Source organism: Nothoprocta perdicaria, unplaced genomic scaffold, assembly GCF_003342845.1.
Source record: "Nothoprocta perdicaria isolate Ctin4 unplaced genomic scaffold, notPer1 scaffold_4, whole genome shotgun sequence".
NCBI lineage: Eukaryota > Metazoa > Chordata > Aves > Tinamiformes > Tinamidae > Nothoprocta > Nothoprocta perdicaria.
Window position 1 is genome coordinate 5,779,601 of NW_020455643.1, and position 72,089 is coordinate 5,851,689.

Sequence of the window (72,089 nt, forward strand, 5' to 3'; positions counted from 1 at the left end):
AATCAGCGATTTTGTGTGCGGGGCCAAATCTGTGACACCTACCAGAATCTGTTGATGAAGGAGGAGGATTTCACTGAGTGTGATACTCCTTGGAAATACGCCTGCAATATTTGGTCAGGGAGAATGAAAAGATCTATTTCAACTACCTTTTTTAGGAATAAAGTGAGTCTGTCCTGATTGTAGAAGACTAAGCAAAAACAACTCTTTCTTAACAGATCAGATATTTCTTATAAAACCTGGAGGGTCCCATGCTACCACGCTGATGCAGTAAGAGCACAGGAAGGCAGTTGTGCATGAAATGAGAATTGATGTACCACTGTTAGTATTGTAATCTGAATACCACACTTGGACTATTGTATGTGTGATTTCAGTGCTGTAGCTTTTCATCTGAGCAGATATTCTCTGAAACTAAATACTTTCTAAAAGTAAAGATATTCTCTCTTGTTTTCTTTTATGCTAGAACATTTTATATTTTAAAAGAAGGATGATCCAATTTCCAGCCTGTGGTAGAAAAAGTATTTTTAAAGCTTATATTAGGATTTACCTTGGGGAGGGGGAAGTGTAGTTAGTCTTTTTTTTTTTTTTTTTTTAAATCATCAACTAAAATGTACTCACATACAAGAAATAATATCTTCAGTTATTGTAATCTCAGAGGGTTTCCAGCAGGAAGGCAGATGGAGTTGGACCAGAAGAAAATATCAAAGAGTAGAAACAAAGAAAGAGGAAAAAATGTGTAAAACCCTAAGCTTTGCAGGGAGATGGGCAGTTAACAAAACAAAGGTGCTCGATATTCCAGCTGTGCTAAATGAAGGCAGTAGCCACAATGCAGCCCACTTTTAATGGAGTGGCCAAGATCATGGGAACTATGTCACTATTATATTTAGAACAGCCAAAGACCTGGCTCGAATTATCCAYGGGTTGCCTGCTGCAAAACATTCTCAAACATTATTTAAAAACTCGAAGTGGTTATAAAATATTTTAAATAATTTATATGTATGTGTTTACCTAGCTATGGACTTGCCCTGCTCTAAGGCCAAGAGGGTAGAGGTCCTGGGTTTGCTTTACGGGTCCCTGACATGAAGTTTGGCATGCAGCTGAGATAACCTGAATCTGTCAGCTCTATTGCAGCAAACGTGTGAGTGCATGATCAGCTCATTCCCTAGAGCGGGRCAGGGGGAAGTACTGGCTCTGCAACAGCTTGTCAAGAATTCAGAGACATGTGTGAGTCTCAGAGAACAAGAGGGAAACTTTGGGTAAAGCATTTTGAGTTTAATAAATGGTATTTCTTCATAAAACTCTGATTTGCTGCAAATATTTTCCAATCTAGTTCTGCTTCTCATGAAACTAATCCTTTTTGTGCCAACTTGCTGAATAATAAATTCATGTAAATTGTAATTTAAATCAGAGCAGATTGTGACAACACAATTTCTTTTCATCCGAGGGAGTAGTTATAGGCAGAGCAAGTCTGGCTCCGTGGCTACTGTGCTACCACAGCCTCACTGAAATCCAAGAGCCTAGCTCTGAAACAAGGCAACATTTAACATTTTCCCAAGCACAGCATTTCCTGTCTTTGGTTTTATAAGGTTTAATTGCCCTGGATTTTTGAGTTCTTTTATACAATACCTATCAATAGAGATGCTTTTGATTATTGCAGTCACGTAATATGCTTTTTATGCTGCTTAAATAAGGATTAATTTGGCTAAAGTTTCCTTTTGTTTTATCAAAATAAATAGAAAGGAGAATCAAAACCCATAATTTTTTTTTTTTTTTCTGTCTTGGCTTTCAGTAAAGTTCTAGGTGCTTTAAAAAAAAAAAAAGAAAAAGAAAAGCTATGATCCAAAAATCTGACATAAAAAACAACAGCAAAATGTAGGATATGTTAGGGTATTTTTTGGCTTAATGTATATATTATATGAAATTAATATGGGTCTCTAGGAAGATATTAAAGGAAAAAGCTACACCCAGGGAGCGTGTAGATGGTGCCGAGCAATCGGTATTGTAATATGCTATTAGCTGTGGCCCATTTTCACAGGTAAAGAATTTCTGTCACCAAAAATATATGAAAGCTCTGAAATCTCAAGAGCCCCTGTAGTGCTTTGTTTTTGTTTTTGCTGCTGTTTTTTCTCTTCTGTTGTTTAGTGCTACTTTTGGTTCCTTGYCACCAGTGCAGACATAAATCCCTCTGATTTTTCTGAAGATGGTTTCCATTTGATGAGGTTAATTTCTTTGAATTTTAACAGGATCTTACTGAAGAAGCTGTTGCCTATTCTGTTTTTGAATTCCCTGCAAGTTTAATCTCTTCGGGGGGGTTAGAGTGGGGAACCCCACGTCTTTGGTTAGTACTTTAAATTACGCCTAAAATTTCCAGTAAAACATTTCTGGAATTAAGGTCAAGGATGATCAGCTGATCAGAAATTGTTACTTTTGTATGCTGTGCTTCTGAGTGGTTTTAGGGGATGCCTCCGAAAACACTTGTATCTATAAATGAGTTCTCCTTTCTTCTCCCCGTTGTTTCTCTTTCCCTTTACCCAGATAAAATTCAGCAGCTGTCAGCAAATAGCCTTGTTCCTGGCTGCACCAATGCACGTCAGCGTTCCCTCTAAAATCCTAACTGGGCTTTCCTGTGAGGCACTTCCTAAGACTCAAGTCCTACATGTGCCCGCAAACACTATTTTAACTATTTGGTCTTTTTTTAAAAGAGAATTTTGCAGGGACTGGGAAGCTGCATCCGGCTGCTGGCATTGCAGCCAAGACGGGAGCCACCGCTGTGCTGAGGCCGGCTCAAACCCTGCAGCTTCACCAGGTCCTGGGAACCGTGCAGGTGCCTCTGGGCCCAGCAGACAGGCAGGAGCTCAGTAACATCTGCTTTTACCATGCCTATGTCTTCTAGCTGGTCCTACACTGATAACTAGCTGCCATTAATTCACACATGGGCTGTAGGCCTCTAGGGATTACAAGATTCAGATAAACAAGGCATGTGTTTTATTTGCCCTTCGCCTCTAGCTTAAAAATAATTTATGGCTTTTGTTTAGTTGCTCTTGAGGGTTTGCACTACCAGTCCTAACAGCCGTTGTCTTGCAATGGGAGCAATTTAGTAGCTGAATGCTTCTGTTTAGCTCCTTCTTTACCTAAAGGCATAGATTATGGTATATGCCCGTGTCAAGCGGTATGTTAAACCATCTTCTCATGTACAGTGCATTACATAAATAATGCAGGATTCACAGTCTCCCAAATCCTTTATCAGCTGTTAGCACAACTCTTGGAAAATCCTTTCCTAGCTTAAGGTAACATGTTACTTTTTCCAATGAATCTATCCAGGGCTTTGCCAGCAGCTTTGAGGTGAAAGGCAAGCTATGAATACAATATACAAGTGGAGATTGTGGTGGGGAGGCATGGATTAGAGAGGTCTACCATAAAATTCATTGTAGAAGAGGCTCAGTGGAAGACCAGGAGGTATAGAGGTTCTATGTTGGGCAGCCTATGTGACAACACTTCTTGCAGGGATAATATATAACTATATATAGGGACATCAGTAGAGATCTGTGCAGTCTAGAGAGTGCTTGAGACATTCAGCTGTGCAAGTGTACGTCACCTGCAGATTTTTGCCTCGGTTAAAAGGAAACTTAAAAAGACACATTTGTCTACTCTTATAATCTGTAGCATGTGCCTTACAAAATCTCAGATTTGTTATTAACAAGTTACTAATTGGGAAGCTTCATTATCAGTTAGAAAGCAAGATGCTCTTCCCGACAAGAGTTCAAAATGTTAGTTGGAAGCCATTCTTTCAAAACCTTGGGTGTTTTTTTTTGTGTGTGTTTTGATCAAGACTTGGCTCAACTCCACCTGGCTGGGTGTGATACTTGTATTCCTGTGGTGCTGTGGCTGGCACAGCACAAACCCTACACAACACATAGAAAACCAAAAGATATAGTAAGGAATCCAAGAAGAGTGAAATTTGCCTACTTCTTTTAACCAGTAGAGCTTGTCACCTTTCTGAATAATGCTACTAAAAGGCAGCAACTCTGGCCTGTGCTGTACCTGTCAGTGCTGTAATGAGCCCCGGGCATCCCCTACAGACATTAGTATGTGCTCTGCTTTGAGGGACCCAGCGCATCTCTCGGTGGATTAGCAGCTCTGCTCCTCTCACAGGATTAGGATTGGACAGTAGCCTATAGAAATAGAAGAAAGCCATGTGTTGCTGTATTGATATTGCAGGTGAGCACCAAAACCCTTCTGTCTTTTTATTGCCCTGCTCTCGAGGGGCATAGCCATGCAGATGGACCTTGGTGCTTTAGCAAAAACTTGTACCACCGAATATCTTGACCAGAAAATACGTGAAATTTAGAATCATATGCAAGTCCTCAACTGTTTCCATGGGGACATCTACTCAGATTTCTTTTTTACTCACTCCTCTCTCCCCTATTTTACCCTTGACGAGTCTCGCCGAGCCACAAATTGAGGGGGGATTAGCATTCCCCAGTGATCTGAGGGGGGATTAGCATTCCCCCGTGAGGACAGTTGCCCACTCTTCCTAGTTTTTGTACAGTAGTGTGCTTTATGCATGACTAAGTGGAACTTAGTCATGTTTGCCTGGGTGGCAAACAGCTCTTGGTAACAAGGAGCTGCTGATAAGATCTTCATTAGCTGACTCTGAGCTAGGCGCTTTCTCCTGCCACGGTGGGAAAACATATAGATTCTTGGTATACACTGAAAGCTACATGTAAAATTACCATAGATATTATTCCTCCCACAGCTTAGAGCAGCATAGAAATGAAAACAGTGTTATGCACTTCGCTATTAGCTCTTGCTCTTTCCTAAATAACAGTGGCAATCAACTGCTGAAGAAGGGACTTTTTGCAAATATTTTCCTGGGGTATATCAATAAGTAAGAAAACCAAGATTCTGGGGGCATAATTTTTACGAGCATTTTTATCAGAAAGTCAGTATTTTTTTTATAAGTGTGCATTTCACTTTAAGTATTCTATATACAGTCTTGACTGACTTGACTGATTTCTGCTTGGTGTTTGAAGGTATAAGGATGTTTGAAGGGTATAAAGTGGGAGGAATGTTTAATATTTCTGAGGTATGTCCCAAAAGGACTACAATATCTTATTAATATTATTTTAAATTTGGTCACCATCACTGAAATAGCTGATGAATAAAAGCAGGGCTTTTCAGCAGAAATAGTCATTATTAGTATCAATAGTGCTATGCATCTAAGTGCCCACCAGATAGGCAGTTCCTCTTACTATTTACCCATGAAATTATTCTCTCAGATAAGCAGAGCTAATCAAATGGCTTGATAGATCATACATTGAATCCAAGGCAGAGCTTCGGAAACAWGTTTAAGGGCAGGAAGCTACAAATGCTTATGAGTTTGAGTAACTTTGCTCTTGGGAGTATTTCAGTCGACTCCAGGAGGGATTGCATAGGGTAATAAGCTCTGAACTTCATGAAAAGTGTTTGCAGGACTGGTCCCCACGCATATTCAATTGCAGTCTTCACATAAAATCACATAAATCTGTAGTCAGGAGCTTTTAATAAACATATTCTAAGTCATAAATTACTTTCTGAGGAGGATTTTTARAGGCATAATTTTATAGCATTGACCTCCAATAGACTCATAACATTCTATCATGTTAAATATATATTTAATAGCTTCAAACCTTTTATTTTAGTGGCCCAGTGGGCCTGAAAGACTTAGGACTGCAACAACCTATTGTGTCAAAGCATATTTAGAGAGGTTTAAAAAATGCGGATTATTGACTTTATTATTGATGCAAAGGAGCCATTATAGCCTATCACGAAATTAAATGCCCTTTCATAAAGAGCCTACTGCAGGCACCCTGGATTTATGGAAATGATGAAACTTAATGGCTCTGCCGGAATCATTACATCAGGTCTGAAACACTCTGGGGGATATTATTATTTACTTTCACATTCATAAACATTCACATTCAGCAATGAGAAATTCAAGATTTTTTTAAATGAATTACAAATATAAACATGTAGATACAGAGGTTGCTATATTAATTTAAGCAAAACATAATGGGAAATGTACTTGCATCATTTCTTCCTTTCTCTAAAGGAATAAAGTAAAACTAGCCCAGTGAAAACAGATGGACAAGCTTTGAGAGCTTTTGTAAATCCAGAATGTGCCAGTTTAAAATTTACATTTTTTATTTTCACTTCTACGTCTGATTTATGAACATTTAGCCGCACTTCATACCTTTCTGCTATAGCCRTAATTTTGCACAGGTTACTCTGACATTTATCTTATTACTAATGGATGATTTGGATGTATCCAGACACTGTGTGGCATTGAGCCTGGAAATTGCACTGCTGCCTTCTCTGGAAACCCTTCGTAATTCAGTCCTAAGTTTAGCCTCCCAGCATAGTCTCATTTTATCTTGGAGAGAGATGGGGAGTTGTTGTTTTCTGATCTTTTCTATTCTAAGCATATGCCCCTGGTAAGTGTATGTTATCAAATCATGTATATATTCAGGTCTGTATAAGGAAGAGCAGTAGTGACTRTGGGTCCAAGATATCTCTTTTTCTGTTCTACAGAACTCACAATGAAAAAATCCTGGTATATTTTGAGGGAATTATCTGCCTTTTTTTTTTAATTTTTTTTTTTTTTTTAATTTCCTCTCCCCTCCAGACTTTCACCAGAAATTTCACTCTAGTTCCACCCAATCTTTGTTCTCTTCTTCTTTGGAAAAAGATGAAGCTCAAGAAAGCCTGCACAATCAGCTCCTGCTGCATGGTCTGAGGGTGGATAAAAGGTACATTTTGACTACCTGGAAATAAAATGAAAAGAAAAACATTTACATAATTCCATGTATTTATTGTCCCAAACACTGCCTTTTTCTTCTTGTTTTCAAATGTGCTTTTGGGCACACCTATAACAAAACACGGGAACATCTTTGTGCTGCCATTAGCACCATTTGTCCCCTAAATTCAGTAATGTTTTCTTTATTTTCCTCACACAGGTGAGTCCAGTGGTACCCTGATTTTTAAACTTTATTATGTTCCCCGTTCCATAGTGTGTACACCTTGATAAAAGAAAACCACTGAACAAAGACAGTGCTTCACAAAAATGTAAGAAAGTGCTTAAGATGACAGTGAACTTTATGAATCTATTTAGCTTCCATTCAAATCAAAGAAAGTTATTCTTAGCCTTAAGAATCTTTTATACTTAAATGCTGTTCTGAAGAGGGCCTTTTGCAAAATAATAATGAAAACAAAAAATGTAAAAAGACTTTTCCATTTTCTGCTTGCCTACTTCAGACTTGGGGGTAAATTAGTTATAATTACTGTAATTTAATATAGGTATGTTCCATTTTTTTCCTTGTTATTACTGTGAAGAAGTTTTATGTGTCAGTACAAAAAGATTTAGAGCTCCTGAAATATTTGTTTCCTACTCTTTGATTTTACTGTGTGTGGCTTATTTTTTGTTTGTTTTTGTTTTTTTAATCAAAGGTGTCCCATAACTAATAAAAGAAATTATTTTGTAGCTCAGAACTGTAGAGAAATCTGTGAAGTGCTTCACCCTGAGGAGCTTTGTTAGTCAAGGTAGAGGGCTTTATAAACCATGAGCATTGTAATTGCCTGATCAGTGGCAAAACTCTCATAGGTTGCAGTGGCAGCAGGACTGGAAGGAGCTGCTACACTTTAATTTATTGTTCCATTTTCTGATTAACACCTTAAATTTCTTTTGAATCATGTAGCTGCTGCTCACAAGGGATGCCCAACAGTCTTTGGCTGGTCTTTTGAGAGAACAGCAGCTCGTTGTGATGCTCAGCCGAGGCATCTGTCACTGAACTGTCCCTTCTGGTTACCGTGTTGGRAACACGACACCTTCCTGGCTCAGGAGGTCTCTTTTGCAACTAGTGACCTCTTAGGCCTCTCTTGGCACCCAGCAATGAATATTTTCTGCACAGAATGAGGCTTTAGCTTTTCGTGCCAAGCAGATTTAACATGCAATACTCAATATAAGGTTATCATTGTTCAAAAAGTTATTGTGCACTATCACCACCATGCTAAAAAATGTCTGTTAGAAGAATTCTTAGCCTGCAGAAAAGAGTTGTGTGATTTAACTATCTACAGGTCAATGTGAGGAAATAAAAATGTGTCCTATTACTTTGTGTTTGCTGCAGTGAGTAGTGACAGGTAATTACTGCAGTTTTAGCTAATATATCTGAGTTGCCTACCAATCTGAGCCATTTTGGCCATTCTTTCTCTTCTAATTCCTATTTTTCTAAACAGATGTTTTCTTCCCACCATGCCAGATTATCTTCCACTATTTTTGATCTCTATCATGTAGGTTTCATTATCTTTCATTGCTCACATTGCATGCAGACAAGTGTGATGCACATAGTGTAGGATTGCTATTGAACAGGAGTAGAAGTGGGAAGACAGCTGTGGATCCGGAGCAAAGCTTCTTTGGAAAAGAGTGGTAGATAGGTGCAGGGGTCCACTCCTCCTTTATAATGTGTAGGTATTAAATATATAGGTGCTCCCTCAGTTTAACTTTTCTCTTTCATTCCTGCCTCCTAGATGTCTCATATGACATCTGTCTGAAGCACAAAGGCAGTGTCGCATGCTGGTAGAAATATGAAATTGGTCCTGTCTGATATGCATGAAGTAGAGCCTTCCTTCTTTATTACAGGCTAGTAAAAGTCACCAGCAAAAAGACTGTAGATTTTTAATGTAAAGAAAGCACTAGTGAATAAGGATTAATTGAAAATTAGGGCATGAGAGACGGAGTAGAGCTAAGACAAATCAATTGCTATACCAATAAGCCTGCGTTGACAATAAATCAACTGCAATAACAACAAGATACTTTGGACCAAATTAATCACGGATGCAAGCAGTGGAAAGTTAGGGGTGAAAAAATTAATCAAAAAAGCATTTACACATGCTGAGCAATTCTGCAAGTGACCATGAACAGAGTGCCTATGCAAAAGGAATGGAACAACTATCCRGAAAAAATTTACCCTATGCACCCATGCTCTGGCAGGAGATACACGGATTGTGCGAGCATAAAGAAACAAAGCCTGTGTCTTTCTTCCTTGAGGATGGTAGGGTTTCTTCCCCTAAAGACACACTCACAGGCATGAAGAGTGATGCAGGGGGCAAGGTGAGTCACCCTGGCTGCTGTTTGATTTCATAGGCGATGTGAGTGGTAAGAATTTATTAGATAACTACACGCTTCAACCCTCCTTTTTACGATGCTCAATAAATTTGGGAGTATGGGAATTCTTGTACATTCATTTCCTCAGCAGTAGCTCTGAAGGTTTTGGTTTGTTTGTTTTGGTTGGGTGTGGGGGGGGTTTTTTTGCTTGTTTGTTTTGTTTGTTTTGTTTTTTTTTTTCTATTCCCAAGGTTGGAGACAGGTGTATGACTGAGAAGATGAGAATCCCAGCATGAGAGAGGACATGTAGTAGATTGCAGTGTAACATTTTTTTTTCTTTTTCTTTCTTTTTCTCTCTTTTTTCTTTCTTCTTTTTTTTTTTTTTTTAGTGTTACCTTGTTAATGAATAATTTGCATTGTTCTTGTTTTGTTCTTGTTCTGCATGTCCGTTGTGTCACTCTGTCACGTTATGCCCCTGTGTAYATGTAACAGGGCAGCTTGGAGAGTAGGATGTTATGCTCTTGTGACTGTTGCAAAGAAGACAGCACGGAGACTGCACTAACATTTGTCTTCTCATTGGTGCTGCTGACATCAGCAAAAACATCAGCTCCGATCACAGGACTGAGCTGGTCCTTATTAGCTATCTGTGAAGAGCAAAGTCTTGATAAAGCAGAATGTGCTGCAAGTCAGCAGCAGAGGTGACACTTTCTGTGTAGCGCTCCTACCAGTTATCCCCCTTCTCTGGTGGTGATGAATGTGCACCAAGAAGAGATTAAATTACTTGCTTCACTTGCAAAATAAAATGTTCTGTGCCCTTTCTTTTTAGTCAGCTTGCTGATTCTAAGCAAGTTGTACTTGCTTACAATTGGCATTGAGCTAATATGGTACTGGCAATATTTGAAGCTTGAACTTGCCTGTTGAAGTATCTTGGATTTATTGTCTTTGATGATGAAATGTTGTATCTGAGTTTAAATTACAGAATCAAAATTCATTCTAAATTTTCTAAGGTACAGAAGTTCTTCCTTTATAGTGACTATTACTGGTTCACACTGGGAGGTTCATTAAGGAGAAAGTTCTGTGGCGTTTGGTCAAAAAAAAAAAAAAAAAAAAAGGAAAATCCTACCATACTTCAGTTTAATCTTCTAAACTACAGGTTTAATAATGTCATAATTACTTACCATATTATCCACCCACATGAAACAAACTCATCTTGTTTTCTGTATTCTTTTCTTTCTTTCCTTTTTTGAAGTCTTAAAAGCTTAGCTTCCAGTGGAAATTGTTCCTAAATCATCTTTCTTATACAGAACTCTTTTCTTTAGTGTTTTTTTTTTTTTTTTGTATTGGCTACTAAAATGTCATGTAGTCCAAAAGTATAGGGTTACATTGCACAGAAGAACTTAATTTAAAAATTAAACAACCCCGTTATTTAATCTTTACTATTGGAAGTGCCTTGATGACTCACTAAAGATTATTAATTGCATTCAAGAAATAATACGAGGCGTTGCAGTTTTCTTAAAGGTAATCCATTCATTTCTGCCTGATACATGCCATGTTCTGCTGATTCTTTGCTATGCTGCAAATACCTGAAAACTGTGCCTGAGTTAAGCGCAGGTGACCCTCAAGTGATTAGAAGCCATCAAGGACCTGGCCCAGGTCTGCAGTCATGGGTGTAGTGCCAAGCAAGACAACAAGCCACAACCTCACTGCATTTCAAGTAACAGTGGCAAATCTAGCACCTCTAGTTCCATGGCAAGGTAATGATGCTATGCAATGGTATGCAAGATAAAAATGTCATGTGATTTTCCATTAAATAAAAACAAAATATCCAATCTGGCAGGAAGACTGTAGGAGTCTGTTGCCTCTCTAAGCAAGGATGGAAGAAGGAAAAGATTTAGGTTTAGGGATGAGAAACTTCTTTCAAAACTTCTTATTACAGTGCTGCAGTTTGAGAAATACACAACAACGGAGGCATGTTTACTTTGTGCAGAATTCATGGCATGATGAGGATAATAAGACCCTCCAAGGCAATAATTGCTTCACTGTAGGGTGCTTCTGCATCTCAAATTGCTCAGCATCTGGGTTTTAAATCATTTGTGYTCCTGGTGGGTAAAGCTGCCAGCAAAACAGGCAGGCAAGCAAGCAGCATTTTTAAACTTACACAGCATGACCATGGCATGTGTGCATTTAGGACTCAGCTTATTACCGTCAGGAATTGTTATCTAAACCATGGAGACAGACACCAAAATAGATCCTGTATGATACTTTTTTAGTAAATTGTTTTTAATTCACAAGAAAACCAGTTGGCCTATGGTTTTAGGACTGGTATTGGCTTGGACAGAAATGAAAGCTGTGCTTGGGAAGTTGAGAAAACCTGTAATAAAWTCCATAGTTCATTTGTGCTTTGGTGAGCAGGTAATTCTCATCGACTGTTGTACTGAAGATAACGAACGCTGAGAGCAGGAGGAGGCTTTATCATATTGTGCCATCAGCTTATAAAGTAGCACTCAACTTGGTAAGAGTGGAGACCATTCTGTAAAAAGAAAAATGAATTATTGAGGTAGAGACTGTCTTTAATTTTTAGTTAGGGAGAGTTAACTTCTCTTGAGGAATGTTCTACCTTTTTTGGTGCATCTCTACTGTACTTTTGGAATACTTACTAGGTATTTCCTGATGCAGTTTCTTCCATCCTCTAAGCTAAAACACACTGAATTTTTCATGGCGTTTGTGGGGATCAGTGTTTTGGTTTTTATTTTTGATGGTGCTGCTGTTGGGAAGTACTCTCAAAAGTTGTCTGCTGAGTACGCAAGCACTTTCCAAAAAATGGTGGAAAAAAAATCCTCTCTCTGTAGCCCTCTAAGCTGTGTGAGCAGCTAATTGAAAATTAGCACTTGTCTATGTGCAGCACCTGTTACAAAGGCAACGAGAATAATGACTTTCCTGCTTAGTCAGAAGTTCTGGCCAGGTGCACACTGGCTTGGTCACCCGTGCAGAGGGACAGTACGTGCAGGTTGAGGAGCTTCCTCCTCTGCCCTCGGAGAAGAAAGATGAGCCAAGGAAGCTTGTGCTGCTGCTTGCTCCTCTTGTGGTTTTACTGGCAGAAGGTTATTTGTGTCAAAGTATTACTTGATCATCTTGAAGGGACTAATTATGGCTGCACCTGGTGGTTTGGCTCTGGGACCAAAAATTTTTTTTCATTTTTACCGGAGGAGGGCTTCTGTTCTTTAGAAGGCTATTCTGTCACCTAATAATTCTCTGTCAGTAGTTTTTCTTGATCTAATCTGTTGTTTAGTTGAGATCATCCCATGTTAGCCCATTGTTTCATCCCAGAAAAAAAAAWTTTTTTTTTTCATTTTTTAGCTTTTTAGAGAAGTTATGAATGTGGAAGCTAAGAAGTCAAAATAGTCACTTGCCTATGATRTTTCCTAGGTTTTAAGAAGAGGTTCAAAGTTTGGGCTTGCATCATCTTGAAGCAGTAGCATCTTGAATCATCTCTTATGCCACTGAAAAGTGAAYACAAGACATGATTCTGCCTTTTATTTCTCTCTCTGGGCAATGATATAATGAAGTGGAAGACATATAAGAGACCAACCTGATCATTACAAAACACTTGTAAAAMACATAGATTTGCTGAAAACTCCTGTGCTCCTGCTGTTTTCTATAGAAAGGCTCCTGCTTTGGTAGCACATGAATTCGGGGTAAAATGAAGGTTGCTTGGTAGCGGTGAAAACCAGTGACTCGTATGGTTTATAGCTCAATTTGTGGACCAGAAACWGGGCTGCATTTGAGTTGTGCTTGGAGCTTTGGGCACGAATGCAGAGCTTGAAAAGTGGTAAGACTGAGCAAAGCAGTGGAACCAGTTCAGTTATTCTTTGTCACCCAGATGATAACTTTCAGCCCAGGGAATTTTCATTTAGCCAGATCCACTGGATCCTCCTTCCTGAGGGCGGGGAAGACTGAGCTCTTTAAGGTGTGTATTACATGGAAAAAGGAAGAAGTGATACAGCTTCCACCAGGTGAAGAAGGTGTCTAGGACTGTCTTTAGAAGTAACTTTTTTTTTTTTCTGCCTCTATCTGTAAAGGTCTAAGACAATTAATCAATAAGCAAGGACATAAGGTGAAAACATATGGTCTTTGATATTTAATAAATGGATTAACAGAGTCCACCGCTTAATATTCAGCCTCTGCCTTAGGAGTATAAATTAATAAGCATTAGGTCTTTTTTAATGAGGAATTTTTCCCTTTTAAAACCTGAATGAATTATCAAAAAGAGCTCTGGCAGAATTTCAAAGACATTTTCTGACCTTCTAGTATTTTGGCCTGCATGAATTTTTAACAGGATGCTATATATCTGGAAGGTCTATTAGAATTCGTCTGCATGAAGCCTCTCTGCCCTCTAGCACCCCCCCTCTTTTTTTTTTTAATGATCAGACAACTGAAGCAGAAAAAGGAAAAGTATCTATAATAGCAAGGGAATATTTAATTTATGTAAATGAAGTTTTAAAAAAGATTCCTTTTTCAAGTTAATAAAACCCCACACGCTGCCTTTAAATATTAATAGTAACTGGCAAAAAAAATTCTTTATTTATTGTGACATTTTCATTTATATTCATTTTTGAATAGTATCAACAATGTAAAGTGTTCCAAGATATGTTTGAAAATGCATATTTTAAAGTGTATAGYATGTATAAGTTAAACGCTTACCGTTATACTTTTAGTCCTATAAAGCACCTTTTTTGCTGGTTTCTATTTCATAAAACTCTTAAGATTTTTTTTTTGATTTTTGAATCAATTTGGAAAATAAATAGATTAGAGTGAAGCAGATGTTTTAAGTATTTGTAGACTAATTTTCAGCATAATGAAGAAAGCTTGTTGTCATTATTACTTGCTTTATTTTTATAGTGGCTTGGTTTTGACATTTTGAAAGTGCAGAACATCTTTTTTTCATTAAAAAAAAAAAAAAAAAAGCTGTAGTTATCCATGCAATTTTTTTAACTGATGATACTTCCTATTCTAAATGCCATTTGAAAAAAAAATCATGAATATTACTGGAAACCAAATTGTTCTGCTTCTCAAAGTTATCTTATCCATTCCTGTTAGCAGGTTAGTGCTCTGAGTCACTGTAGCAGGTTTCCATGCCCCAGTAGCTCACTTGTAGTTTCCATTCAATACCATGAATTCAACATGTCCTCGTGGAACTGCCTGCGTGTGTGGAACATTTGGAAATGTTATGGGACTACTTTAGAGCAGCTCAGTAGTTCAGAAGGCAGTCCTGAGCCTGAGCTCACATACTCTAATCCCATGTTCTGAATCTTCTTTGTGGGAATGAGGAAGATCCACGTCTGTGAGGATGTTTTGATGTAATTGCTGAGACTAAAGACTGCAATAGCTTCTGTTAGAACTTGTTGACTTATGTCAGATACTTTCAAGGGCACAAAGCAAAGCTAGGTGCATCAATATCATCACAGGTCACCAGGAGACCCCGTCCTTTTTGTAGCTTTCAGGTTTTCCTTGTTGTGTCTGTCTTTCATCTTGTTCTGCCAATGCAGCTGGCAGTGTTTCTGAGAATTTTGTGCCTCCAGGAGATAATCTGACAGTTTCCTCTTCACTTGCAGGTGGAGACAGGGCAAGAGGAGGGGTGTGACATCCCCAACAAGTGATTTTGGCTAGAGCAAGAAGTGATACCTGCTGTGAGAGATTCCCATGGGACATATAAAGAATTCATTTATGGCGGTTTTTATGTAGAACATGTGGGTGCAAAAGGAAGAGACAGCTGGATTGAGAGGTGAGAGGCAACATACTGACAGTAGCCCTGAAACTTAAGGCAGGGAAGCCAGGGAGGACCAGAAACACATCTTGGAGCAGGCAGATAAGCAGCAGAAGCCTTAAGGGAAATGTACTAGTGCAAATGGGAGACCTTTGTGATAGACTCTGCTGAACTAAACCTATGCTTTCTGATTCCAAAATATAGGACTTCATCTTCCCTTGCTAATGCCAGAAGTAAAATAAACCTGAAACAGCCATCTCTGACATCACTAATGTCCCATATATATATATGCATATATATATAAAAATATGAAAGCTCCTTAGCACAGGCTCCTCGCATAGCACCGAATGAGCTCATCACCATAATTCATACTTGTATCCCAGGGCACTGTGTGTGGCAGTGGGTGTTGCACAGCCTGCCCGGGCAGCGTGGTGAGCAAACTCCTGCCAGAACGTGGATGTGCAGTGATATGTGGGGGGCACACACTTGATTGCAAAGAAATAAAGTAGAGTTGGTTGGAAAATGAGAGATCAGGTTGTAGAGGCTCCAACTTTTTGCTCAAAGCAGTACTACCTGGAATGATGTAATATAATAGTCATGAGCAATCAGTCGATCGGGGTTTTTATTATTATTATTATTATTATTATTATTATTATTATTTGTCCTTTTGCTCAAGTGCAACATGCTTGAAAAAGTCACGGTTACGCTTTAGTGCAAACCAACATCTACAACTAATCAGATAAATGATATGTGACAAATTCTTCAGAATTATTAATTGTATGCATTGTAGTGCTTGTGAACTGTACACAGGTCTCCCTGTTACAAGACGAGTGACACAGACGTCTGTCCCTGCAAAATCTGAGCATGTACTGGAAGTAGAGCAGCCATGTTACTGTGACACTGTCTAAGGTAATACATTCCGCTTCTCATTATGGTTAATTAACCTGCAATAAAAGTAGCATCAGCATATCCTCAAGGCAACAAATTCAGCATAGCCTTGGTATTTGTGCATGGCATTGTGCTTTGGGCATTCACAGCACTGTGCTTTTACATGGGTTAAAATACAGCTGTGCTGGCTCAAACTTTGGTATAATCTAAATGCATAGGGAGAAGGTGCTATGTGCTTCCAGATGTTTTCAGTCCAAATGCAGAAAAACATGCAAGTTTGACTAGAAAAAAACAAAACTTGCTTGAGAAAAGGAGTAGTAAAACTGAATGGCTGGACCAAATTTCCTAATTTCATCSTAGTGCTGCTTATTCGACTAAATGTCTAGCACCCAAGTACCATCATCAGTATTTGGGAAATAGTTCTATTTGCCATGATATAAACAGAGATCATCAATATCTACTCAATTAAGGGAGATCTCAATGACAGAACTATTGACTATAATGGAAGGAAATGTGCTACACAGTTGATGAATGGCAGAATAATTAAGTAATTGCTGGCGCTTTTGTTTATTTATGTTATATTCTCATTAGAAAGACAATAACTGTGGGGCCTTTTATGCAGAAAGTTGGGGTTGATATTTTTATTTTTATTATTATTTATTATTATTTATTTTTTTAAGCATGATAGTGGGCCAGGGACTAGAAAAAAAGGATAATTCTGTGAACCATCATGTTCATCCTAAGAACATTGCAATGCTATGCCTAACGTTTGCAGGCTGCATAGGGCTATACGCTTGGACAGTATTAATCATGAATAGGCCACTGCACTTGCAAGGACTAATTAGTATTAAGCAAGCTAGATGAGTAGTTACATCCTTGTATGCAGAGAATGTAAAACCAAGAGAACTGGGTGGTTGAGGGCATTTACATTCATATACTAAGTCAATGACTTTCTCAGAGATGGCCAAATCTATGAGCATAAATAAAATTAAAATGCTGTTTTCAGGTGACTAGCAATTTAATACAGGCAGGGAAATGTGCATTTCCTCTTCTTTTTCAGATGGGTGAGTTAAATAATGGCCATTTGAGCAAATACTGCTATTGGAAACTCTAAAGCCATTGGATTTCTAGTGCTCAGTTGTGCTGTTATATTAGTGCATTTATCAATTGGTTAAGATTTCTGGAGTAGAAAAATGGAATATTTCTAGAAGGCACATCAATAGGAATACATTAAAAGAATGAGCAATGACTAAAGGAAATATAGTGGCTATTAAACGCGGGAGTTGAAACCAAAGATTTCAGCAACCTATCCTGTTTTCCATTTTCTTCTCCAGTGCTGTATTATTTCTTCCAAAGGAGGAGAGACACTCAACTCTGCTAGGCGGTAAAAGCAGAGGGTAAGTGGTGAGTGCAAATGAAACCGTGTGAGAATGCTGTCAGTTCAGCAGTACCCATGGTTTCCCAGTGAGGACTTGGGACCTGTTGACGCAATTTCAAATAAATATAGTAATTCAAATTAACAAAATAAGTCTGCATGTTATTTTTGCCCTTTTTTGKTASAGGAGACGGATACTTTCAACRCTTCTATGAGGAAACAATGGATGGYTTAATTTAATAGACTTTACTTCAGAAGTGCCTATGTACTTGTCATTCAWTTCTGTGGCATGGTTTGGGCTATAGCTTGATATTTCTGCTCTTGCATCTGCTGTTTCTCAAATGGGTTTCAGGTGATGAGTCTGTACTACACATTCCTAAGCATTTGTAATGGAGTTGCTTAGGTGATCAAGAGCAAGTGAATGTTTAAGTACATCCAGACATGCAATGTGGCTTTTTTTTTTTTTTCCTTCTAATACGCTTTTGCAAATGAGCTGGCTTTTGTTACAGTCATAGGATATTTGCAATGCATTTAAAATTAATGATATGGAATAGGACTGCTGCTGAAAAATGAGGTATATTTGAAGGGAATAGATTGCCCCATGTAAATAAGGTTGCATTGACTACACATGGAAAACCAAAACCAATTTAGAAATAACGGAGTAGCTGTGTCCTGTGTGCAGGCAGTGGGAAGAAACAGTAATTTTATGATGTAAGCCAAGAGACTGGGAATAACAAACTTCTGACTTCAGTATGTGTCAACTCTGAAGCCACTGCATGTCCTTGAGATGATACTGCATGGCTTCATCTTCCCCTTTTTCTACTCTCCATTTATATGGTAGTTGAACACTGTGATCTTTTTATTTCTCCAAATATTGGCTTGACTTTCAAAGAGTTTTGCTTTGAAAACTGCTTCACCTTTGCTTCTTCTTTCTGCCTATGCTCTTTGATTTTTACTGGCAGGGAAGTTCACACGCAAGACTTAATAATTAGAGACTATTAATAGAGGATGAATTTCAAACTAGTATATACAGCTTTTCAGATGATCTATTCTGTCATATGCTCTTCCAGTCATGAGCTAAAAATTTACTGTGATATATGTAAGCCAAATGAGCTGCTACCTAGATTTTAAATATTAGCTCTAAACGGTGACTATAATTATCCAAAACAATATGTCTAGAAAATAATTAAAATTGATTTGTAATCTAAATGCTGATCTTTACTGCCAAAGATTTTGCATGTGGAAAAAGAAATACCTTTCTCAAATTGGTGCAAGACAAATACATACCTTACATAATAACTGGAAAACTGAAGTTTAAATTTGATGTTGAGCATCAAGCCAGTGTTGGTCCTGTTCTTGTCTACCTATCTGTTCAAGTAGTTGTGTTCAGAAAAACTACTCACTTAGCTAAGAATTACCTTTGTACTGTGACTCAATGGAGCAAGTTTTTATCAACATCATTAGTGTCAAGCATATGATGGAAATGAGAAACTAAACTGGATCCCCATCTTCTGACAAAAGCTTTTTGTCAATAAACARAGGTTAAGTATAAGACTACATTTGCAGGTCCTTTGCTTTGACTTCAGACTGCTCGTGCATTGTTTCCATTTTCTGTAAAATGAAGGMAAAAAGTAGCTGTCAAATCATTATTGTTTTTAGATGCTTTGCAAGGTGCTAAAACTGATTAAATTTAGCCATTATTTTGTAAGGCAATAGATGCTCCTGCTCAGCCTRCTGTATTGGTTTAGGTCCTCTCTACTGCAAGGAGACTTCAGTGTGAAAGGAGCTCAGAGCTCACCTAATTGCATTTAACAGGGTYTGGGGCTGTTGTCAAGTACAGATCRAAGCTTCCTTTTGTAGTGGCCATTAAAACCTTGCAGTTTAAGAAAAAATAATCTTCAGTTCTTTAAGAATAAGTCAGAGGATGTTGTTCTCTTCTAAGTCTGGTTTAGCGCTGGTAGAATGCACTTTGCAAGTTATAGCAGGCAAGCTTGTAGCTCAATATTGTTTGTCTTTATTTGGTTGCAGACATGGGATTTAGTCCATTTGCAGGTCCATTTTTGAAGGAGAAAACTCCTAGGGACATAAGGAACAAATATCTCAAATATTTGTAAATTTTTAGTCATTCTGTTTCTTACTGAAAGTAGCTCTTGTTTCTGAATTACAGAAAATCTACTGTGGATATGGAATTAAAGTAAGTAAGCAGACATCTATTTCCAGTTACTTTCCTGGCTTACAAAAGAATAGTACATAGTAGCACCAAAAGGAAAATGAAATTAAATGCATATTTGTTCTTGAGATAAAGTTAACACTATTCAGTTCTGTGTTTTTATCTCCAATCTGTATGGCTTTAAAGATTTGGATATAATAAAGCTGCAGAACAGCAAAACCAAGACATGATAAAGAAAACATTGTTATAATATATTTGAAAAAATTACCTCAAAGACAAAGTGCAGATTGTTTTTCTTCTCCAATGTAAGGGAAAAGACCTCATATCTTTATCACATCACAATTCCTTAGCATTACAAAGTTTATTCATATTTAAAATTGCCTTTGTATCATTTGTTTTTGTCTCAAAAATTAGTTCATTTTTATTTCTGTGAGACCAGATTTTTAAAAAAGAGCTACTGAAGCTACTGAACCTGAAGCTGGACTTTTTAGAGTCCTCATGAACTTCAGAGGGTCCATATTAGATCTATCCTTGGTCACCATTTTGAGGTTTGTGTGTATGAATAAATAAGCTTTTCAAGTTGAAACCTTTAAAAAGGCTTTTCAAAATGATTCCATTAAATTATGTACTTTGTAAAAGGACATGCATCTGGAATAATTGCAGTKTATCCACTATGCAAGATGATAGTACTGCATCAAAAAGGAAACACATTGAAATGCTTTRAATGTTCTCAATGCAATTTGCACACAGAGGATTGAAAGAAGAGCCAGGAAAATGTCAGTTCCCCACATAGCCTCGTGCAGTGACACAGGTTTACAGCATAGGGGGGCCTGAAGCAGATTTGGCGTATCAAATCCTTCAGGGAGATAGTAAAGCCGTTCTGTAACCCAAATAGAGATATCGGCACATTTCAGAATGTCTCTATTGAAATAACTGGCAATTCAAAAACTCAAGATCACAAGATCAGATTGAGTCATAGTGACTCTTGAAAGGGTTGTTTGAGTCCTTTCTCTCTCTCTCTCTTTTTTTTTTTTTTTTTTTTTTTTTTTTTTTTTTTTTTTTTTTTTTTNTTTGTTAATTAAAATGAATTCACTTTAACAGTTTGTCATAGTCCTTGCAGATTTGGTCATAATTTTGAATTTTGTGTCATATTTGTGTGTTGGCAGTTAATTTGTTGTACAAACAGGAAGACTTCTCAGCCTTCATCACATCCAGTCAATATGAATCTTTCAATGAGGCTGCCATCTACCATCCAAACTATCTGGGCATCAAGGGCAGGGCATCAAGTGAGTGTAGGATATACAATCAAGCGATTTGACTTGACTTCAGAGTCTTGTTCCTAGGGTTTACAAAATCTCTCCTAAACAACGAGATTTGAAGCAAATTCAAAGAGCTGTTTATCCWTTGTTCTACCCCATAGCCCATAGGATGACTTCTTAGTTTGGCTAAGTTCCTGGAAGCAAAAAGTCRCTTACACAGACAATTTCTGTCAAGGACATGCTTAATCAGCTGCACTCAGGTAGGAGGTAACAGCAGCTTTCTCTTGGGCTTTGTAGTGAATCTTTGCATAGACAAGCAACATGTTCCACTGGCAGCTTGAAAGGGCCTCTTCTGTTTGAAGCAAACTCCATGGACTCTGAGCTATATTCTGAGTTACTTTGATAAATGCATAGCTTAAATATTCTCAGCCAGAGAGAAGTTTTTAAAAATTGGTGGACACCTTCCCCAAGGTAGTGAAAGCTTCAGTCRTTGCCCTTATATTTCCTTTTTTCCCCCGCACATTCAAATCTAAAGGAATAAAGCCCATTATATTTCAAGAACTGTGTTTTTATTCCTTTTATGTTGTATATTTAAAATATGGATGTTATATGACAGTATGATTGTAAATGTGGAGTGATTCTCATTCCTTTAAAASTGAGATCTATTTTTCATTTTAATGTCTCTGCTAGCTTTGCATTGCCTGCTCTGCAAGAATTCTGTGAAGGTAGAGAGGTAGAGTGCATCTGCCTTTGTGACCTCTGTCCTCTTCTCCAGTGTAGAGTTGACTTTACCTTTSATATCAGAATGGGTTAGRGTTTTTTGGGTGTTTTTTTTTAAACACATCACAAAATCCCTGTGTCAAAAGAAGTTTAATGTCATTAAATGTTTAATGTGATTACATCCTTTTTGACTCTAAAATTTTCCTTCGGACATAGATAGTTCTATTTGACTAACTGAACAGTGCTTGTACTTAAGATGCTAGTGTGTCTTTATAAACTTATCTGGTACTTTAGGCARTACCAGAATAAGATGTTATTCTTTCCACTTTGTTCTTTTTTGACTGGGCAATCACAGATCGTTATTTGATAACTTTGTATATATATTAGCCTCTTGATAGCATCTCTTGTGCACTTTATCAGTTAATAATCTTATATGCATTGAAAATATTCATTTCTGATTTTAACTATTTTGCTTTCATTGCTTCTCTTTGCATTTCTTTAATGCTGGCAATTTTTGAGTGCCTCAATTGATGTCTCACTCCAGTAAATGTAGGAGTGAATAATTCTCTTGTTACTGTCTCAGGGCAGTCCCTCTTTTTCATCTGGATAAGTTTGTATTCCAGAAAAAAAAATATCTGTTTGGAAATAAAAACACTTGTGTGGCCAAGTGTCTTCTAAAAAATACTGTTCAGTATCTTGGGGGAGGGCAACAGTTTGAAGATGYCTTTTAGAAAACAATTCAAGCCACTGTATTGACTTGAGCTGAACTTCTTTGTGGCGGTAGAAATATTAAATTGTATCCGGTATCACTTGGGAAATTACTGCAGCAGCAATCAGTGTGACCAGYTATTCATATGAGGCCTACAATTTTTTTGATCCTTAGCTCAAATAAAATAGCATGTACTTTGTTTAGCCTGCAGGGCTTTTCCTTTTGGTGGAAGAATAGGTTGACTTTTTTTTTTTCCCCATCCGTCTTTTAACTCCATGTCATAGCTGAGCCTGAATACTTGTTTGATACTCTCACCTGCTTTGATGAGAAGATTTGCATGTTAATATAAGAAATTGGCAACAGACAGTCATTAGGGATCAGTGCTATTGATTTATCCTCTTAAACAGTTTTGACTATATCAGGCTGGCTCTGCAAAGCTACCACAACGTGCCCAAATCCATATTCTTGTAGAAGCAACTGAGGTAATAATGAAGAACATGATTGATTACATCTTTTTGCTGCTGCAGGGATTAGTGTCCTGGCTTTCTGGCTGGTATAGAAAATTTCTGTGTTTCTAAAGACTCAGGAGTTTAACTTTTTTTCTACYAACCTTTTCAGATTTAAGCAACCAAGAGAGCTTGCTAACTTCAACCCACGTATTTGAATATAGATATCCATTCTGGGATTTGCAGTCATTGGAAACCCTTGTTGATTTGCTCAAATCTGTTTGAACTCTTGTTTTCTAATCAAGTTYGGTTTGAATTCTGTACGTGAGTCCCTGTTGCGTATTGCAGGGTGTAAATGCAAATGCGCTGCTGTTGCCTTGCCATTTGAGGTATCATTTATTGATAGCTTCATAGTACCCATTAGCATTTGGTCCAAGCAGTGGAAGTGTATCAGAAATGAGACAACAGCCGGTAACCATCTGAGGGGTCTTAGGAAGGACAGCAACAGGATATCAGCTGCACTACATATTTCAGCAGTATGGTTTAACTGCTCAGTAGAGTCTGGAATTGTTATTTTTTTTGGTCTACTTTTATTTTAATATAGCAATTTTCAAATACTGTTTCCTAGATTTCTACGAGATATTAATTTCTGCTGTTTGGTTGTGCTAAAAGTTGTTTGAGAGCACGTGCACAAAAGGGTCACATCCCTCCCTGTGCTGAGTATTTCTCAGTGCATTACCCCATTATTCCTGCAAGAAAAAAAGGGTTCAAGTAATTTCAATGCTTGCTATAGCTGAACTGAGTTTAGGTTTCTGAGAAATGCAGTAGATGCGAATTGTCAGATGTTGAAAGAAGAGTCAAAATATCTATGAATTCCTTCCTCTATCACCATTTAATGAGTTATATATTGCACTTTATGTAGGGATTTCAAGCTTGATTTCATTTATGACAAGCTATTATGATATACATGTTGAACACAAATTTATGCTATCAGAAAATGATGAAAATTAAATAAGTTTGTAAGACTTTGAACCATTTAAATGCTGATTGAAAATCCTATAAAAAGAATTTGAGAATAGTAATTATTTCATAGTAAATATTTTTAATATATAGTAATTATATATATTTATTATATATAAATATATATATTTACTATATATAAATATATATTATATATATAAATATATAGTAAATATAGTAAATGTTTTAGTGTGATTAAGAGACTACAGCTGACTTACCAGCTGGGATGATTCTAGCCCAAGACGTTCAATGGACTTATGAACCTTTTTTTCCTACAGGGAAGCTTGATCTATCAATGGAGCAGAGGAACTGGAGATGACTTAACAAATTGTCTAGAAGGGAGGTGGCTGTATTGAGTAGCTTTTTGTGGGACCAGATCCTAAACAAGTTGCATGAGGAAGCTAAATCTCCTTGGATTTCATTAGAAGATGCCAGACTCAAGGTAAGAAGTATATGAATACTGGTAATTTAAAAACCTTCTTGCTGTTGTTGAGAAAAGACSAGTCATTGCTCAGGTGCTTAAAATACTCTCTGATTACCAAATGGAAGGTTTGCTGTGTTCAAGTACTGCAAATTMGACCCAGGCCCTGAACATCTCCAGACACCCTGAGCAGTGTCTCAGAAATTCCATGAAGTTAGTTGTTTGTTTCGCATCTTTCTCTGTTCCTATAAACACATGAACAGAGATTCACTCAGCATTTCTCAAGTTGCCATTTTGTGTCAGGACAAGTGGGTGTGCAAAAATAATAAGGCTTCAGGATTATTTTAGGTATATTAACTGTAGACATATCTCAAGGAAAAAATTCATCTGATTGGTATRAAGAATGTTTTCCAGTAATAATTGTGCCTCTGAAACACACCAACTAAAATTAAGACAAAATTTTGCTGCACAGGAAGCCTTTAATAAGGATCAGTGTAGGTTATCTGTGTATGGGAAACATAATTTAAAAAATGAGGCTGTAAAGAGCTTATATATGTGTATATATATTTATGCCTATATGTAAAATATGTCCAGATTTTGGACTCTTTTATAGTGATAATTGAGTTTATACACATGCATGTACACAAAATAAATATATGTGTGTGTGTATATATATATATCTTTTTTCTATGCTATGGGGATACAGGAGTCAATAGTAACAAATGTTAGAGAGTAAGTTTCACATGCAAATAATGGCATTTCAGTGATAAGTGGTTTGGTTGCCAGTATGAAAATAGACACTTGCTGATACCTTTGTACCATRTCATTTATTATTCGACATTAGCATCTGTGAAGTGTTATTTAATGCTCTTCAGCATTGCATATATGGCTAAGTGGCACAATGAGCCAGAACAGACTGACAGACCTTTCTGTCCTTTCAGCTGAAAAGCCAGTCCTTGATGCAGTAGCCCTGAAAGAAGCAATCAACAGATTTACACAACACCACAACACACTAACTTCTACTGCCTGTCCCCAAATCATAATACTAAATTATGTGTTAAAAGGATATTAGGAGCACAGTCTTCGGAAAATCCAACTCGCATYCACTTTGAATTAGCATATAGATGAGCTGAAGTCTCAGATGAAGCACAGCCTCGATGAGTTTTCTAGCATTACGCTGCCTTGTAAGTTARCACTGTCAAAATACAGCTTCGTGAATAAAACCTTCTGCACGTGTGTTTTTTGAAGTGCTGCAAGCATTTGAGAAAAACGTAGTTGCAGACAAAAGGGATGGCAGTGACCTGTCCCTGTGGTTCCTCCTCTCCTGTGCCTTATCAAAACAGGCTTGATATATGTGTACACAGCTGAGCATCATGCATAATGCCTTCCAAGTAAGGCAGACCTATAACCTCAGCTTGCTTTTGTTGCCACATGGAACAGCATTTAACCGTTCGTAGCCCATAAACTATTAGGTAAAAAGAGTTTGTGAAATGCAAGTGACCTTAGCTACATTTTTATGTATGTTAAACATTATTCTGTGCATCCCAGCCTAAATATTGCAAAAATCTTGCAAAATAAGCATAAAACAGATATAAACAGTTATTTATGTAATAGTACTGTAAGCAATTAGATGGACTCAAATTGTTGGCTGAGCACAGGAAGGGGGTTGTCAGCCAAAATATGGTAGGTTGCTCATTGGACAATATAAACCCAAACTGTGCCTGGTAAAGCACTCAAGCAACGTATGGCATCCAATTTCTTTGTTGCTATAGAATGTTTTTATTGTCTGTCTTGATTGAACTGTTTGAGGATAAATACGCGTATCTGTATGAATGATTGACATAGTGCCAAAACTTGTGAGGTTAGGAGGGAGTCCTCTCCAGTAAAGCTGGTATCAATGGGAAGGTAAGAATTGGTGAGAGTTTATTTGAGAATAAAGCACTTTTCTCTGGTGTGTTCTGCATCTGCGAAGAATGGGAGGACTTCTTGTTCATCTTCATATTCCAGAGTTCAGATTCCAGCCTTGTTCGTGTATAGGGAAAAGTGACACTCAGAAGGACCTTCAGCTTAGTTGTGTTCTCTTTCAGTCAGCTATAATCAAGAAGATAAGGATTTTGGCCCACACTATATGTTAAAGAAAATACCTGCATTCTATGAAGAAAAGAGATACAAGATAGGAATCATTATTTTTCTGAATACTTTAGGCAAGGATCAAGTTCCTATTAGTAGCTTCACATCATCACATTAAGAGCTAGTAAAGAATTATTTGGATGGCAGTATAATAAATTGTTAATACCAAGGAAATTATAAAAGTGAATGTGTTTAAATATCTCTTCTTTGAGAAACCAGAAGATATCTTTGCTGAATTGAGACTAATCGATGCCTAAGGGATCTGTTACAGTCTTAGTGCAAACCATTAGGGGTGTTTGCAAGAGTCTTAGTGAAGTCAGCACGCAGTATTAGTCTGTCTGTTGGTAGAGGGAGAACCTATTTGCTTGTATTTGTTTTACTTTAAGTTAAAACAAGGGCATGTGACTTTGAACCTATCATTGCTTCTCATCCCATATCCTCAAGTATGTATTACCAGATCAAGCCAGAACAGTGCTGTTTGCTTTTCCTTTCTGCTGAAAGGCAACAAACAAAAAGCAAGGCACCTAAAACTCAGTGTTTTCCTAGATGTGTTTATTCATTTATTTATCACACATCCAGGTTTTCAAACAGGCTGGCAATGGATTTGCATTCATAAAGCGATATTCTGATTTCATGTATTTTATTTTTTTCCACGAACAGTCCAAATGATTTAAAAAGATGACTTTGACTCATAAACTTTATTTCAAACCTAATTAAAAACTTGTGTCTTTCTCTGTATTTTGTCAGCCTTGTAAATAACAAACACTTTACTTCAGTGTGTATGTGTGTGTGTGTCACACAATGGGAGAAGATCCCAAACAAGTCTTTATCTGAGCTTACTTACATGCTGTTTTGTTTTTAAAAGTACAAGAAGTGTGCTCAGTCCTTGAAGGTATTTAAGTAGCTATATTTTTTTGCCATATATTCCACTCATTTGGAGAGTAAACCTACTCTGACAAGCTGTGGTGCAAGTTTAAGTTGAGCTGGAAGGTGAGAAGGCRGCAGGTGTTATCCATGCAAATGCTGACAGGGCGCAAATCTGTTGTGTATGTCCTTTGGAGAATGGAAAATCTTTGAAGAATTTCTGAATTCTTAAGAAATTATTATTCATTTTTTTCCTTYTTGTTTATGTAGAAAATTCATCCCTGATCATTAGATTTATTGAGATTGGGGCAAGAAAAATAAGGAAAATGTGCAGAAATTTATGTTAATTGTGTTTAGGGCAGAGGATGAGATGCTGATCTGCTCAATGCCCTAGACATCCTGTACTGACATGTTTATCTGCTGAATTTTAGCAGGGAGCTTTTGTACAGTTTTCCATATATAGCTTGCCCTGTAGATATAAGAAGGTGTTTGTTCCACAAGAAACAATAGCAACCAGAAGTGGAAATTACTGTCAGCTCATCAGATGCAATTGAATAATAATGAAAGCTAATGCAAGATAACACTCAAGGTTATTTTTAAATCTTTGTAAAGGTCAATATATTCAATGGTATTCAATTCCAACTGCAGAAAGAGTTGCTCTGCTTAAATACGATGCCCCTGTTGTTTAGTAAAAAAGAGATCCATATGAGGAAGGGTAAACAGGACGATGACTTRTCTGTGTCTTCACGTAATTTTGGAAAATATCACTTGAAGTATCAACTGCTGTTTTTTTACCTTCTGTCTCAGATTTTTGTCCTCCCTTCATCTCCCGTTGTGATGTTCATTGCCAGAGAAAGAGCAAGCTGCCCTCCTCATGGACCTTGTCTAACCTGAGTAGCCACAGAAAGGAGAAAAGTCTCAGGCCAGACTGATCTGATCTCTGGAAGCTCTGGGGGAGTCATTTAACCACTGCAAGAATGTTATTGTGCAAATGTTGTCTCTTAGTCAGGCCTTCTGTCCTGGTGCATTTCATTATTGTGCTGGTAGCAGGAAAAGAACAACTCAGAATTGGAGACTGAAGAGAAATGGGAAAGGGAAAACGTACCCAGACAAACCCTACTGCTACTTATAGAGCATTTCATGTATTTATTTGCAATTCCATGTATTAAAGACTGTGAAAAATGATTATAAATGTAACTTAACAGTATTAAACGTAGAGCAGATGATTCTCAAATAATATAATATTAACTGAGCTGCCTTTGAATGGGAAAAAATGTTTTTACATGAAGGCTTAGCATGTCTTTGTAATGTACACAGGCAAAGTAGTTTAATAGAATAATGTCTAGAGACAGTTTTGCATAAATATTTAGGTACAAGACTTGCCTTTTTTTTTTTTTTTTTTTTTTTTTCCAGTGGGAAATAGGCATTTAAGTGCCTTTGAAGATATTGGCTTTAAGATCATCTAAGAAGGCCCAGGGATTGTGCAGACTTGCAATAAGAGACAGTTTCTACTTTCTACTGTTTGAATAAACCAGCTGGATAAAGGTTATGGGCAAGAAAGAGAAAGTTCAAGGCGAGCAAACAGCTGGATAGCAATCATCATATTAGGATTGTGATTATTTTTTTTTCTAGCCCTTTTAGTAGAATTATGTTAAAATATCAGTTAGAAGGAAAAGAGGAACTAAAGAAAGTGGGCTCAGAAGCAACTGGCAGAAACAACCAGGCAACACAGAGACCTGTGTTAAATAGCCTTACATAGTTGAATAGCCGTATATAGTTAAATAGGTGTGATATATAATACTGCTGTCCAGTATTCCATACTCCTGTGAAAAAGCTGCCTCTCTGGAGCGTTTGTCAGATTTTTGCTGGACAGTCTAGATCAATGTGCGTCACAGCAAAAATTTCATGTAGTTTATGAAAGTTTGGGGCTTGGTTAAAGTTAATTTACTGGGAAGAATATATAATTAAAAACAAAGATGGACGGATTCTTTTAAATATCCATGTTATCAAATATGTCACTTTTGCTTAGAAAAATGAAAAGAAAAAAAATATTGGAATCCAGTGTGGTATGTGTTCTGCCAGGAGGCACTGCTTTGTTGCAAGGCTCCAACTCCAAATAGGAGCAGTGCTCTTAAGAGAGTCTCAAGCAAAAGTTTTGTTCTTTTCTGTGCAGAGCAAATAGACTCCTTCCTGCATAATATTGCAGAGTGAAAACTGTAACATATGAGAAAATGAGCAAGCACCAAGTGATTTTTTTTTGTTGTTGTTGTTGTTGTAGGACTGGTACCTCATAGAGATAAAGTCAAGATCATACAAATACATGAAGATGGTTGGAGTTGAAGTTAGAGGCAGTGCAAGCTGCACAACAAACGCCAAGGTTAGCAGCAGTCACGCACTTAGTTGTGCAAATGCCAGTGGAGTAAGCTAGAAAATCACATGCAAGAGAGGGACAACACAGGGCTTTGACACTAGGAACAAATGTAGAGATTAGGGCAAATTCCAAATCCCATTTGTCTAGACTTAGACACAGTAAACTTATTTTGCAGTGGGAGTCCATATTGCTTTTCATTTGTTTGCAGTTAAAACCAGCTTTTCTGGCAGATCCACTGCCCTTTGGAAAAGGGATCAAGACTGATAGAAAGTGAAGATTTTCCAGAGTAATGAAGAGAGTGTGTCCTCTGGCTCATTGCTGCTGGAAAGTCTCTGGGAGGTCTTAAATCAATGTAATCACACTGCCTTGAAAGTATGCAAATAATTGAATAATATTCTCTGCAAGTCCTTTTAAGGACTATTGAACAGAGCTAATTTACACATGGGATCAAAATATGCTTATTTGCTTTCAGAATGCTTGAAATTGATGCTTTTGGGTATTCGCTTTTGCAGTTTTGCTTACTTCTGGCTCTCTAAAGTGCATGTACCTGGAGACCACTAAACTAATCAAGGAAATCGCTGAATAGCTTTTCTTTATCCATCTGTGGTTGAGTCTCTGCTGCTTTGTTTTCCATTTTGTGTTTGTTCAAGCTTCTACATTTTACATTAGATTAAATGGATTTATRAGAACAGTCCTTTGCAATTAGGTTGGTATTTGGAAGGATTCCTTTATTTTAAGAGGAGCCTCMAGAAAGTGTTGTCCGAGGAGCCAATCAGTCTGGGAGATCAGAAAGAAAACTCTCAGGGGCAGAATCTGATTATCCCCCTAGTTAATTCAACAATTTCTGGATTAATATTCAAATAAGAAGTTGAGATGATGTGTTTAGGAAAAATGTCCTCCTCAAGCCAATTCTTGGCATCTCTTGCAAGGTACTACAGATAAAACAAAAAGGGCATGGATATAGCTGTGCCAACAAAGGTGAGYTTTTTAGCAATACATTAAAATCCTGCCCCCAAACCATGGAAAATATAATGAAATAAAATGTCTTTGATGGTTAGATTTGTATCCTGTAGGGGGGCTGCACAGCTCTGTACTTGGCATCATCAGTGCCTCAAATATTTCGTGGTAGATGTTGAGGTTTTTCTAACTGCATTTTTATCATTACTGTCAGATATTAGAACTTCAAATTAATAAGCGTGTAGAGATAAGCTGTTTCAGCAACAGTGCAAAGATATCAGAGCTGCCTTTGCCTGRGGGAATTTGGAGCTATGCGGACAGTCAGCCATGGTATCTAGCAAGTGGGAATGGTGGGAACGCCACCTTCAGCCTCATAGTGCTCCATGCAGAAATGGAGAAAATAGCACTATGAGTTGTTTTAAAGCTGGTATGACTCTCAGGTTGCAGCAAAATGGTTATCACCAATTAACTCTGGTCTAAGGAGAATTTGGCATAGCATTTTTTACAAATTTCTCTGCAGCTTTTGGTGCATTCTTCCTGTTATCAGGTAGAGCAGTGTGAAAGAACAGTGTCTTATCCCTAGAACTTAGTAGTAAAGAGAATGTGTTTACAGCATGTCTCTGAACAGCACTGCATGGATGATGGAGCACTTTTAAAAGAGTATCTGTGAAGGAAATAAACCCATTAATTGAACAGAATTACTGTGCACCAAAGCTACATATTTGAGAGGTCTCCACAGTATTCAAATAATTATTGAACCATTTGGCACATCCCTAATAAAAACCTTTATCCATTAGCCCCATTGGTGCGCGCTTAGGCAAATTAACTCTTTTATGTGTAGAGCTAAAGAAAATGGTGTGTTATAATTAAATGATTCTTTTGGGGGCAGTAAACCTCTCTTCAAACAGCTTGAATATTAGTGCAGTCGTTTTTCTTTCAGCCCTACTAATCACAGCAAATTGAGCTTGCACAGCTAGAGTCAGGGTGCATGTTACAGGACACTCTGGCAATGGTAATGAACCAATCCCGTAAGTACTGGGGTTGTTTTATAAAARGGTTTTATCTGAAGCTAATGTAAATTTATCTGGACTCTTGCTGTTCATGAAATCAGGTTGTTGAAGATATTTGGTACTTAAGGAAATGTTTAGGTCAAAACCTAACCAATAGAAGTCTGTCATGTTAGTGACTTTGGGTTCGACTGGGAAACATATGGAGATTATGTTCACTACACGTAAAAAAATGCAAGTCATTTCAAATAAATTGCAATTAATTAAACTTGTTCAAATTCTGAACATTTCTTATGCTAGATGGATAAAGATTTCAAATCCTGCATCCTAATGGAACAAATGCATGAAGTCCCAAAGAATGTTTTGGTCAAGATTTCTTGTGTGATTACGGACACTTGGGAGCTGATACTTTGAAATGTGCATGGTTTACTGAAAGTGATGAATACCTGTTTTCTGAAAACTGATCTCTATAGACATGACCCTTTCTGACTTCTGGTTGTAAAGCTAAACGTACCACATTTAAATTTTATACCCTCTTGAGACATCACAAAGCTGCTTACGAACAAACAAACATAATGCTGCGACCTTAGATTTTTGTCTAGTGCATAGAAGGTAATCTTTATTTTGCTATCAATTTTAACCTTGGATATGCATAGATATTTATTGTAATTAGCAGGGTTTTAAATTATATATACTGCCTCTTTGCTGCATGGTGTATTCAACTGTTAATCATGTGGGTTTGTTCCTATACAGCGGGGTAGATAACTGCTCTCCAGCACTTCCCATGTGCTTAGCTGGGGCTAGCAGTCTGCAGCTGGAACTGCATTGTGTTACTGAGAGTGTTGTTATTTTGCTTTGTGGGGGAGAGGAGGGGAGCAAACTTAAAGGTATTAAATGCTTTGGGTTGCAGGAGACCCTCCAGTACCTGCCCTGTGCTGTTACATTCTTCAAGGCAACAAAGAGTTGCCCCATGAGCCAGTGCCATCACCCAAAGCAGCTTTTTTTTTTCATAACTGAAAAGTGTCCTGGCATTTTCACTTATACAATGAACTCAATGTTAGACATCTAAGGTCAGGAAGGTTGCCTATCCCTAAGGTAGAATTGTGTGAGTAGGTTTTGTGATAGTCTGAAGCATGAGTAAGAACAGGAGGAGAGTGTGATTAAGTACCCTCTGAGGATGGACATCACAGTTGTGACAAAATGAGCCAAAATGCAAAACGATGCAAAATGAGCTGTTGCTATAAATCACAAGCTGCTGTAAGCTGCACATGTGGCTTGCATCGGTGGGACTCCCAGCCCATCTTGAGGATACAGTGTAATCCAAACCTAACAAACCTTTTCAGGAAAGAGTGTTTCCAAATGAGCCATCCACGCTTTGGCSCTGCTTTAAGAAGGAAATGAGCACATTTCACACAAGGAATCACAGAAYGGTTAAGGTTGGACATTTAAAAGAACTAAACAGCCTGGTGTAAGCACATTGGCATCTTGGGCCACTGGCACAGATTCTAGAATATGATGTGGGCAGTGTGTGTTATTGATGTTTCTAGTGTAAGTAATCAAAAGATCATTTGTACTGATGATGCTATTTGTAAAATATATGAAAAAAATATCTTTTATTATGTCTTTTTCTTTAAGGTATCTTCATACAGTCACCTTCAAGGTCAGTAGAGCTTCACTGAGAAGAGAAAAGATAACATGCAATGACAGTCTCACGGTTAAAGTAATTTAAGAGTAAGTCTAGCAAGCTGTGCTTAGAGTCTAAAGAGAGGCCAATGTGGGCCTCAAGCTCTACTGAAGAMACATCATTTGCCTCATGTAGGACTGACTTCTTGCTCACTCCTTCATATATAGGTCTCACTAATGTTTTTGATGTGTGTTTACATTTCTTTCACCTTAGACTTGCTGGATGTTTATTTCCACCCAGAAGTATTCTTGGTTGCACTTCAGCACTGGTTAATGCTGTGGAGTGGTTTTTAATTGGTCTGTCCAGGCCGTTCAAAGGTAGGAGGAGGGGTAATTTCCAAGCAAACATAGAAGTTTGCTTTTTTTTTCTTCTTCTTCTTCTTCTTCTTCTCTTCCTCCTTCATTTCATTAGGTGAAAAATTACCCATTTTTTCATCTGATGAAGGCAAGGGTGTGCTTTTGCAATTCAGAAGTGCTTTCTGCAAAATAATATTATCATGCAGTATTTGAGTGTTCTGTAAGTTTGTGATGGTCATCAGTTCACTTATGGTGAAGTGAAGCTTATCTCTGGCCGTAATTCATAAACACTGCTTTCCTCCTCAGYATCAGCAGCTTGCTTAACCTTGAGACTACCTGCCCTATCAGTGATGATGTGCAAATGTGTTATTTTGTAATGCAGCGATTTAACCCCAATGTCCTACCTTAGAGATTACCGTAAGTTTTCTGGAAGGTGAAGAATTATTATCCATGTCTCTCCTGGGATGTATAGAAAGCATATTGAATTCTTCAAAGAGGTGCTATTTAGTTGGCTTACCAATCTTTTGTTATTATCAGGTACCAAGGAAAATGCGGAGTGTAACATAGGAAAAAGGAAATGATGTCTCAGCACTCTGTTAAAATAACTGCTCAACTTATTTTGAGATGCCCTGTGAATGCTAAAATAATCCTTTGGCATCTTATGTGAAGGCTCCTTCTTTCTCCATCCAGAAATGCTTTCTGATAATGGGCAGACCAAAAGCACTTGTATGCCACAGTGTGAGATTAGGGGTCTGACTTGAGAATGAACAACTTCAGACCCAAAGTGGGCTTTTTCCCAAAGTGGGAACATTTGTGATATTCAGGAAAAAGAAAATTATTGCCTTCTCACTCTTTCTCCAATGGAAATATTCCATGAACCAAGTTCTTGCTGAGGGTCACAGCTGAAACCAYGACCAAGTTTGAGCACTTCACAGTTCGCCTTGCAGCAGCTAATGATGAAGACCTACACTAGTTTTAACTGTTCGCTCACTAGAACTGACTTTAACTAAAAAGCAAGAAGCAGCTGCTGTTACAACTGGCTGGAAATTCTCTAAAGGACTGTGCCTCTCTCAGAAATACAGGTTTGTTGAAACTGAAGCCTGTRGAAATCGGTTGAGTCTTTGACAAAGAGTTCAGCATGATGTGCGGATAGGCTTTAGGATCTTCGAAGCTTCTGCTTTCCCTACCATCGAGCTCCGAGTTCTCCATTTTCCTGGCCCCATTGAAGCCTACTAGGTGAATAATTGCTGCTGGTGGGGAAAGATGTACTGAGCTCTTAAAAACAGCTTTTCAGCAGTTATTCTCTTCAAAATGTAGTTCATAGTCCTCCCTCACCTTTAAATCTTCCATGTGGGGTGTACTTTTGGCAAAAAAAAAAAAAAACATTTTTTAACTTTTTGCACTAATTAACAAAGTGATTTCATTAGCTTCCCATAAACATTTTACTTAAAAGCATTTCTTAGGGTAATTGAACTGTTTAGGTAATTCAGCTGATACTGTATGTAGGTTTATTTACAGTATAATTAGGTCTACTGCAAGACGAGTGTAAGCAATTAGAGACTTAATCCTGGTGAAGTGTCTTTTGAGTTTTAGTTTGGSGCTTTTTGTGTTTTGAGTCCCTCTCTATTTATCACTGAAAGACTGAATATAAAGGAATATATAACGCCTTTAAGATTACTTCAAGGAGAGCACACCGTTTGGGGAGCAGGATTGATTTATATTTGCATAGATTGCAAACGGAGTCATTTTTTTCCCTCTGCTCTGAACGGTGTCACCTTGTCTTTCAACAGGTACTTGGGATTCCTGGTTTCCTCTTCTCACTTAGACATTGATTCACTGTCTGGCCTTAGGTGATCCATTAACACACTTCCAAATTTATGGGCCTGTAGCACTCATCAGATACTTAAATAAGTGATGGGAGCACTGCTGACACACAAGGCACTTATGTAATTGTGTAACTGTGATGTCCAGCCCTAGTTCTACAGCAGTTCAGGTGGYCTATTTTTACACTGATTAGTGCTATTCACTTAAGCATATATATATAGCTTTTAGTAGGAAGGGGATCTGAGTGCCTAATCTGAAATTAAAAAAGTGGTCATTCTCGAATCAAGTTAGTTTATTTATGTACATGATATTTCTGCCTTATCTCTAAGATTGAAAGGACTGTCTTCCTGTGAGTTTTGGCCAGAGTTGCTAGCAATTGCAATGCCCGCTTGTATGTGTGTGATTGGGAAAATTTGATTAGCTAGTAAAGTTACATAATGACAGTTATTGGTAAGAAAAAGTGAACAACTGATTGCAAAAATTTTTTTACTGCATAAAGAAAAATGTATAAAATTTTAGAGAAAAAATATTTTGCTTTAATAAATAAGAACCATCTTTGTATAAATACCTTCTTTCCATCCATTACTGGATGGAAATCAAATCAATACATTGTGAAGTATATGCAGCTTTGCTTGTAGATTACATATATGTCCTTCTGGAGCATACCTCTGCTCTGYACCATTGGTTCATTTCCAAGAACGGCTGAGATTTTTTAAAGATGAAGTAAAAATTAACTTGTATTAACTTATATGTTGAAGTGTTCATGGCTCTTCTTAAAATATATGACTTCTTTTAACACTCTGTTTTCTGAGGTGAGTTAGATGCAGTTTCTTGTGTTTAAAATGATGACTCTTTCTTTCAAATTGTTTATAATGATTAATCAGCAAATCAAGACACACTTCAACTCTAATTAAAGTTCAGTAGAAACGTAGAAGGGTAATGGACGTAGGATAGGCAATCATCCGAAAATTGAAAAACTAGTACATTACAGAAAATGTTTACGGCACATTTRCATTTTCAGGGGGCAGATACACTTACTTCTGCAGCACTACTCATCATGAGTTTTAATAATTAGTTCCAGTGTAATTAACCATTAAATCAAGGAAGTTGTAGTCGTGKTTCTTTGATAAAAGGTTTCAATATTTCTGTACTTGCAGTACAAAACAGGTATATCTTTATTTTAAATTGTGCTAGGAGGGCTTATTTGCATTTACAAGCACAAGTAAATTCTACAACTCTCAATTCTCTGTGCTTACTGCCTCATATGATTTTCATTCCAGTTTCCATTAATGAAATCCTCATATRTTGAGTTCTTAGTCAGGTACCTATGGGTCCAGGCCATAGAGGTTATATGATTTCATGCCAGCTGTGCTGCTCTTTGGGAGCAGAGTATCAAACTGGCCCTGTCTTTTAATAGGTCTTATTAAGCACGAATCAAGGCCATTCCTAAACAGTTCTGAATCCTGTTGCTCCTGCCCTCCAGTTACTGGCTGTGTTTTTTTTCTCATTGTTTTCTTGACTGCGTGATTATAGTAGCAAACATGCTCAAGTACACAGGGCTGGATTTGTTGCTGGTATAGCTTTGATAATTTATGTTCTTTGTGAGTTTGGCACATGGTGTAGAAAGATTAAGTAGCAATTTAAGGGGAGGAAAAAAGGAAGGAAATTTCTTCTGCCACAAATGCATGCTTACATTTAATAAGGGCCTTATGGCACAGACTTGGTCTGTTAGACAAGGCTTTTTTAAAAATAAATTATAGCAGGAATGTCGATGATCTCCATATATGTATACTGTACATGAGACACAATATTGTAAACTTTCTAAATAGTTCCTCATTTTCATAATCTTTATTTTTTTCTGATATATATAATGTATTGTTTTTGCTCAGAAGCTAATACTTCCTCTTCTTTTCTCACATTTTCCACAGGGAAAAAATTTTACAAAATCTGYTTGACTTGTGCAGAAAAAAAAGAAAACATAAAAATCTCTTGCTCTCCGTATTTTACATGCACAAAGGAAGCAAAAGACTTATACTGGGTTCTGAGGCAACAGGACTCCGCTGTTGGACTGCTCCACAGGTTACTTTTGTTTTCTGTTTTCTAATTGCCATATATGTTGAATAATAAAATTCAGGATTGGTTCAAAAAACTTCCAAAAATTCTACTTAGGCAAGTTTTGATTCTTGCCCATACCATGGTSATCTATGAGTTTACATAAATAACTTGTTTTTATTTAAAAAGAAAGAAAGAGCAAGAAAGAAAGAGAAAGAAAAACAAAGGAAGAGTTATAGAGTTATAAGCATTTTTGGACAAACAGCATTGCTTCCCCACAGTGTATTGTAGCTCAGAGTTACAGAAGCCTGATAGTAGGGCATAGCAAGTGAGAAAAAAGAAAGAGAGCCTGTCACCCAGAGGAGAAGTCACATGCTGAGTCTTCTAATGTGTTAGATATGGAATACAAGAAAGCTACAACTAAGACTTCTGAAGCCTTTCCATTTTGAAGGATGTCACCCGATCTGGAGTTTCTCCAGTGAAAAAAGGCACACTTTCTGCTTGCTGCTAGAGCCTCCATGAGGCAAGGATTTAAGTTTTGTGGTGGTTGCTTTTCCATAAAACAGATTTGCTGTTTTGAAGTTCACTGTCTATAGTAGGCATGTATTAGTGAATGGCATGACTGTTTTTGCAAGTGGTATCTGTGGCTAGACGTAAGCACAGACTAGTGTGACATTTCCTGTTCACAAGTGCTGTTCCATAAGACGTTTGTATCTTACTAACAAAGGAGGGCAAATGAAAAAAATTATTTTCAATAAGTAATAAAGATGCAGGAATTCTGGAGAAATTATATTTCTGTGTTTTATTCAGCTCTAAAAACTAAATAGTAGTGCAAGGATTTATCATTTCAACAATGAATTCCACTTTTTTCATTAATATTTTTAATTAAAGTGAAATTCATTGTTGAAATGATTTGATGAGGCTTACTCAGCTTTAATCCCTGCTTTTCTCATCCGACCATGCAAAAGCACAGAGGATCTGACAGTTCTTAATAATGTGAAACTTAGGTTAAAATCAACGGGAAGAATTAATGTGCGATTCATAATTTGTGATTCTAAGTCATTTTCTTTTGTTGAAGTTAGTTCACTAGGAATTCTTCTGGAATTCAGGATTGATCCTTTTAATTCATCTCGTGCTACAGCTGAGTCCCATTTAGCAGATGGAAGGGCCCTGATGAATGCAGCACTTGCTTTTTCAGCTATCCAATAAAATTGCAATGACATTATGTGAATCTARGAGCTCTTGTAATCTGTGAGAAGTCAGGAGAAATTGTATTACAGTAATTGACTTCAGTAGGATTGAGACTTCCTTTAACAATTCCGTGGRGCTTTGAGTATTTTTGGAGTCTATTTTAAGGCATGTGCACACTGATGGAAGTAGTGCTTCTAATCAAAATGGGCTATATTTTATTCAGACCTTGGGGACCAAGTAGGTAGAGCTAATTGGCTTATAACTGACCTGCTTAAAGGATGTCAAAATTGGCTGTTGGCTGTTCCTTTAAAATGTTAGTTTGATGGACTAAGCATCTGGTAGCCAGATATAAAATATTATGAACCCAATTCATTAAAATTGTTCCCATTTTAGATCATTATGTATATTTTTCAGTACAAATGGAGCATATAAAAGAACTATAGATATGTAAATCATTAACCCATCAGCCACTTCCTTCTTCCTRCTCCCTGAATTAAAAAAAAATCAAAATTATAGTATGCAAATATGGGAGGAGCAACTGATAATATGATGATCTTTTACTAGTGATGAAGTGTAGTTCAAAGCATATATCTTGGTAACACTGTTTTGCAAGGCAGGCAGTGTTCCCTGCAGGGTGTTTTACATGCCCCATGGGCAGCAGAGCTCCAACAGGATGGAAAACTCTGGCAGAAGCAATAGTTTGTGTTGTACAGGGCACTGTCTTCCAGGGATGCAGCGATGCTCTCCAACTACCAAAGGCTGAAGCCACAGGCAGAAACGCCACTAACATGGGCATAAAATGTGTTTTGGGCACCTATAGCGACGATGCACACAGCATGCATGATCCACACGTGCAGTTGTGCATCTCACCCAAGTCCATGGAGTTGCTCCTTAGTACGTTTTCCTGTTCTTCCTTCTTGGCAAACTCCAGAATGTTTGAGAAGGGCTGAACCTCACAAAACCCGCTTTAGCTCTTGTACCAAGTGGTGCATGTGACATCTTTAAGCTGAAAAATGTAGGCCCTTCTTTGCACGTTAAATAACTGTTTCGGATGTTGCATTTGAGAGCAGAAGGCTCAACATAATGAATATTCGCCTTCCAAAACAGGCAAGGTGGTGGGGAGGATTTACCTTTTGTCTTGTGTTTTTTCTTTTTGTTGTTTTCAACTTATGCTATGTTGCAGTTCCAAAAGTAGCAGGTTTCGGCGATGTTGCTAGATGCTTGTATCATCTGTGTGTGCCTTCACAAACAGATTGACAGTTGGTAAAGTGAGAATATCGCTCCTCAGTTGTTGTGTGCTTCCTTCACATCAGTCACCCTCCAAGGAAAGTGAAAGTCACAGCCACAGATGCATTTGCATTTTTCTGCATTTAAAATGCCTCTCGGGATGTAGGTGGCTCAGGTGATGAGGACCTGTGAGGTAAATAAGTCTAGCACTAGTCACAGGAGCCTGGTAAGCATCGTAGCGRACACAGTAATATAATTGAAGGTCTGTCCTGCTGGCCTGAATTCAGCCTGGGATAATGATGGAAGCCTTGTTCCCTGCTCGTTGTTGTTGATACTGCTCTTATCTGCAGTGGTCAGATATCAAATTCTGCAAGAAAGCCACAGCAGCCAGCATTAATTGGGGACTTTCTCAGAGAATGAACATTCTCTTGCCCCTCTCAGCAAAATTCATAGCCAAGGTGAGACTTTCCTTTTATCTAGCTTGTCTTGAAGGTCATCTTTCTGCTTAGTTCTATATCTGGCATTATGGCCTGACACCTGGCTGCAAGGGTCAGGGGAGGATTTGGGGCTCTGGGAAATGCTAGTTAGGAGGCATTTCAAAGTGATAATTCTAGTGGCTGAATCAGCKGCAATTAAAATGACAGACTTCAGAAGAGCAATGCATGAGTCGGACCATGTGTGTCACTTCTGGACTGCCACAGGTAGGAGTGGTAGCCACAGGTAGGCTAAGGGTAGAAATACCTATCACGAGGGATGTGTCTCCTTCAGATATGGGGGTTTGTTACAAGAGTGTGACTATGTATGCATATAAAAGATATATGTGTAAAGGAAAGAGAAGAAAAGCTTATCCAAGTTTTGGAAACAATTTCAGTTATTTTGCAGGAGCAAGGGGTTACAGGAGAGACAACAGGTCTCTCCTATAGAGAAAGATGAACTGTTTTATCTCCCTACATTTCAGCCAACCTCTCTGGTGTTTTTCACTAGTGAAATTTTATGTTCTTTCATCTCTGTGAACTTTCTCCCATCATTAATAGCGTAACATCACTGGACAGTGTAGAAAGCCAAAAAGCTGTGTGATCTGCCTCTTTATTTTGTTCATCTGAAGCGCTACTGAGAAATCTGCTTCTTTCTTTATCAAATTCATGTTCTTCACCACAATTTTACTTATTTTGTGGTTCTGACCAGTTTAATTTGCACATTATCCCCCTTGGAAACTTTCCTACTGATTTGAGACCTTGACGTTGTTATCTCCTAGTATTTCTATAGACTACTCCTTGCCTATCTACCTTTATTCTTTTTTTTTCCTAAAAATTAGTTTTGCTGTTTTAATCATTTCCTCTTCAATATTCCTCTCATCCTTCCTTAACTGGACCACTTTTCCATCTGTTTTATGTATTTATAGATTGCAATCTGTCCTTTGCTGTGCATTAAATCCTTTGGTGTTCCCCAGCCAGCCTTCACAGTATTAGTTTAACAGGGATTGTGCAGTGGTTGGTGTCATAAGTTACCTTGTGCTGCTTTTTGTTTTGAGCTGTCTGCTATTGGGCTAGTTTATCACTCTCCAGCTCAGATGCACCTCAGAATGCCCCAAAGACTCCTTCTAAGAGCAATGAACTCATTCTCTGAAGCCTGTGGCTCATTTGGATGTAGGGCTACATTGGTGTTTCTCTTAGGTTCCTCATTTATGTTACCCAGTGGGACTTCTATAGGGAAAAAAAACTACTATGGAAGATTTGTCTCTTCTGGTTGCTGAGAGTTGAGGCAAAAGCATCCACAGCTACCAGAAGTGTGTCTTGGAGCTTCAAGTAGCCTGCTCTGTTGGGAAATGTGAATGGRGATAACCTGTATTATCCTGACAGCCTCTGGGCTACCACTGCCTGCGAGGAGTGCCATGCATTGCTTATCTGCTCCGAGTGACTGCTGCTTCTAGGGAAGAGCTGAAGTTCTTCTACAGTCATGGAAATTCTTCCTGACACAAAATACAAGAGAAGATGAAAAGTGAAATTTGAAATTTTGTTAATCATCAGGTAATCAAACCTAAATTGGAAAGTTCCAAAAGTGTAGTCAGGCATAGCAAGAATCTAATTACATATCTTCTTGTAGCACAGAATAAAATCCCTGCGGGACGATCACACTTTTTTATAACCATTGCATGTTCGTAATTTCATCTAAGTGACAACACATCAAGGCGAGTTCTTTCTGGTACTTCAACTTGAGTCCTTGACTGTCCCTTGTAAAACACTCCACGCTGCCATGGCACAGATCATTAGCAACGTGCKTTATGACACTTTGTACACATCTTGGAGGTAAGTCAGAAACCTTACACTGGATAATGAGCTGCAGTATCTCAGGTTCAGCCGACTTATTCTTATAAAAACCGCATCTGTTTTTATTAACCGATAGTAACATTATGATGTAAGGCCCCGTATGTATTTCTTCTATAACTTGGTTCTAAGAATATTCATCAGAAGCACTGTGTACAGCTCCTAGATTTATAGCTAATCTGATCAAGTAATCAAGTAACATCAAGTACATTTCTGTCAGGTATATAAGGCGGTAATAGGTTACAATGATAAAATATACAACGTTGTTGGATCAGAATCTAACAAAAACGACAGTGCAGTTTGGCTGGTTTGAAGGCGGTTGCTGAGCCACCATGGAAATTAGTTGTTCTGCACGTTTTTCCGGGGAACATTTTCATACAGCAGGATATGGACTGCATAGACCGCTTGTGTTCGGCGGGGGGCTCCAGGCTGTCATCAGCATTCTCGTTTTTGGTTAAAAGTGTGCATAACATCCCTGGAAAATGTTGTGGTACCATTGACYTGCCCTGAGCCCTACACCCTGTACCCTTTGCCTCTCTGTGTCCACTTTGCCTTCCACTGAATAAAGATAACAGTGCACACCTTCCTAATGAAGTGCTGTCTGTCCTTGTGTGTTACAGTCCCTCAAACAGTCACTAAAGATCCTAGAGCTTGGAAAATTAGTAAGGACTATTCCTTGAATCTCACATTCATTTTTTATCTAATCCAAAGGCTTTGTCCCCAAGCTGTGCAGTGTGCTGCAGTTCCCATTCCCGGCACTGCTGACGTTTCCTTTCTCCTGCTTGCATCATAGGCATGATGTTTGGAAAGCAGTTTTATCTGATGCCTGGTGTCTTGCCTAATGACCTGAGCAATCAGCAGAGGAAATGATTAGGCGCTGATAGTGATTATTGGAATTTGCAAAAGATAGAAATATGATTCAGAGGCTGTTCGCATGATTTCTGGGCTTGAGCGACAAGTATTCGGGTCCTTTTGTCCTTGTTCTCCCTTTCTTCTCAGTCTTTTTCATGCTTGCAGGGAAAACAAAGTGCTTTGAAAAAAAAAAAAAAGTCATGATGTTTAGTGTATGCTGTCTTCTACTTTTATTCAATAACTGCGTAACGCTAGTTATTCTCTCTCAGTGTAGGAGGCTTTTTGATTAAACTTGTGCACATGCATCTAGGTGAGATTTGGACCTGTTGGTTTTGCAAAATCTGTGATTTCAAAAAATAGAAAAAAAAACCTCACACCTCTGCTAGCATTTAAGTGCAGGATGGTGTTGTGGCTTTAGTGAGTTTGCCAATAACCTTGAATTTTCAACTGTGAAGTTAACTGTTGCTGCTAAAAGATGTTAAGGTACGAATAGTTTCATCTTGGCAGGCTGAAAGGCTGTCTCACTAGAAACGAAACGCAAAGCAACTTGACCTGAAATTTCTACGAGCTGAAATAGGTGCTTTTCAAAGTAAATATGTAGAGCTATTAAAAAATCAAAAAAACAAATCAAATTAAAAGGGGGAAAAAAAAAAACACTAGTTTGCCCCAGTATTTGCAAATGTCCACAGGAAGGTTGGCTTGTTTGTTTGTYTTAAAGACTCCATTCTCTTTTAACTCTCTACTAAGGTTATCTGGAAAGTCACAAGGTAATTGCATTCATTTTGAGAGAGTAGGGGGGACCTTTGCTGCTTTTCCTGCCGGTGTGGTTACTTGTCTGATTTTGTGTCACTGAGCCAAGCTCTGCTCTTGACAAAATGAAAGCCCAAGGTCAACCCAATGTGGATCTACAGTGCTGAGCATCAGAAGCAGCTTTGCAGTGGGCACTGTCTGGAATCCATGATGAGAGCTCCTTGCTTTTTGTTGTGGGCACAGAGGTTTTTGTAGACGCTGATCGCAGATGCCCTTCAGAAGGGGCCTGGCCTGACATCCTGCTTARCATAACCAGGAGCTTTTGATAAATGGTTCTTGTATCAAGCCTGTAGCTTTTAACTAGGCAAGAAGAAAGSATTTTTGAGGCATCAAACGGTGAAACATCCACTCTATGCCTAAATTAATAGTTAATTACTCACATGAAGTGTGTATTCTTTATACCTAAATATGTAAGTCCCAAGTTTTCAATATCTGAATTTTGTTCTGACTTAGCCAGCTATTTTAAGGAACTCTTTCTGATCAGAAATCTCCTTTCTTTGTGGAAACTTGGAATCACTTCTCACCTTGCTTTTATGTATGATCTTACAGATCATGTATGATCTTTCCTTAATATTTTTTTCTTTCAATAGTTGCATAGTATTGACAGGTGTATTGTTACACAAATAGTGCCTCTAACTTATATCAAAGAAACCCCCTTGGTGTGTTTCATTATCGAACTGAATTCACTTTTAGACATGAAAKCAGGGAAGTTGATTCAGTTTGCAGGCACTCACATAACCTAAAATRTTTTGTGGAAAATAAGGAGAATAAAAAATCTGGTAGTGAATTCTGATATAGTTATTACTACTTCACTATGGAGGTCAAGTGTTTAGATGTGCAGCTGGACTCTTGAAGAGCAAAATTGCTTTAAATAGAATTGAAATGGAAAATTCTTTTTATTTTTTTCCCTCTGCCTAGATGTAGGATAGACATATGTGAGGTCTCTAACACATTCCCACTCTAGTGCTGGGTAAGAGTTGATGAAATGAACTTGGGAATCCAATAATTTTCTTGGGAGGGGTTGAAATAACGTAGAGTCCCAAGGTCGTTCATCTTCCTCATCAGAAGAAATCACTGACAGAGGTTTGGGATATATATATACRTATTTGTACTGCTCATCTCAGTGGCACTGATCTCTATTTTGAAGATGTGTCTCACTAGCTTTATGATCAGACTTAAAGCTAAGATGTTCAAATTACTAGGATCAAGCATATATAAGCGGTCTGCTTTCCTCACAAAATGTAAAGGTGMCTTCTATTTCCATTAATTGAGTTTTTTTTTTCCTTTTCATTTGCTAACTACTTCATGCTGAGTATACCAATGGTTATATTACAGGTGTTATGTGTYCCTCTACTCCACCTTTGAATATCTATAATCAGATTTGGAAAGGGTCTTTCATTCTTATTTTTAAAAGAGTATTTTCCTGTATTTCCTAGAATAGTTAGACCAATTAAATTCTTCAAGATAATGGTCTTCTGAACCTGCATCTATTTTTGGAACATTAATAATATTCTGCAATGCTTGCTGTGAAAAATCAGAGACATATGCAACCATTACTATGGGTTAATTAAATCTATATTAGTGTTGTATAGTTGATCAGAGCTCTGCAGTGTGTACATGAATGTGTTTGCTGGTTAATGTGTTCTCTTATTTAGCCTAGTTGTCTTCCCTTGTTAATTATTAATATTATTTCCATATATACTAGACAGCATTTGATTTGGTCATGTCAAACGATGTCTGTCTGCATTATACAAGATCAAGCTGTGCTTTACATGAGGTGGAGAAAATATGTGTAGAGTGATCATGTTAAATATGCTGTTGGTCAAAAATATTTGGTTTTATCTTTCAAAAAAAATTCAAATCCTTAAAACCTAAGATTTTATCCCAATGTGAAGAGCCTTGATCTCAGAGCACTGTTGATGTTGACTGAGTGCTTCTTCTCACCTTGGCTTCCTCAACCAGGGAAGCTTTTCCAYGTTACATTGCTGTGGTTTATGAGGAGATGAGACTGTCCCACCTYCTATTAGACACTGAGCTGCCCAGGCAGCCACGCTGTGCAAGCATGGAGACATGAGGACAGAGATTCATAGTGGAGAGAGAAACAAATATTATCACAATCCCTACTTGAGTGGGTTTCCATCGTTATATTCCTGTCATATACATGCGTTGTTGGATACTAGTCGGTTTGCAAGAAGGGGCATCACTTAAACTGTCGCTAGTGAATATTCTAAACTTTTTTATTTCTTTTTGCAAGTCTGGTTTACAAGGAAAGACTTGGACTATTCACTCATGGTGTGGTCTGAAAGCTCATTTGTGAGGTCTCGAAGACTACTGCAAAATTAGTGTCTTGCATAAGCAAGGTTTTGCACAAGCAGCTTTGAAAAGCACCTGTCAGTAGCAAATTAATCAAATATGCTGCACATTAAACCTTAACAAAGTGGATAAGGAGAATATGTACAAAGCGCTGATTGCCCAACCTTCCCCCCCATCAATGATAAATAATTTACAGTTATCACAAGTTCCTTCTACAGTTAAATGAACAGGCAGAAAAAAGAAGCTATCTACATTTCATCATCAACTTAATCAAGCTAGTGTATCAGTAACCTGCAGTGAAACTGATTGCTGAAGAGTGGGAAGAATTGACGTATGTGTAACAAATGATTTTGAACCTTATATTTCTTGTATTTTATTTAATTTTAACTGTAGGTCGGCAAAACTAGAATTCTGTGGGAAGCGTTGATACTTTAAAGGGATTTTCTTCCAGTTTTGGAATAAACTTTTTAAATTCTTATCCAAAGAAACTTTTAAATTTCTCAGAAATATTTAAATGACACAATCACCCAATCCCTCAGCTTTTTGTTTGTTTGTTTGTTTTTCTGCTTTTTTCCTCATCCAGTGTGAAATAGGAGCCCTTGATCCTTGGAGAAAAGGGAAACCTGAGGTCCAACAGCATTGACTGAAGCAAGGGGCTTCAGGCCTTCAAGGTAGTTCTTGGCTGGAAGGAAGCTACAGTTCTGAAGTGCTCCTAATGGCAAAAAAAAAGAGAAGTTTGACAGGTTTGAAGGCTTTTTTATCATGGAGCTGGCTGCCAAGACCCACCCCAGGTGTAAACAGAGCTTCCTGACCAGATTTGAAAGAGTCTCACCATCAGCCATGGTGAGACAGATGCCAGGCACATGGATGTAGGGCTACAGCTGCAGGGTGGATTTGGTTGTTTTTGCCCAATTACCAATCTAGATGAGAAAAGTCTTTTGTAGACTTTGAGAACCAATTCTAGACTAGTGAAATTCCAAGCTATCATTTCAATAGGTATTTAGTGGAAGAGCATAGGAAATAAAAAAGCTCATCAGCTTGAAAACATGAAGGACAATAAAGGAATAGATTTTGTTTAGAAATTACATATACTTGTAGCTCAGGGGCACAGAAGTTTGAATAACAAAAAGACTCCAGGAGCCTTTAAAAATATGTTCGTTATCCAAACAGCTTCAGAGTCATGGTTGGTCTGAATTCTGCCTCTAAGTGTTTTATTTTTGGATGACAGACAATGGTGAGCAACTGTGCACGCTTCATTTGGAAATATCTCCTTTCATTTTCTTCTCTAGTCTTTTCTCCCCTTCCTCAAGATGCCCTTGGCCTCTTTTCTCCTTTGTCTATATCTGGATATATTTTTATTTTCCTAGGTTAAAGAGGATGAAGGAGGCAGATCTGAAATGCTAAAGAGAGTTCACATCCTGTAAAAACAGAAATGAAAGTTAAGTGGGGAAAAAAAATTAAGGGAAGGCACAATGCATGGGACATAAAAGTTTAGAGAAGGTTTGAAAAGAGACCTTCAAAAACAAATTTTCCCTTTGAGAGGTATTCCATCAAAATGTTCTTTCAGCTTCTTTTATCTCCTGGGTCTTCAGTGAATTATATTTTAAGATTGAAATACTCCCTTGAGACAGATAAGCTGAGAAATGAATTGAGAACTAACTAGAGATGTAGAATTCTATTTTGTGTACCCTAAATGCTTTGCTATTTTTTTTCCCCACTGTGCTAGATATGCTGATTTTTCTAGTTCAGAGATGCAGGTAATTCTGGAGTAATAGATAACAGCTTTTATTTTGCATAATGGAGTTTATTCTTTGCACATGTTTTGATACTTTTAGTCTTTTCTCTGTGTCAAATGGCACCAATTTGCTTCTTGTTATAAAACATACAGCGTAAGACKTGAGAGTGCATCAAGACACTGGCAGTCTAGTAGAGGCAAAACAGTCAAGGCATTCTGAGAGAGAGGAGGCTACAGATGACAAAGGAGAACTCTAAAAATTACAAATTTAAATTAGAATTACAGGATTATAAAACATATTGTCTAAAAATAGACACATTTGCAGTGGAGTGAGGAACTAGTTAGATGCAAATGTTGTGCTGCTGTATGTTACATGATCCCGCTATATGCTTTATATATGCTTTAATGCAGAAATGTGTTTGGAAAAAGGCTTACTGAGGATTCTGTGCTAAGTTGTCCAASAGAAAATAATTTAAATTGAGTCAGCGTCTCATGCATTACTGCCTTGCTGCATCGGCAAGTAAAACCTGCAAGGGGGCTGTTGAGGTTTGAGCAGAGGCTGTATGTATATAGATAATATTTTTTAATGAGAGTATCAGAACACTGAAAAGGGTCTGCAGCATCTGGATATGCTGCTGGAGGCTAATGATGTGCAAAGACAAGTTTTTAATTATAGGAGCAAGGAGACTTTGCCTGTGTAGGGAAGTCTTAATCTGAGAAATGGATCCACGAGCTTTTGCACCTTGCCTAATGTGCCCAGCATTGTCATTGGCACAGAAGTGATTTCTGAGTCTTGCAAATAAACCTGGGTAAGAACGTATTTAAATATACATATATATATATATATGTTTGTGTGTATTGCTAAGATCGCAAGAAAAATTCTTTTTTGTCTTTTCTTGTGGAGACAGAAAGATAAAAAGGCTGTGGTAAGGAGACTTGCTAGCTATGGGATAGATGGCGGTGGCCAGACACAGCCTCACTAGAAAGGCAGGAAGTGCTTGAATTCCTCAGTGTGCAGGAAATGGGAAATGACAAATATTTAATGGGTCAAAGCACTTGATTTGCATTGAAATGAGGATKAAAGAAATCCCATTGGTTTGATTGCCTGATATATTGGAGCCTATAATTCTCATTTACAGAAGATCCTGTAGCTCAGAAGAGAACCTCTTCACAGATTTTTTTTTTCTCATTATTTACTTTTTCCCTGAAGTAGCTCATGTTTGCATGCTGAGTTTGAATTCCTGATAAGAGAGTGGGGTTTATTTGTTTGTTGTTAGGATTTTTTTTCAGAGTTTCTTCACAAGGATATACAAATGTTCACCAAAACGCACCTTTTTGGTACAACACAGAGCATGACCGTGCAACACATTTACAGGAGCTGAGCAAGCAAATCTTTGGGGGTTGTAAATGAAGCCTTCATGTCAGGAGATGTGATGTCCCTCCTCCAGCGAGGGAGCGGGATTCTCATTGCTGCAAGCAAAGTGTCCAAGGAGCTGACGTGCTCTTAGCTCTGGCACTGAAGATTAGGTCTGGAGATTAAAAAAAGTATCTCTGTGTCTAGATATTCCTCTCAATATGATCTTAAAGTTCGAGAGTCAGAATCCACATTTTTGAGAAAGGCAGAACCAGAACAATTTTTCACAAAATTACATTGATTTTTCCATGCTGAACCCTGATGAACTTCAATCATGTTTTCCCGCCCTCAAGTGATCACTGATTAATCTAAAAACTGTGAAATTAAGTTGTTTGAACCAGGAATTAAAAATTTCCAGCAATTAAAAGCAAAGAAACAAACCAAAACAGCCACCAGCATTAGAAGGTGATTAAACATGATGACAAATGAGACGTTGAAATTAGTTGTCCCCATTCCAAAGGATTCGTAACTATGATGTGTTCGAAGCTATTAAATGATAGTTAAGCTGTGTTATTATTTGTAAAGCGACTACTTTTGTGTCTTTGGCCCACTGAGCGAATGTTTTGCACAGCGGGAGCCTGGAAGATAGCAAGCCTAATCATTGTCATTTTACTGTACAAGAGGCAATTTTAGAAAATGATTCCTTAAATTATAAGATCCAAACAAAGACAAGGTTCTGCAGCTGGGAACATTTTTTTCCTTTTTTGTCATTATAAAGTGTCTTACTTTCAGATTCTCTGAACGTAGGGAGGGTTTGCTACTCCAGCAACTATAATAAAAGAAATTTAAAATTTTGCATGTTTAATAATGCTTCTGCTACTCAGCGTAAGGATGGGGATGCTGTACGGCAGGGTAGCTGTAAGCATTTCTATAGGAAAACATATTAGTTAAAGACAATATTGTGGAAGATAGATATTTCATATGCTTCCAGTAGTCCAGATGTTTAATCTGAACTCATTATGCAAATGAGATGAGCTTTACTGCTGCTRCATACTTTGGGGTAGTTTTGGGGGCTCTATCCACTATAAACTACTGATCCTTTTTCCTCAGTTGATATGCTGATATAGCAAATATATTCAATTTTCATGGGTCTTACTCCAGACTCAAGACCTTGTTTGTTTCTGTGTGAATTGCATAAATCATTCATTGAGGTCCTATATCACCCAGATCCTTCTAAATATTTTGCCGTTTTCCTTTTCACTGAATTAACTTTCACCTTTAGTAAAATGTTGCCTTCAGCCRAATGCATTGTTGTTCATGGTATACAGAAAAAAAATCAACAAAATGCTCAAAACAGATGCTGCTTTTGAGGTCTGCATGTATCCCATTTACCAGTATGTTTCCCTCTGTACAGCAAATGTTACTCAAATTGCTCATTTTTATCTGATAGCGTTTGACACCCCCCATGCTGAGATGCTTGTGACCAGCACAAGATGCAGGGCAGTAAAAATTAGACTTGCAACATACTGGGATACTCGTGACACACAGGAACCGCCCAAATCTGGACTATGCTTCATAYTGGTAACCCATTTTTCTTAGAAGAAGCCTTTAAAAGGCTGCTGGTAGGAGAGAGATTAAGGTGGAGGTTCATGGAGGTGACTCCTCTCCCTGTCAGCTAGGAAAAGTAGATTGGGGAAATCCAAGCTAGGAAAAGTAGATTAGGGAATSCAAGGAGGCATCTGGAAAATGCAGGCAAATAATTTAACCTGCTATTAAGCTATACAATTTTATTTTTCTTTCCTTCTCCATGCTGACTTTCCTTTGGTCATCAATATGGTCTTAAAACGCACGTTGCTGCTCTGCAGACGCTGCATTGCTGAGGATTTGCATCCCCGCAGGTGCCCAGCTCGAGGAAAGCCTGCGTGTGCGGCCACGATGCTGCAGCCCCGAGCAGGGAAGAGCTCAGCAGGCTTCAGACAACTGCTGGAGTTGCCAGAGGGGAAAGTTTAATGACAAGTTGCGGTGACATTTATGACCAGATTGATTATGGGGACTGAATAAATCTAAGGTATATTTCAAGAGCGTTACTGTACAGCCATCTGATATAGAGGTTGCCATGGTAAGTACAGATTTTCTATTAACTAGGAAGGTGAATAGGCTCATAAAACCCATGAAACTTGTTAGTGAATAAATTGCATATGAGAARCACCTCCATTGACCCCTGTGGAAATTTAATATTTCCAAACAATGCTGTAAAGGCTTCTCCTGGATTATTTTTGAAAAAGAGTACATGGTACCATCAAGCCAAAATGTTCCATTTATGGTATTCCCCCTTGTCTTGGATGACAGCTTAGATGGATTGGAAAATCATCACTAAGCTAAAAATACTAGTGAAGGCAGCAGGGTAAGGAACTGAGTTACAGAATATAATTAAATAGCACTTGYTCCTCAGCTTTGATGCTCAGTAAGGCTTATATCTTTAGCTTTGCAGCTTGAGAATTAAAAGAAATAAATATGCCCGGTTTATTGCTTGATTATATAACTCGTGAGAAATGTTTAAGAAGGAGGCCAGTGTAAATTGAAACAAAAGTTATTGTCAATGCAACCTGAAGTAAAGAAATTGAGCGTAGAAAAGGTCATCAAGCATTAAATGATAGCTCATGCACAGTTCCTTTCCTCCCTCCCTGTGCTGCATGTAAATAGAAGAGCTGCCTTCTGCTTATGCATTGTAACACACTGAAATAAAGCAAGGGCAGAAAGGAGGAAAAGATTATGCATTTTTTGACTTAAAACCAGACACACAGTCACATAGACCTTGACGCGATTTGCTGGGAGAGTAAGTATGAAACTGTGAGGGCTTTGCTGAGCTATGCCGATTTTCAGTAAAATTTAGTACCAGTTTCCTCTACAGCAATTTTGGTTTACAGTAGAACCAGGATGAGTTTTCATCCATTTTCACGGGGTATAAGTTGGTCGCTATTTAACGAACGTGAGAAAAACCAGTGCAAGAGAGAAATTGTAATGTCGGGTCGTTAAAAGATGGTCTTGGTGGCAGGAGTTGGCACATGGTCTATCAGTTAAGGGCCAGGTCAGATGCTGCCTTTGCTTGGAGAGCACTGCATTGCAGTTGTGAGTGCATTACCTGATAGRGCATGCTCGTTAGGGTAATTAGGTTTTTTTTAGGGAAGGCAAAASCTTCAGCTGTTTCCCTCGTCCTCTTTTCCATTCACACCAGAGGRTCTTCTGCTTTGGCTTCTCTGCCCTGCATCCATCTTCATGTGGACAGCTCTGTCTCAGGGCAACTCCTGGCGTTGCAAGGGCAATTGCTCAGGCAGAATAATTGTTTGGTGAGAGCMGTGTGAGGGGTGACCTCGCAGCATGAAAGGGGTCAGCATGAATGCAAAGAACTGGAACTGCAGTGAGATAATTTCTGACATGCTCCACTGGGTATGTTCCTCTTAACTATCACCTTCTGCAGCGCACCTTCCAATTGGTTATTTATTTTATCCATATGTTATGCACCTGCTCTACTGATTAGCAGCACCATGTATTTTGTTCCCACTATAGCTTTTTAAATACTATATGTTCATATTTCATAGCCTCCTCCAAGCAATACCACAGGTGTTTCATTTAGACTCTGTTAGTCCTTTGAACTACAGAGGTTCAGCTTGTTAGCCCGGCGTCTCACTTCTTATCAGTCACACTTGAAGTTCTCATTACTTTAGTTGCACAGCTACTGTAATTAGATTTTATATTTTTAGGCATTCATAACATTGCTTTAGTGTATTCTATGCTATCAAAAGCATTTTAGACAAGCTGTAAGACCAAACTAATTAAAATGTTCCACAGAGGCTTTTTAAAGGAGAGTTATTGCTACTGCTAAATTGGTAAATTCATGCCTGCACAGATGTTAAGGCCAAAAAAGCCCAACGGGACAGGTTTGCCAGGCTTCCTGGGTGCTGGAGGTTGGGGGACTTCACCCAGCTGGGCCAGCTTTCAGGCTGTGGTGTCTGCCTGCACTAGGTCATATTATGGAGAAGATAAGTCAGGTCTGGCTTGAAAGAAGGTTGTTTTATTGTTGTTTTTGTTTCCTATTTGTGCTCTCCTTTTCACTTGCAGAAGGTTTCACCTCTGTGCACAGGTGATGGAGAGATCTTGGGCTACTAAATCTCCTCAGCAGCAGGTGCTCCAAACACCTCCCAGGAACTGAGAACTGGATTACCTCTCTACGCACAGAGTGCACAGATTGCATTTACTAATTATCTTGCTTTTATTTAAATATTTGCAAATATTTAGATCTGGATTTTTGTAGCTTTGGTTCTAATAACTRTCTTTTGTTATGCTGCTTTCTAATACTAGAAATCTCCTACCAAGAATTTTCCTGCCAGAAAYATAATCTGTGCCTTTCCTTTCCTTAGCAATTGCATTCTCCTCCTATAAATGACTGTTGTCACGTTCCTCTTTCTTCTCCTAGGAGTGCAAGTCTCAGTAARTGATTTGAGCCTTTCTTTGTACTCCACATGGAAGATATCCATAGATATATTATGTACAATATAGTCCTTTATGACCGTTACAGAAAATGGGTGTGGAAAAGACCCTGGGAAGCTATGCATACCTATAAGATATTTATTTATAGTTATAGATACAGAATCATTAGTGCTTGTTTTAAAATGTGGCTTTCTGTGCAAAAGCATTTACCATTGCGGTTCCTTAACAATAATGTTTGAGATATAGCTTATCTTTTGTATGGGTCTCTGTACGCAATGGATGATTTTTTTAGACAAGAATGGTTTTGGATACTGGAGCCAGATCAGCTCTATATAGCCAGATCTATTTATTGAACAATATATTTTCTGTTCCTGTGTTGAATAAACTCCGAGCTGTTGAATTTCATTGCCTCCTGAAGTAATATATACAGAGTTTATTTATATTTATTTTGTAACTTGCATAATTTGTATTTATAACTATATATCCTGCAAACTGAAACAGTAAAGTTACCTAGTTTTGTGGTAGGATGCTCATTTCTCAGGGAAATCCAGTTTATAAAATGAAACTCACTTGGAAATTAGCCACAACAGTTGTGAGAACTCTCCATCCTTCCATCTCAATTATTTTGCCTCTGCTAGCTCTATAGATAGTTGCTCTGGGGAAATGAGCAATCTTGCATTCTACGAGCATAAGCATATTCCTCTGTTATTCATTCACTTATTTTTGAGTTAGCAAAAAATATTAAAGGTATATTTTATAGGAGGAACTCAGTTACTGAAATCCCTAAATAGAGCAAGCAGCAGTAAATATGGGACAAGTATATAGTGATAACATTTAAGATTAGTAATTATAGAAGGAACTCAGTTACTGAAATCCCTAAACAGAGCAAGCAGCAGTAAATATGGGCCAAGTGCATAATGATAACATTTAAGATTAGTAATTACCTGTGTGAATTTACATAAATAACTATTTTTCTTTCAGAATCCAAACCAGTACTTTTCTCTTGCCCTCCCTGTCTAATTGAGTGCTTAYTGTGGCATTTCCATAACTCTCACCTGTGGTTTGAATAGCAATTCAATTTTTGATTTTCAGATTACTTTCTGAAACCACTAGCATGTGTATTATACCGTATATTGAGAACTGAATTTTCAAGAGTATCTGCAGGAGTGAGTTAAAAGCCACAGATTCACTAAAAGTCGTTGCTTTTTCTCAGTATAATAGTGGCTCCAAACTCAAGGATTCTACATACCTGAACTGCAGTTTTGTTTTCATATGGTGAAATTCTCTCTGTCCTTGTACATAAGAGTGTTTTCTTTTTTCTTTTTTTTTTAATAAATAGAAGTTTATGTTTTCCTGCAGGAAATCTGAGGCTTCTTTATCAGCTGATATTCCTTGCGCTGAACCCATCATTTGTGCCTCGTGCATCTCTGTAGAGGTGAACTCTAGCCAGGTCTGTAGATGMGCCAGAGGAGCCTTATCTTTTACACCTCAAGAAGAGATTGATGTTGTGTTCACTGTAGAAGCACAAGGACTGTTAGTGGATAAAGAGCTGGGTCATCCACCAGTCTGCTAAATACACTCCCAAGGGCTGCTGTTTTCATGTGGCAGCATTTAGAGGGGATCTTTGGCTTATCTCAGTATGTTTAAATGCTTAAAGCAATAAATAAATTGGTGCAGCTCTTTTCAGGCTACTTAATGGGTTGAAGTACTCCATCCACGCATCGTCCTCCCAGGAGCTGTCAGCAGAGCAGATGGATGAGACGGCACCGTCTGTCAGCTTGGAGACTATCCCACACAAGATCAGGACAGGTAAATGCTTTGTGCCTACTGCAGTTTGAATGCTTTCAGGAGGATTTGAAATGGAAAAAAAAGAAAAAAAAAAAAAGAAATTCCTTATTTAGAACCTCCAACCCAGAGCACAGACAGTCACTATATGCAGGAAGAAGTGGGGCAACATGCGTTGGCATGAGGAGATCCCTACCCCATCAGCAGGTAAGGACCAGCACTTGACCACTCATGGAAGAGTGTCAGCAACTGAATACATTCATCTTTCTCTTAAAATTCACAACTTTTTTTTTTTTTTTTTTTTTTGATGTTATCATTTTTCTCCCATAAACTGAGTCTTCACAGAACTCTTGCTGGTAAAGATGGCCTGCAGATAGTTGTAAACAAGTCCCTCACCTAACTGTGAAATATTTACAAAAATAACCCTGGTTAGCGATGGAGAAAAATGAAAGTAGGTGGTATCTTAGTTTCTACCTTTCAGTTCTTTTTTTTTTTTCCTTTAAAGATAGGAAGTATTAGGAAGAAGGTTTTCTAGGTGACAAGTTAGCTCAGTCAAACATTACTCAAAGGACCGTAATTACAGAAAATTTATCTTTCAAAACAGAATTTTCTTCTCTTATTTAGTACTATGTAAATTTATTTCATATTTCCATATTTGTTCTATATTGCAGATCATATGTATTTTTGCTCTGGTCCCTTTCCAGTTCAGTTTGCTGGTCCTGTACTTTTGATGTTGAGCAAACACTCTCTGTATGGCAGTGATAAGTAGTRTTTTGTGCTCTGGTGGGCTAAACGCATTCTCTGGGCCCTTATCTTAGGCATTTTGCATTTTCTTCTTTTATGTTGTCCACCTTTATATGAAGTTMAGGTCACTTTTCCTACAAATGGATGGTTTGCTTTGTCCAGCAGAAACAAAAACTTCCATTGTTATTTCTGCTGCAGCAGCTCAGCAGAGGCTTCTCTTTATTTAAGATTCTTGTAATGATTTCAGTAATTTATATGTGTAGTCAGGGAGATATATTAATACATGAAAAGCAGTATATTTAGTGTCAAAGACCAGGTGTAAGCAATGTCTGCATGTATGTGGGCTCTGTTATAAACCCTACTACTGAGTGATGTTGAATATTTTTCTTTGTGTTGCAAAGTTGGTTCATATAAAGTATTTCCTAAAGGCTCTACAGTCCTCCTGAATCCAGCTGTGTCTTCTGTGCTCCTTTGTCCACAGCTTSCCAGTGGCAGGAGATACCCCTCAATGCCACAAAGTTTTGGGTCGGGGTCTATGTGCTATTTCCAGTTCTTCCTTTGAACTCCTAGGAAGCATCTTTTCTTTTACAGACTTTTCTCYTTGCATCAGCTGTCAGTTATTCATATATATTGAAATTGTTCCCTTTGCTAAAGGATTTGTCCCTAAAAATATGCTGGTTCCTGAAGTTTCAAAGGCCAGAGACTTGGCTAGGGACTGAGCTTCCATCATGTTGAGACAGGACTCAACAAGTAAGTGGCACTCATCCTAAAAGAGCTTGTGATCAAATGTGAGTAGGAGGGGGGGGAAAGGCAAATTAAAGCAGTGTAAAAAAGCAATAGAGTAATTATGGTCACTTTAATAGGTCTTATTAGCATAGTAGCAGCCAAGTATGATAAAGTATATGTTAGTAGGCTTTTTCATTATTTTTTGAACACTGATCCAGCAGCATGCTGGTGACTTTTGGTTAGCCCACAGGAAAAGAGGAGGTGTTATCACAACATGGCTCCTACAAGACTGTAATTTGGGTATTGGATTGGAAAATGCAATTGTAGCTGGCACAGGTTCAGRACAACTAAGGGATGTGGCTCTTTCTCTGCATCCTCACTTCACAGCTAGGACTCCCTCAGGAACTACATACAATTCTGTAGTTCTCTTTCTGAATGCTGAAGGGAAAGATAGAYGTTAAATCAGTTATCCTTCCAAGATGACTTTTTATCCTTTTGTTGAGTACCTCATTTCTGGTGGAAAGTTCTTGGCAAATGGCAGATAATCTTCTACAAGACCTGTCCTTCAAAAGGTAAGAGAAAGTAGAAAGTGTGAAGAGTCTGGGATGAACAAGGGTTTACTCTTCAAAACTAAAATCGCCAAAAGAAAAATTCCATCTAATACTTTCATACAATCCTTTTAAACAATGAGATATTGTGGTCATTCTTTATTTCCTTTCTCAAAGAAAGTAGGTGCTAAAAATCTCTAGAAAATAGTACCAAATGACAGGCATATAAATACAGCACTTGCATGAGAATCACTTTTAAAAGTTTTGGTCTATATTTTGTCTCACTCCTTGTAGACATGGTTTTGATTTACTTCATGCGGAAAGTTCTTCTTGGATTCGCTATGTTTTAAGTCAGCAGTGGCCTGGCAAAGCCTTCTGAGGTCCAAACCATCCAAAATATATATCAAATATGTGTTAATTCTATCGACAGATAATGCCCTGTTTTCACCAATTTTTCTTAAAACATCCTGCAAATTCACTTAGAGCATTAATTAAGCTTGAACACTTGCATACAAAGAAACRCTTCCTTCTCAGCACTACAAGAAAGCAATTAGTTAATGCCGGAGGCAATGGCTTTTGCTCATCAAAGGAACCGAGCTTAACTTGCGTCTCCTTAAGCAGTTCTAGCTTGAAAAAAAAAAGGAGAAAACTAACTAAAATATTAGTGGGCTGTATATTTAAATGAGAACATGCAATGCAACACAATTAATTGTTAAAAATAATAATTTAATTCAGCAGCTCTGTTGCTAGTGCAAATATTTTTGGAAGAAGACATAGCTACTGCTCAGTCTTCCAATGACAGATTATGTGAATGCGTTTTCAAACTCAATGTTGCACATTTATTCTTGTTTAAAATTTTAAAAAATCCATCTAAATGCTGTGTGGATCACCAATATTATATTTTCACTACTTATTCATTATAATTTTTCTTCTGACAGTGTCTTTCACCTTGGATTCATCATTACATACTCTTTTTYCTCTGTAAGTGTGACCTAGTGAAATTTAAATAGAGCCCTTCAGGAAAAAAAATCTCTTTTTCTGTTAYATCATTGGACTCGACTGAAAAGGTAAAATTCTTAAGACTAAGTAAAATATTCTTTTYGATATAGTAAATTTTTAGGACATAATGGGGTCCAGAATTAACTTAGTATCTTAATTTTTTTTAAATATAGTTATCACCTTCCAGAGTACAGACAGTGTGCACCACAGCTTGTCTTCATACACAAGTGTTTCCAGATATAATAATTCTGAATCAGAGTTTATATGAAACATCTCTATACAGGTTCTCTCATTACTCATGCATAAATTCCATTTAYAGGTCATTTATAGACCATTTTCATTTATAGTCCAGACATTTTATTTGTCAAAAAAAAGCTAATGTTTTGCATAAGGTGCAGTATCTGCCTCCCAGATTAWCAAAATGTCAATGATTTTTTTATTTCTCAGTCTGTGCAGTCTGCTCTTCCCTAATAAAGTTCTCTATCTCTTTCCTCTTCTTTCCCTTTGCCCCTTTTTTGTTCATCTCTCTCTCAAAAGGACAAAAGGAGCTTCCCAGCTTTCCTCCTGTGGAAAATGACAAAAACTCCRGATAGTGTTAAGATGACATGGACTGTGCTGCTTTGCCAGTCTCTGAAATGTCATTGCCTGGGCAGCCTGCTGGGCTCAGCTCGGAGTCACGGTGCCAAGGCAGCTAATGAAAAAGAATAAAGGTTAATGAAGGAATGGGGTTATTTATCATCTGAGATAAAATTGCCTGTATTTTTTTTAAATCTGTGAGATATGTTTAAGGCATTAGTTTTTGACAATTAATGCTTTGKTTTTTTTCCCTTTGTGGTATATTTAATTTGTAAGCTACAACACAGTGAATGCACAGGACCTGGCTGTACTACTTCAATGTTCTGCTCCACACCTGGTTCAGCTTACAAGRGAAGAGAAAATAGATTGAGAACCACTTTTTTCCCCCTCCCTTCTAATCAACAATCAAGGTGTGGGGACTGTAGGCAAATAAATTAAGGGTTCTTGGATGCTACATCCCTCTCTATAAAGAACATTAGAAGAGTCTTTTCCTAAGATACGTTACACAGGTAAGCAATGGAAAGGAAAGGACACAAGTCTTCCAGTCTATTCCTTTGGTCCAAGACAAGGGCAAGTTTTGAATGTTTTCCTTTTACTGATCTGTCTAATTAACAGTTGGTTCTCACCATTGAGCTTACCATAAAGAACACTGAAAGGTCTTTTTAAAGCATATGCCAAGCTACCAYAGTTTCCCTGTATTCAACCAACAAAAATGCTTTACCAGAAGATGTTGAAGAGATTAAAAATGTCATCTTTGTTTTGGGATTTTGACGATTCTGTTAAAGATAACTGTATAATACTAAATATTATATTTGCATTTCAGAAGCAAGAAATAGATCATCCTTAGCAGGTATTTACCATCGAGCCATATATTGCAGATAATGCTCAAAGTTCATAGTCAACTATCAATACAGAAAGGCTGACTGCTAGTCTCTACTATACTCATTTTTGACACTACAATCACTGCATATCAGTATTTTTGTCAGTATTTGCATGTCACGTCTGTGAGTCTGTTTTTCACAGTTTTATGGCAGTGCAAGTAAAATTGCACGTAGTTTTCGTCTGTGGTTGAGATGGAGGTAATTAAGTGTATATTCAAGGGTGGTTTCTTATTTTAGAGTTATGAAAAATAACTCATTTTTCAAAGCTAATGAGCTGTGCTACTCCTATCCCACCTTCCTTTAGTAGCCCTCTGAAAACACATTAGGAGCCTGACAGGAAAATTCTCAACAGCAGAAAATAACAGGCTGAAGTCTGACAGCCAGGAAATGTTTTTAGCTGTAAGTTGTACTTTTATCAGTGGAGAAGTCTGATAAGTCTACTTTTTATTTGTTAAAACGCYGGTCCCAACATAGGTGGTTACTGTAGTTACTGCAAGTTATTGTCTGCCCTTTTATTGAAAACTACTTCGCCAGCCTTTTCTTTTATTACTATTATCTTTTAACTGCTTTGTTGAAGAGTGAAAAGAAGTAGCAACACAATATAAACTATTTAAATTGTGTGAGACTAGGATAAAGGTGGATAAAGGGGTGTGTGTATAAATATACCAATGTACACACACATTCTTGCATACATTCTCATAAACAGATTTGTCTACAGACATGCATCACAAACTGATCAAAAACACTGGAGGTCTCCAGCATTAAGAACAGGAGCTACTGAGACTTTAACTAAGTGAKTCATAGAATTTGCTGTACTTGGTAAGTGGGAGCAACAAAATATAACAGCTGCTACCTGATAATAAAAATTAAGAATGGGGGAACAAAAGAGGCTTTTTTAATGATTCTATGTCATCAGTATACGATTACCAGTAGTGCACATAAATGTTCTCTTTTGAAAAATGAAAAATTGCCCCTTACTTGGAGAATAGATTTATTTATTTTTAATGACATTTGCCGAGCTGCGTAAAATACCAAACCAGAAGACATACCCAGCAGTAAAGGGCACTATCCAACTTGCAATTAAGTCACTGGAAACCTTCCTGCTGACAAACAGCGAGAGCTGGCCCTGATCCTGGACACTGTTCTGGATTGTGCCATGCTCAAGGTAGGATACAATATGAGATGGAAAATGTAGCCTAAGTATATGTTGATATAGCCAAGTATCACGTAAAATGATTTCATAGAGATTTATATGCTGCAGTAAAAATGAATGACAGTAAAATATAACCAGGCTTAGTCTATAGCAACAGTCCAGAAATAAAATAATTTAAAGCAGAGGAAAAGAAATAAAAATAGATATGATTAAGAAGAAAGTAGAATATGACAGTGGGGAGGAAATGACCATGCTAAGACAGGTTTTTGGCTGAGAATAATCCAACACTTTATATTTTCACTTTAAAAAAGACAAGATTTAGAACCTTTCTCAAAAAAAAAAAAACAAAAAAACAAATATATACACATATATGTGTACACACACACATGCACACACACATTCAAGACTGACACGAAATAACTTGGAAACAGAAGAGCAAAGCCCTCTGGATGGTAGCAAGGGCTTTACTGCTCCATCAGGTTGATGGCACTTCATCCTTATAGCAGAGGAGAAAAGCACAATTTGTGTGTACCAGATTGACTCTTTCCTTCTTCTCCAGTCTTGAATCTAGCCCTTCACAGGAGTGGGATGAGATTGGGATGAAAGAGGGGGGGTTCAAGTCTCCTGATTTATTATTTAATGTGGTCCAAGAGGCAAGTAAAGTTCTAGGGATATCTGTAAAACACAGGTTCCTGTTCTCATTAGGCCGTTCACAGAAACAAAGAAAAATGTATTTCCTTTGATGCCAACTGCCTATAATTGTAATTAGATTTCTGACACTGAAGCGCTGAGTTCCTACTTAAAAAAGCATTTGCTTGTTAAGTGGCCTGTTCTTTCCGAAGCTGACTGAGGTCTGCTTGAGAATAAAGGGCATCACAAAGGAAAGACTTCACTTCTACTTAAGGGAAGTGTGATTTGATTTCTTTTAACTGTGATTTAAATTAGTTAGACCCCTCTGGCCAAATTCATCCCTGCTCTAACTCCTCCCATCCACATCAAAAGATGCCTGGAGGAACATAGTCCCTTCTCTTTGTGATCCATAGTTAAAAGACTCCAGTTTTCCATAGAGAGGGAGACGTTTTAGGCTATTCATGAAATGTGGTTTGTTTATCCTGGATTATAGAAACCTCAGAATTAATCCAGAAAATTTAAAATCTTCCAACATTCCTATCACTCCTGTTGATTTTGCTTGAGTTTAAAACTTTTCTTGCCATCCCTTTTTGTTTCTGTTGACTTTTATTTTCTCTGCAAGAGCACCTGCCTGGAACACCTATATTTGATGGGAGCAACCATCTGGGATGGTATGTGTGGGACATGTGGTTGGTAAAATCATGCATACAGCTTTACAGTTCTGCTGTGCCTGCAGATAAGAATTCCTTGCTCACGAGCAGTGGATTTTCTCTAGGCGCTTTAGAATCATAGTGTGAATATAGTGCTAAAATACATCCCCAAACAACTTTTTTTTTTTCTTTTTTTTTTTTCTCTTTTAGAAAGCACTGAGGATCAAATCACACATGTGATAATGCCTGAGCTGTTCTCAATTTCCTAACACTTATCCCAGTCCGACATCTACTACTTGACCATTAAGAAAAAATGAAAATAACCTTCCTAAAAGGGCTGATGTATCCCTTTCTGCATGACAGAGTCAAGAGCAAAAGTGGATTTGGTGGCAAATGTTGAGCCTGAGGGAAATTGCAGACAGATCTGAGCTGTCCCTGTGTATGCAAATATTGGAGCCTGAAGTGAGGAGGAATTCTATGCAACAATACTGGAATTGGCTGGATTCACATACTAAATAATCACAGCCTAGGCTCTGTGGACAATCACATTGTCCTAGGCTGTTAATTTATTTTTCTTTCAATGTGAACAAGCTCAAATTATTATTTCTCAAAGTTTTGTAAATGTGTTACTTCAAAACAGATAGATCCTAGTTCCCTGGTATAGTCCTGTTCCTGAGATTGTCAATCCAAAATCTAGTCTAAGAATTGCAGCTTTTTAAAGGCTATATTGGCAATATCTAGGGGGAATTTTCACTTTCTGCTGCTGTCAGGGGCATGGTACACCTGTTTTGTGCATGCAGCTGTAACCTCACCCTCTGTACATTTGTGCCTTAGTGTCCTTAATCTCATTCTTCATGCAGTTCAGTTTCCATTGGGTTCAATACAGAGCTATGCTGGGGGAAAAAAAAATGTTTATTATGCATAGAAGATTAGATTGCATTATTTGATGTTTTCTTCTGGGCTTAAGTTCCTTGAACCTGTGTAACCCATAAGAAGCTCTATTTGTGTCATGCTAAATTAAATCATTGAAAACTCTGAGGTTAGCATTTCATTATCAGAATCAGATCACAAATTTGATGAACTTTTTGCTATGCAGAACTCACCTGAGATCTAGGTGAGTAAATAAAGGAAAACCAGGAATTTGGACAGCTCAGAGGAAACTTTGCAAATGTTTCAGTAGTCTATGGGAAAGAAATCAAATAATTATGAACAAAAGAGATTGTGTAGAGAACAAACTCCACAGCAGACTCCTGAATACTTAAGTGACTGGCACATTTGTTCAGAATCCTATAACTGAATTAGGAGGATTTAAATTCATATTGGAAGATCCTGTTCTGCACTGGATAGAAAAGTTAGTTAACTAAGAATGAGTCTGCATTAGCATAGTGATGTTCAAATATCCAATTACCAAGACAAAAATCTGCAGTTCATAAAGCAGTAGAAAATAAAAGCAAGCTGGATGAGCAAGACAGAAATCAGTGATTCTAGAAAATATCGYCAGGAGATTCATGGTATTTATGGTCATTTTGGATGGGAAAAAAAACTTCCTTGCTACCCTCTGAAACTGTACTATCAACCAACAGATCTTAATTTTGCATTTTAAAAGTCTGAGTTAGTTTTCAGCACTTCTGTGGGATATGACATACTGTACWATTAGGCTGGCACAATTATTCTGAAACCACTTACGGACATTGCTGACAAGTGYGGCTCTTGGAAGGGTGATTGGGCGAACTTGGCTCTTCAGAAGTGGCTTCTTCAGCAGTACTTGAGCAATTGCAGAGTAATAAGACAGCATCTCCAGACTATCAAGAATTAACCAAGTAATTATTTTTTGAGTGTTGATTTTCTATAAATATTTAGAGGCTTTTGCAATGCAGTCACATTTTGTCCTGGAAGGAACGTATTAGGCTGCAATGAGTGTATTTTTGTGGTGCTTTTCAGGCAGATGCTGGAGCACTTTCCCAGGCAGATGTGATGTTTATTCTACTTATTGCCAAGCTGGCCAGAAGCCTTGTGGCTTCAGTAATACAGTGTTGAGCCTGAGATAATATACTCTGCCTTTCAGCAGGCCTTATTAGCTTGGGCTAGATGCCCTGCTGACTGTGGCTCTGAGCTGGAGCTGACTCGTGCCCAGCTGGCTGGTAGAGCAGTGAGATCTTTCCTCAAACACCATGTAGACTTAGCCRGTAACTCTTGCCACTCACTCAACAGCCCCATCCAAACCTCAAGGCAAAATAATAGTTCCCCTTTATTTCAGCAGATCAGGTCACGTTATGTGAAGGTATTTGTCTCAATAAAACAGTATGTTGGCAATACTCATGAATCTTCCAAAAATGTCTCTAGAAGAATTACCACAATTATTTTGCTTTCATTTTTGTGTTAAATAACAAYGAACAGCTCTCCAAATATTTGAAAGCTTATTTTCCATAATATTGTAACTTGATGTAAAGCTGAAATGAAAAGTTATTTCCTCTGCTTACTCCCATTCTCTGCCTCTTATTACTTTGCTTTCCTTACTTTTCTGTCTTACACTCACCAAATTCTTATATTCTGTATACAAAGCCATACAAAGAAGAGCAAGCTGAGTTAAGCTTGGCTAAACTGTTCATATTCTAGGTGAATCTGTGAATAACTGGAGATTTCACCATTTTCAGTGTAAGCTTGTAAGTAGCTCTATTGAAATACACGACCATAATCTTGCAGTGATTTCCTGGAATCTTTCCATGTAAATGTAGCATTATCACGCGCATTGCTGGAGAATTAGGATCAAACTGAAAACATAGCAAATACTGTTTGTATAACCAAACAACAAAAGTAAGTTTAAAAGAAATCTTACGAGAAGTGACACGTGATCATAAGAATGCAAAGTGAAATCAAAGTAAGGTTTTATTTTTAAGGCTGCTTTCTAAAATATGAAGCAATCCATAACGTGCATGATGAAATTACGTTGATTAGCTGAGGTAAAGGTTTTCATATTTTTTCACAAGTGTATTAAATTAGCATTGTTAAAAAGCAAATACCTTTTCTGCAAAACTAAATCATGAACAGTAGAGTGTCTCCACACCTTTGGCCTTGCTAGGGACATATCYGTAAGCTGGGGAAAAGATCCTTGTAGCAGAGGGACCTGGTGTGGCAACAAGCAGCTCCTTGTGMACCTCTTCTCTGGGATTTCTGGTCATTGCAGCCTAGTTCACTTGTGAACTGGGAAACTGGTAGCAGCGCCACAATGCTAATAATCCAAGTCAGCTAGTGCTCTTGAATCTCCTTTAATTGCAAATATATTAAATCAATCACATTGAGCTAGAACCACAGTACGGTGTAACAAATTCTTGCCTAGAGTTAATGTTTATGGCTTGTTTTATAAGCTGCTGAAAAGTGTGACATATTGCTACACCCTGAAATATAATGGTGTTAGCGACTGCAGCTATGATAAGCTGCAGAACCCCTTCCCAACCTTTTGGATTAAATAATAAAAGAAAATGATTAAGTGGGCAATTCCATCATTTTTACTTTGTTGAATAATAAAACACTTTTTTTTATTATTATTATTTATTTATTTATTGTTCTTTAACAGAGGCAGCCATGAAAATGAATGATCSGGCTTCACCCAAAATGATGGATGATCCTCCTAAGAAATCATGACAATGATAGACAGACATCTTCTGGAGAAGAGGTAGTGGAAAAGATTGACACTTTGATAGGCACCGTGATGAAGCAGCCCTGGGGAATCAGGCGTTAATGGGCTAATGGGAGAGTTCTCGTTCTCTCGGCCCCTTCCATTGCCTCCATCAATGCAAGGCTGGGTTCCCCTCCTATCCTTTCACCACTGACAAAAATAATCTTATAAATACAGGACACACTTCTTGTAATGTGGCTACATGCATTTTCTGCATAYTTTTTGGCACTGTATTAAAGCAAAGAATGTTTACTTAAATGAGATAGATATAGCAAGTAYCCCCTCTGCTCAGCTTTAGTCATATCCTTGGCTTTACTTGCTGTTGTTCCCTCCCTCAGGTGATGCTTGCACCTAATATTATGTTCYCTGGATATTGCATGTGTTGGATTTAATCTCACGTGAAATTCCACTGAAGTTGGTGATAGGCCACGTTCTGAGGTTTACTAAACTAGAAGATGGCCCAAGTGGTGCCACTGGCTTCAGCAAAATACACAGCTGATTTCTTAACAGCTGCTGCGGTACCATTTCCTTCTCCTTTTCTCTCCTGTCACTTTGCCTCTCTGTCTGTTAGAAATCTGGTCAACTGCTGACAGAAATCTTTGAATACTATGAACAACAGAAATTAAGATTCATTTAAATGTGTTCCTTTTATTCATTATAGCTTTTCTTTTTCTTTTCTTTTCTTTTCTTTTTTTCAATAAAAATGTAGCATTTTATCCAATAATACAATTAACTACCCTATTGTATATTTCCTAATTTGCTGTATCTTCTTTTAAGTGATTTTCCTTATTAATCTCTCTATTAAGTTTTCAAAAACCTCACTATCTTGGCCTGGTAGTTAAGCTAAAATATGCTGTATCAGTGTTTTCGTATCTTTTACATTATGGAATGCCCTGAATTGAACTAACTTTTTCATATTCAATTTTCAAAACCGATTTGAAGAGTATTTTTTGGGGGGGGAGGAAGGGTTTTAATCATTTGGATTGGACTATTTTTCATAGAATTGCTAATATATAGGCTAACTAACATGAAAAATAGCAATAGAAATAAATGACTAACAAGATAAATAAATAAACAGGAAACCTAGATGTCAATAATGTATGCATTACCTCTCAAAGAAAATAAGCTGACATATCAGATCAAAAGCATATGATATCATAGCTGACAGGAAGATTCACTAAAGGTAAARTGAAAAGTCATAATGATATAGTTGTTTACATTGTTATAAGTAAGAGGCAAAGTATAATTCACTATGTAGAACAGTGGAGGATTAATCAGCTCTCTGATATGCTGCATGAACGTGGACCTACAAGCTTCCTTCTCAATGTTTTATCTTTAAGTTTCCTTCTCTATGTTTTATCTTTTCCCTTATTTGTGTATTTTTAGTGCTCCCAGAGGTAGATTGTCAATATGTGTCTGTCTTCTCATGACACATTTCTATCCTTAACAGGCATTAATGCACTCCAAACAAGGTTGGGGGTATATGTACGTGTATGTTTTAAACACAAGACAAATGCCTTTTATTTCAGATTAGCAGGACATAGTCAGGTTAATATAAAATACCCACTTCACAGAGAACAGAGGTATACTCGATTTGTAATGAATATAATTAAAGTCTTCCTCTTTTTTTTCTTTTTAATGCTTACCTCGGTTATTATTTCTCATGTTTGTTTATTTAAGACAGTCCTCTATTAAGTGTGTCTATTGCTTCGACTTCCCAYGTTGCTGAATTTTAGTAGAATTAGGGCAGATTAAACTTGTTATAGGTTGTTATGCTGTTATGTAAAATATGTAACTATGAAATCAGTAAATGCAATCCCAAAACTGCAAGACCAAGACTCTGCTCCCAGGTATTACTAGACTTTCCAGCATATGAGTGCAGGCTGCTAAGCAGGAGCCTTATGAAGCTCAGCTTGGTACTTTGGGATCAAACTCTTTGAGGATGAAAGTAGGATCACAGATTCCATTTTCAGGCTGTCCTTCAATTCAAAATCTCTGTACCAAGCATAGCATTAGACATATGCTAAAACTAAGTCAAAACTCTGACAGAACGAAATGAAGCMTAGAAAGCACCCTCACAGAGCGAGTGCAAGGACAAACCAGAGATCATAAATGGTGGAGAAGTGGCTTCCTGTTGCGTTTGGAAATTATTCTCAGAGGATGAAGATGGAGATGCAGCAGATTGCACCTGATTTGCTCTCCACCGCGGGCACTGCTGTGGTAGGAGGGAGATGTAGGTAGACCTGATAGAGCTTGCTGACTGTTTGGCATGTGCTGGCTGCCTATGGCATTCCCTGTCTCCTTGCCATGGGCAAGGAAGTGGCAGGGTTGAACCAGCTCTGTGATTTACCATTGCCAGGAAAGGGGGAGCATACTGGTGCTTCCAGCTTTACACAGATACTCGTGGAGAATTCTCCACAGAGGTCTCACGTGTGGAGTTTTTTCAGAGCTGATGCTTTTWGTTCTATGTTTAGCCTAATAGGTTTGTGACTGGGACTCATAGCTGTAACCACAATTTGAAAAACAATAGTGGTGTGCTGAAGATCCTGTGTTTTTACAGCATACTGGCATATATTCTACTCATGGATGCTTGGAAACAAAAAAAAAAATGGTTTTGAAAAAAGAACACTACATCTCTTGTCCAACACCCTTCCCAGGTCACCAATTGTCAGTTTGCTTCTTTAGAAATGTRCCCCTCCTTGCTGATTATCTTGATAGTTTATTGCTATTTCCCAAAGAAAAGGACAGATGACATTAAGCTATGTTTTAAAAGAGTAGTGTGATCTGAATGTTAAATTCATTCATGTGCCTGTGTGCACATATATCTCTTTTTTAACTGCAAGGGAGATATTTCAAATGTACCAGAGGATTTTGTCATTTACGTATGAAAATTAATTCATAAATCTTTTTTATATTTACAGCAGTCTTGACAGAGCTTATCAAAAATGAGTTGCCTTATGGAACTATCAATGGATTAATAAAAAGAATCTGATCAAATATTCATGACACAGGAGACAAATGTAAACGGCCAGGCAACTTCATCTTTTTATTGTTAGAGAAATGTTGTTTTTTTCATAACTTTTCCTTGTAGATTTTGTTTTCTCATTTCATAACTGTTTTAACAAAAGAACTGTGCCATCAATTTTACTATGTTGCATTATTAATGTAAGAGAATATACAACAAATTCAATGCACAGAGGAAAGAAATACAGAAGAATATACCGTATTATTATTCATATAAAACCAAGAAATCCTTCAAACTCACACTGTCCTATTACATTTATGACCCAACWGCGTTCTTCAGCTGTGCAGTTCTTAATGTCCAAATGCATCCTGCTGCCCAGTTGCTCATAGGAAGTCTTAACAGATAATTGTTTATCCTAATAAACTCTATTGCTTGATTTTGTTCCAGAGTAAAAACAATCAATAGCAAATATGGGGCAAGGATCATCCTTGTTTTCAGGCCTGTGACCTGAACTGCTAATTGTTATGAAAGTCATAGCTATTTATAGAAGGAACATGCTAGTAAAACAGTACATTTATGAAGGTAGTTATGCTCCAAAGATGCTCATTGAAAGCCACTTCTGTGCTGATAACATTTTCTGTAGGGTGAACTTGGAACAAATTGTCCTTCACTGAGCCCCCTGAAGCACTTCTCCCTGAACCTGAAAGTCCTACGGAATTTTATGCCCTCATTTGCCTGTTACCGTTTACCTCCTTTCCTAGCACTGACTAAATCTTTTATCAGAGTGCATGTGCTTCGCTGTTGGTATTCCGTAGTTGGTAATCCTGTAATTCCTCATTCCTCACTTCTGCTCTTTTGCATTTTCCTTTCTTCCACCCATATATAGTGGGAAGCTTGGATGGAGAAAAAAACTTGTGGATTAAAAAAAAAGAGTCAGTGCTTCCCCCACAGTGTCTCTCTAGCTTCAGTTCAAGGTAGKCATGGTGGATGGGTCATAGAGGTGGGCTGCTGCAAGGCAACCTCTGGTCCATTAAGCTACAGTAGCAGACCTATTAATATGGACCTATTTTCATTAGATCGGTGCTTGGAAGTTTGCCCAAGTCTCTGCTTTGGTACTATATGACTCACAGCTTGGTGTTTAATCAAATTTATAGACCAGATTCTTACCTACTATGGATGCAAGGTAGCCAGTAAGCAGCTTGACTGTGCCTACAGTCCTTGTCCTAGACAGACCATCTCGCTCAATATTGCTCTTAGACTATAGCTGATGCTATAAGTGTTTCCCTTCATGGCTAGCATAAAGAGGTCTGCTCAGCTAGTGCTATCTTCCRTTTGAAAGCAATTAGTGTCCTCAGTCTTGCAGACATACCATTTACTTACTTTCTAATTTAGTACTATACTAAGGACAAATTACTTTCCAACAGTAAATGTCAATGGTTTCATAGCAACCAGAAGTACCTGAGAGCTTTCTTTCATGCTAAATCCTGCCATAGCAGTGTTAACCCTAGTGCTTTGTACCACATGTTGGTACTAAAGACTGAAAGCTGCATCGTAGAGCCAACCTGGGTCCCTGAATTCTGGTTGTGCACACTAAAACTAGCATTTGACAGGCTGTGCACTTGTTCTCTTAAAACTTGGTTGGCTTTGTTTAATTAATTTCAACAGTTGCTTATAAAAGACAGAAGGCTGTTTTAAGTGTGTGTTTTTTTTATCATCAGATTTTTCTCTGGTATAATGGCTTGATTTCATGCTCAGAAACTGTGAAATGAGATGTTACTGAAAAAGAAACAGTCAATATTAGCTACTTTTCAACCATGTTGCTAAAGAAACCCAATTGTGACAAAAAACACATTATGATGCAATATATGAAATTAGAAATGCAAATAAAAGCATTCAACTACCACTTTCTATTGTTGTTGGAGACATCACACCTAGGGATGTCTTTTTTTGACATAAAACAAAAACTGACTGCATTTTCTTTAAATTAGGGTTTATCATAGCTCAGTGATGCTCAGGGATGTTCCGTGATTAAGCAGACCAAGGAAGGGGAAAGCTGTAGATACCTGTTGTGCTGTGAGCTACTGTCAGCCCCTCCTGGGTGACTCCGTGGGCTGTTAACACAACTGAAGGTGAGTAGTGATATGAGTTTGTATTGGCATGAAGAAGTCAAAGWGTAATTGCCCACAGTTTCATTGTTTAGTTCTTAGCTCCGCTCATATGGTTGCCATATATTCAGATGTGCAGAACACAATTTTCATCAAATAAAGAAAGCCTCTCACAACAGTAGATTGAGACTGTGACAAAATATTGTTATGTTTTGGTTGTATTCTTAATACAGCCTGAAGGTTTCACTGACTTTCACATTTCTTTTAACTGAGTAAGATTTGAGGAGATGACTGATTGGGCTCAGTTTGCTTTCACCAAAACCATTATATTCTTGGCCATGCTAGCAATAAAAAAGAAGTACTTTTAGTCTTTGACTGGCAGCTGTGCTTAACTGCAAGTACAGTTATAGATTAGAAAAATAGGCTAAGGATCTTTTAAAAATGTCTTATGAATTCCAAATTTGCTTGTCACACATCACACCATTTTTGATACGCTTTAAACCAAGACAGACTGTGAGTGATAATCCATAAAGAATAAGCATAGATATTTAAGATTTCTTACAACTGAAGCATGAAAGTTGCAGAACTGACTCTTGTAAGGATATAAATTCACAGAAATCATGGGAACACAGATTATTGCATAGCCGAAGACCAATATAGAAAACTAATAAGCATAAAGATGATCAGGGAAGAAGGTGACCATGAAGAGCAAAGGAAAAATTATGCTGAGATAAATTTGTAAGAAGCTGAACAAGAGAATGAAAATATAAAAATTAATTTGAATATTGGTACTGTGGCAGAGGAAAAAAAATGTTTCCCTCAGGCTGCTGTCCATCTGGTGCCCAGTCTGTGTCATACCAACCAAGGTCATCTAACAAACACATAAGTATATTCATAGCTAATAAGATTTGTACACTGCATTGTTTTGTGTGTTTATATGATGTTTATTTAATTGGTGATATTCCATTAAAATTAAGCCATGATCTTATAAGCTTCTGAGTCTGTTCCACTTCTGTGAATTTCCTATTATTCTKCCTGTTCATTTTATATTTTAACCATTTCTGGTGACCAGCAGGAAGAGAAGCTGAGCTGTTTATGGTTTTAATCCATAATGGTAAATGTTTGTCAATATTGTGGTAGTCTTCAAACTCTGCAGGAGGCTGTTTGAGGGTAAAATAATTTTTCAGTCTCCCATTCACCATTTAGGATATTTGAAAAATACCTGGTTTGGAATTTCATCATCACTCTAATTGGGTAAAGTCCT

At 37.7% G+C, this 72,089-nt stretch overlaps 1 long non-coding RNA gene across 2 annotated transcripts; it reads left to right on the forward strand.

The window, feature by feature from the left end:
• The first annotated feature begins 14,825 nt into the window (after positions 1–14,825).
• On the forward strand, positions 14,826–27,736 carry LOC112952490. 2 transcript variants are annotated; one of them, XR_003250396.1, is made up of 5 exons: positions 14,826–14,918; positions 15,691–15,809; positions 17,123–17,185; positions 23,766–23,929; positions 27,710–27,736. It is a non-coding gene; the product is annotated as an uncharacterized LOC112952490 (long non-coding RNA). The 2 variants fall into 2 exon arrangements; XR_003250395.1 differs by having other exon boundaries at positions 15,711–15,809.
• The last annotated feature ends 44,353 nt before the right edge of the window (positions 27,737–72,089 follow it).